This window comes from Nelumbo lutea, chromosome 1 (assembly GCF_056320005.1).
Source record: "Nelumbo lutea isolate HS-2025 chromosome 1, American lotus-T2T, whole genome shotgun sequence".
Classification (NCBI taxonomy): domain Eukaryota; kingdom Viridiplantae; phylum Streptophyta; class Magnoliopsida; order Proteales; family Nelumbonaceae; genus Nelumbo; species Nelumbo lutea.
The window spans coordinates 32,437,961-32,510,049 of record NC_142684.1 but is presented as its reverse complement, the minus strand read 5'-3'; the positions used below and the strand labels follow the sequence as shown (position 1 = coordinate 32,510,049).

The window sequence follows — 72,089 nt, the reverse complement described above, 5'->3', positions numbered from 1 at the left end:
ATACCAACTTGAGCCTAGCTAAACTATATACATACATTCAACTCTTTCAACCCCTAAAAACCTTACAATAAATTGCTATGAAAAATATATCACTTACTCCTACATATATCTTGCCATCCAATGATGTGGGCTTTAAGTTAACTGAAATGAAAAATTAACCCACATATGATTGGAATAAAGAAGAGAAAACCATCTCCTACCTTAATGATCAAGAACTGAACCAAGGAAAATAGGTTAAAAATATTTTTGTAAAAACAAGAAAATAGTTTAAAGAATAAAATGGTCATCCATTTGCAAGTTGGAAATCTCTTCATGGTGGTTAATGTGGCTCAACATTGGCTATTGAGAACATAAGATGTACTCTATGTTTTTTTTTTTTTTTAATTTAAATAAATGAAATGGTAAATTGCTAAAACCTCCCGTAATTTTTTTATCATTGTTGAACCCCCTAAAGTTTGGTAAATGCAATCACCTCCCATGAACTTTTTGACACAATTACAAGTAGACCCTCTATTAGAATCTTCTAACAAAAAGCACAAAAATATCAAAAATACCCATGTAGTTACTTTTGACTAAAATGTTTATTTTCCAAATTTTTTCTTCGCATTAATCACTACCCTAATCCATTCTAATCTCTTTTTCGGAATTGATGTATTTTCCAAATTTGTCCTTGATATCAATTGCTCAAAGGTAAATTTGCAACTTTAAACTCTCTTTTTAGTTGTTCCTAACATTTATATTGTTTTTTATGTATAAATCAGTCTCAATAATAATTACATGGGTATTTTGGATATTTTCATACCTCTTGTTAGAGGATTTTATAGAGGAGGTCTACTTGCAACTGTGTCAAAAAGTTTAGGGGAGGTGATTACAATTACCAAACTTCAGGGGAGGTTTGGGCAATGGTCAAAAACTTCAAGGGAGGTTTTATCAATTACCATGGTTTGTTTTCCGATTATTGAACAAAAAGATGGATTTTTCTGTATTTTCCATAACAAGCATTAAATGGGAATGTTAAACAATATTTTTTTCATTGACTTGTTTTACAATTATGAACACAAAAAGAATGGAGTTTTATGTCCTTTTAGTAATAAGCATTAAATGAGAAAGAATAGTCATTTCTAATAAGCATTAAATAAGAAAACAAAATTACATATTTACCATTGCTCCTTCTCTTATTCGAACATTAGAGATGGGATATTTTAGTCTAGTGAAAACTCTAGACCACATCTATTTGTACTTTTATATATAATATACATACATACACACACACACACACAGATATATATATATATGTATATATATGTGTGTGTGTGTGTGTATAAGATAAATTTTAGTGTGTACATACATACATATACATATATATACATACACATATACATGCGTGTGTGTGTGTGCGTGTGTGTGTGTAAGATAAATTTTACTGTGAACATATTGACTAACCCAAGCCTGATTAGGGATAGCAACGAGTAGGTTCAAGGAGGGTTTTGTAAATTCTAAACCCTACCCACCTCCCTAAACCTCCTAAACCATTACGGTTGGATTTTAAGAATCCAAACCCTCCCTACACATGAAAATGTAGAACCCTCCCTGTAAACATCCCTATTGAGCTTGGGGTTCACTCCATGGCAGAAACGTATAAAGCCGCCACTTATCAAGAATAGAAACATGGGAATGATGGGCCTCCCATGTTCAAGAAAACAAACAAGACTAACATGTGCCCAATCTAAGACTCTTTTCTAGGTACTTCAAGAGGGAGAAGGAAGGTGTTAGGCACCCCTCTCCTGTAATTTACATGTAGTACCGGTCCCCTAAATATAAAGCAAAGCGAAGAGTTAAAACAACCAAAGACTTTTACTCACTCTATTCTGAAATTTTCTCATATCAAAAGAATGATTAATTCATTGAACATTCTAATCCCCTAAAGCCATTTTGAAGAGTTCATTGGAACAAAGAGAGATCGAGGTTTCCTCCCTCTCTCTTTTCTATTTGAGATAGCTTCTACAAAGGCTAGCTCCTTTTGAAAATTCGTGGTAGAGAGATCTTCTCTCATCCCTTTTTATCCAATCATAGAGTTTCTACTAATGAGCAAAGTGAATTAGATTGTTCAAGGAATTCATGACTCTCATGAGAGAACTTTACATTAATGACTTCACAAGAAAGGTAAAGAAACAAATACATTCATAAAGAGAAGCTAAGCTTATTAAAACCAAAACTAAAGACACATTCTTACACTTTTCTATGTAACTAGGCATAAAAAAACATGATAAATAACTAAAACAAATTTGGCCTCCCAAATAAGTGATTTAAACATTCATGCTAATCCAAGACAATTTCAGCAAGATATTAATTGACATGGGTTGAAGAAAAACTAATGAAGACATAATATCCATTTAATCTTTCAAATAAGCTATTTTAACATGTTTCCTACACAATCATAGTGAAATCAATTTCAAAAGAAGACATACACCATCCAACAATGAGATAATTCAATATTGAAAATAAAATACTACATAGAACACTAATGGGATTCAAGGAGATAAAAGTACTAAATAAAAAGGATGAGGTGAGTAACTCACCTCCTCTTTATGGCCTTTGAGCAAACACTTGGTGTTGGATGTGATGAGCTGAAGTGTTGATGTTATTGAAATGCTTGATAGTCTTCCTTGCTTGGGCTAAATGTGTAGAAGGATGGATTCGAATTTCATTTATTCTTTCCTCTTCTTGCTTCTCCTCTATCTTCTTGTCCCTTGGCTGAAATTCTTTGCTAGTTGGGAACTGGATTTTTCTTCTTTCTCTATTTTGTTGATTTAGAGAATGGGAGTGAGGGGAAAGGGAATTCGGTTTAGGGTTCGATTTAGGCTGAGATGTGAAGAGGATGATGGAAGGGTTTTGGGTTTGGTTCAGATTGATGATGATTCCATGGTGGAGAGATGGAGATGAATGGAGGAGAAAGGAAATGGATATTTCGGTTCAGGTTAGGATGTAAGAGAGAGGAGGAGGGAGGTAGAGATTTCAGTTGTTGTGTTGTTGGTTGAAGGTGGATGAGTGTGAGTGTTGGAAAATGACTCACTTGGGCTGACATTGAAGTCACCACCCATCATTTTTGGAAATAGAGGTGATAGGACCTCCGGGATCTACATTGGAAAGCATGTTCGGTTTAGTAGTGACTCCAACGGCCCATGGCACTGGCTAAACCAGTCCGGATAAGATTCAAATGGGAGAGGGAAGGGATTAGACACCCCTCTCCCGGGTCCAATAGGTAGAGCCCACACCGTATTCCAAACAACTAAGATCACAAATATGCAATTAATCAAGCAACATACCAATAAGATAAGCAAATCACAAGGACAAACCAACACAAAAGTAAATTCTACCTATCTTAATTTTTATTAATTTATTATTATCTTTATCATCATCATCATTATTATTATTAGTATTAGTATTTATTTATTTTTATTTTTATATTTTTTGTTTATCTTTCTTTTTATTATTATATCTTTATTTCCTTTTTTTATTTCTTCAATTATTTTATTTTTTTATTTTCTTATGGGATCCTATTAACCTATTTATTTACTAACTATTCACTAACCTATTACTTCTCTTGTAACCCTTCTTAACTTAATGATTCTTTCTAACTACTAAGCTAGCCATAAATCAATCAAATTATCAAAGACTTTTATTATCATTATATTTACTTTTTTATTTTTTTATTTTTTTACTCTAGTTTTTACAAAACCATGCTCTCTGTAACCAACCCCTCTTCACCGGAGCATTTAAATGTCACCCTCTCCGGCTCCATTATCAGTGAAAATACACAATCTAAGTAATAAAAAATGGTGGTCTGGTCAAGATCCCAGAGGAATTGTTTATACAAAAAATGGTGGTGGTCAATCTAATCCATACAAGAAATTTTTGATGGAATTGGGAAGGGGTCGAGAACATATGGGAACTGGCTTCATCGGTTCTGTAGTTTCTCTTCCCCTCTCTCAATTCCCAATCAATCTATGGTGAAAGGTGAGTAATAAATCAAAGTTACAAAACGGAAATGCATGGGAAAGGGAGAGCGATGATAATGGATCCCACCTGAAGAGATGGCCTGAGACCGAACGATGAAGCACACGTTGGTAATCAAGGACTGCAATTGATCCTTGATGACCTCAGAGGTGTGTTTCTTTGAATCCAAGAGGTAGCACGATTGAACTACCACTGCAACTGAGAACTTTACTAAACCAAAAAAGAAGAGAAAACTTAGAGTTGGGACCAGTGAACAGAGAGAATGAGAGGAGAGAATGGAAGGGAGTAGTTGGAGGATAGGGGTGAAGGAGAACAGGGAAGGAGTAGGGTGAGAGAGAGAGAGAGAGGGGGGGGGGGTTAGAGGTGGAGATTGAAGTAAGATTGCTCCCTCCTCTGCTTTGAAGCTATTTATTTGGTTCAAAGGGAGAAGACGGTGAATAGTGAATTCAGGATTTGAAAAGAAGAAGAAGAAGAAGAAGAAGAAGATGATGATGATGATGATAAGGAAAGAGAGAGAGAGAGAGGGTGATCAGAGTACCACCATAGCCGCTATGGTTCTATCGAAGAAGATGAATAGTGATAATTGGGGATTCGGTTAAGTTTGGGTATATTTATAGAGGGGAACAATGGCATTTTTGTAATTATAAGAAAATCTGAGGGTGGTTTTTAGCAATTTCATAGACCCGGGTTAAAGTCAATCCAGGGGGTTAATCCAGGTCCAATCCAATGACAAGGGTTTGGGTCAAAATGTGAAGGGTTGAGATGGGCTTGACCGCAGGTCTTGCATGTGCAGGCTAGTGGGATTGACCGAAACAGAGTCTTTTTGGATGAAGTAGCAAACAATGGTATTTTTGACTGAGATTTCATAGGGTAAGGTTTTTGTGCAACTTGAGGTGATTGGTAAGGTCAGATTGGGCCAATTGGGCCCGGATTGATGGATTAGAATCCGGTAAATTTAGAGCCTTAAAATGGAATCTTAGCACGATGGAGGGGTAAATAGAGGTATTTAGAGCTGAAATTTTATATATAGAGTTTTTTTTTTGACATTCTAGGGGTGACTGGAAAGGTCTGATTGCTTCAGATGTATTTGGATCAAGTGGAATCTAGGTCAATAATAAGATCAGGAATGAAATCTTGGTTTAATGGAAGGGTAAACGAGAGAATTTTGGGGTAAAACTTTATACATAGGTGTTTGTGTCTTTAGAGTTTAATGGTGTGGCCTGATCGGTTCATATGTGTTAAGATTGAGGGAGTCTGGGTTTTGAAGGTTTAGGCTAATGATAAGGGTCGAAATGAAATCTTGGTTTGATGAAAGGGTAAATGGAGGAATTTTGAGTTGAAATTTGCTGGATAGATATTCTGGGAGGTCTTGAGTCTAATGGTGTTATCGGATCTATTGGTCGAAGTGTTGATGGGGATTAATTAGGGCCATCAGATCAGTATCATAGAGGTTTAATGGTGAGTCTAGGGGATTTTGGGCTGAAAGTTGGGATTTTAGGGAGTTTTGGAGAGTTCGTGAGTGTCTGGTCGGGAACTTAGGGTGAATTGGGGTTTAAGTAGTGGACCGAGCAAAAATCGGGTACTAACAGCTGCCCCTCTTTGTTGTGAGGTAGGAGAGTACGAAACAACAAAAACCAAAAGAAGCACATAGAGATTTTTGTGAAGGGCAGGCTTGAATGAAGGGCAAGATGAGGAAGGAAGATTATGGTAGAGGGACAGGCGAAGAAGAGTTTTCGTACAACATCATCGTTTTATCATGTCCAAGCCATTTTATTCTTGGAAAAGTGACCCCCCTCCTTGGTATCAAGAACCTTAGGAATCAAGGTACATTTGCCATAAAGAAAAAACATAGAGAACAAATAAAAAACAACAATAAAAGCAATTTAATGTATGATGTCTTTTTTTATTTGGTAATAGTGAACTTTCTAACAAGTATGGATGCTTTTGTGGAGTGGTGTCGGCTATTCTTGGTGAGAAAACAAAAAATAAAAATAAAAACTGTGATGTTCCATGTAATGATGAAAACAACAATAAAGCCTGATTAAAGTTGTAATGTGGTAGTGTGATGAAAAATACCCATGTTCTATAAGGTGAAGAAATTAACGATTTATGATGTGCTAAAGTGATAGAAAACTTGTATACTATAGAGTGGAAAATTTTGATTTGTAATATGCTACATGGCGGAAAACTCATGTGCTATAGAGCGAAAAATACCAATTGTAATGTGCCAAAGGCGGAAAAACTGGTATGCTATTGAGTGAAAAATCTGATTTGTGATGTGACAAAGTGGTGGAGAATCCATGTGCTATAGAGCGGAAAGTACTGGATATGATGTGCCAAAGGCAAAAAAGCTTATGTGCTATTGGGTACTAGAGCGAAAATTACCAATTGTAATGTGCCAAAGGCGGAAAAACTGGTATGCTATTGAGTGAAAAATCTGATTTTTGATGTGCCAAAGTGGTGGAAAATTCATGTGTTATAAAGCGGAAAGTACTGATTATGATGTGTCAAAGGTGAAAAATCTATGTGCTATAAAACGAAAAATTCTGATTTGTAATATGCCAATGGTGGAAAGTCTATGTGTTATACAACGAAAAATTCTGATTTGTGATGTGCTAGATTGGCGGAAAAACTATGTGCTATACAACGGAAAACTCTGATTTGTGATGTGCCAGATGGTAGAAAATCTGTGCTATGTAGTGGAAAATTTGATTTATGATGTGTCAAATGGTGAAAAATCTATGTGCTACTCAACGGAAAAACCATGTGCTATTCGATGAAAAAACTTTAATTTCTTATGTGCCAAAGGCCAAGAAATCATATGTTATATAGCAAAAAAACATGTGCCATAGTGCGAAGAAATATGTGCTATAGAGCGGAACAACTCATGTGCTAAAGAGCGGAAACTTTCATGTGCTAGAGAGCAGAAAAACTCATGTGCTCGAGAGAGGAAAAACTTGTGTGTAGTAGTGTGGACAAAACTTATGTGCTCGAGAGCAAAAAAATTTGTGTGCAATTGCATGGAGAAATATGTGCTATGGAGCGAAAAACTGGTGATTCAATAGATCAATAAAATCAATGATGTGATTAAAAACTATGATTCATGATGAGAATAATGGAAACAAAAATTTGCAATGTATTACACAATAATGAAGACATGAAACTGACACAAAATCACATAAATGATGAAAATGGTGATATGACTAAAAAGTTGAAATTGCCAATAATGTGCCAGATGTAATGAATGCAAAATGCGATAAAAAACTTAAGAATTATCATCTCAACAAATTTAGTTTAGTTTAATTGTCATTTCTGATTTGATCATTCTTCTTGTTGGGATTCACTTCTCCATACATTTTTACCACACTTTGCACTTTTTTTATTGCTTATCTTTTTCATTATTTTATTATTTTTCCTTCTTTTCTTAATTTTTTTGTACACAATGAACAATTGGATTCCTTTTAAAAGACTTTTGTAGTGGTGTGACTTAAGTTTCTTCTTTGAAATACATATGTGCTTGACTCAGATACCAAACACCATGGGCTGCCCTCAATCATTCATTTTTCCAATTTTCTTTTACTCTTTTTTTTCTTTTTTTTTTTTTACTTTTCTTTGTAATTTCCATAACAGAAAGATAATACAATTCAGGTAGAATGGAGATGGGATTTTTTATTTTCTTTTTATTGTACATTTTTTTAGAGGCTATGGGATCAAAGCAAGGGATGCCACTAGTATATTTCAAGTTAGAACAATTATGTCCAATGGAACCCACATTGCACCTTAGCAAGAGATAAAAGAATTTCCCCCCATCTTCGACAAAACTAATCAGAACCAAAGCAAATATAAAAGCATGTGCATTGAAAGTGCGAGGGAGATAATCATATATTCACTTTGGGAAACACCTAGGTTTCATGGGAAGTTGCCTCAATACTTGGTTAATAGGAGGATTTGTGATGAAAGAGATGCTTGATTGAAGAAGGTTCAAAACAAAATCCCTCATCACTAGCTAGTAGGTCTATCCCATTCTGAATTATCGATTTCTAAAGGATTGAGGAAGAACTAGTGAATGGGATGAAACGTGGTTTAGGACAGGGGATTTGAAATAAATGGTAAAAGTCTCAAAACTTCTATGCAATGGGAAACCAGATTCTTGACCTTTATGTAGGGCTGCTATTTCTCATCATCATCATTTTTTTTTGTTTATATTCTCTTATTCCTTTTACTTTTTCTCCTTTTTTTCTTCTATTGGAGTGACTTTAGCTATAGTAGTAGTGGTAGTAATGGCCACTTAGGCAAACATTTGAAATACCATTTGAAGAAAGAAGGAAAAGAAACATCACAAGCACATATAGGAAGTGAGATTTTTGATACTTTTAAATATTCCCAAGAAAAAATAAGGCAAGAATTCGCAAAATATATTGTGCATCCTGAACATCCATTTTTATTTGCTGAAGATACTAAACTTGAAAAATTTTTACATAGATCTATAAATACACAATTTAAAATGTTTGTAGAAATACTATTGGAATAGACACTTTAAAAATTTTTTATTCATATAAACAAAATTTAATTTCTATGTTATCAAATCTTAATTTTAAAATTGCAAATACTTATGATATTTGGACATCTAGATTTAAAACAAGTTATATTTGTGTTACTGATCATTTTATTGATGACAAATGAATTTTACTTAAAAGAATTTTCAAGTTTTACCAGGCTTGAATGGCTACATACTAGCCCAATTATCGCTGCAAGTATTTTAAATACTTTACATATTTATGGAATTGAAAATAAACTTTTTTCTATTAGTTTTTATAATACTAGTAATAATGATTCAACAATAAATATTTTTTAATCTCAATTAAAATTATGTTTAAATGGTAAATTATTTCATTATAGATGTACATGTCACATCTTAAGTTTATGTATTCAAGATGCTTTGGATATTATTTCTCATCTTATTTCTAAAATTAAAAATTATAGAACATATATTAAAAGTTTTGGAGTAAGAAAACAAGAATTTAAATATTTATGTCAAAATTATGGTTTAAAATATAAACAATTTGTATTAGGTGTTCAACATAGATGGAATTCTACCTATTCTATGTTAAAACGCTATATTGCTTATAAACAAATTCTTAGTGATTTTTATAATGCAAAAATGCCACATGATCCTATACTTGAGGAAGATTGGGAAATGGTAATTTGTATAAAAGATTTTTTACAATTTTTTTGTGATGCGACTAATGAATCTTCAAGTGTTTATTATTCAACTAGTTGTCTTTTAGTTAATAAATTATTTATAATTAGTGAATGTTTTGCAAAATATTGTAAAAATCCACAATTTCAAAGTATTATTGAAATAATGGAAATAATTTTAAAAAATATTGGGTGAAAATTTCACCCATTTATTGCTTATCTATAAAAAATTAGAAAAAGTTAATAATTCATTATTTGAAATGTATAGTTTATATAAATCTCAAGTGGTAGGGCATAGGAAATCTTGGACAGGTGTAAGTTCCACTTTTGAAACAACTAGTTCCAGTAGTGGAAATGACAAAATTTGGTCTCTAATACATAAGAGGCAGAAATCTACTAGTAGTTCATTAGCAAGTTCATTTACTCAACTCAATTTTTATTTACATGCAAGTGTTTCTACTTTAACTAATTCCTATGATGAGGGATGAGATAATTTTGATATTTTAGCTTGGTGTAGAGGACATGAAAAAAAAAAACTATTTAGTCTTTGCCGCCTTGGTACATGATCTACTAACCCCTCCGGTGTCTATAATTCTATTGAAGTTTTTAGTGTAGGTACTAGGGTGCTGGGCGATAAGAAGTTGATGAATAATGAAAGTGTAGAGATGTTAATCTACCTTAAAGATTGGTTGGATGTTGAGGATAGATTTCAAGACAAAGGAGGGCATGACATTACACCTAATGTTTCACCTGAAGTAGATGATGAGAATCAAGGAGATGATTAGATGAAGATGTAGGTGGAGATGGAACTTGAAGAAAAATGATGAAGCCAATAATTTTTTTTTTTTTTTGTATACTCAATATTTTATTATTTCAATTGTTGTATTTTTTTTCAATTTTTAAATTAGTGTAATTTTTTTTCAATTTTATTTAAATTAGTTGTTACTTTTTCAATAATGTAATTTTTATTTTCAATTTATAATTGTATTATATATTTTTTATATTTTATTCCATTTTCTATATTTCATTCGTCCATTGTCCATAAAATTCAAGAAATAAAATTCTTATTTTTTCCAATTTGTTGTCTATTTTGTATTTTGTTAAGTATTTAAGTATTTTCTTAATTTCTTTGTTAGATTTTTTATTTTTCCAATTTGTTCCCAAAGCTTAAAGGAATTATTGAATTAAGCAAAGTGAAGTATTAAGTAGAAAAAAAAGTCAAAATTTCAAAAAAAAAAACAAATAAAAACAAAAGTTTGGCTCGATTCAGCTTAGGCCCAAGGCTGGCCCCTTGCAGGCACAACATGGGCCTGCATGGGCTTGGGCCATGGGCCATGCCAAGCTGACCCCTGAGGTATTCCAATGGAGGAGATCATGGCCTGACCCACTCTTTGCACAGGCTGCACGTGATGATCTGATGTTTTTCTTGCAAAAACGTAGTAGATGATTGATAGAAATCAGCCCCTATCAAAGCTAGGTTAAATTAGGATTTTTGAAAGGCAAGGGAGAAGAGAAGAGAACAAGAGAGTGGGGAGAATTAGCTGAATTGTATTCTCCCCTCTTTCTCCTTTATATAGAACACTCTCCTAATCTAATTAGGAGATTATCCAAATTAAAATTGGTTCATGAGTGTATCTTTAATTAATAAGCATTATCTACTTAAGAGGGTGCTCCATACTCAGATTCATGTCCATTTTCAACCATAGTCACATGACAAGTTGTCATGTGATCACTTAACTAATCATATTAGTAATGGGCCTTAGGCCCATTTTCTTTAATGGTTCACATCCCAAGGTGTTGCATGACCATTTTGGACCTAAATATTGTTTGGAAAAAGACTCACAGAGGTCTTATATAAGTCCATAAGGGTTTATCCCCACCTCTAGCAAAGGTTAGGCCGAATTCACTATCAGGGATAGGGAACCCCTAACCCAATCAATTTAGCCTTAGTTTGGGCCCAACATTTACACATAAATGATCATCTGATTTAGCCACCCTATGAAGACCCAAGGATAACGGACTTATGCAAGATAAAGCCCATCAGATAATTAGCCTTGTAATGGTCAATTGCACCTAACCTCTCGACCCATAATCATTAGAACACTATTCACAAGGAAGGACCTCCTCCTTAGCTATAAAATGCATTGTCACACTCTTTTCTTGGATGGATCCCAAGATTAGAACCTTTTGCAAATCTTTTTCATAAACTAATAACATAGCATATAAGTATATTTTGCAAATCAGATTTCAAATACAATTGAAATCCACTACCAACATTTTAGGTTTTCATCAGAGAGAGTGTAAACCATGATATTCACTTTTCTAACAAAGGGGCCGATCCTATCACTGTGATCATCTACTCGAGTAAGTTTCCAAACTAACCCAACAATCCTAAATATTTGACCCTTGATGGATCTCGCTAGTTGGTATATCAAATGTAGATCAGTCTAATACCTAGTGTAGTATCATAATCAAGTGTAGGGTCAAGTGCAACTTTTTTGAGTTGTGATTAGGGTCTAACCCTAGTAGTTAAGACCATTTGCTACACCAGCTCGGAAGCATACTAGTGTTAGCCTTGTTAGGATGGATTCCCCAAATCTATCCAATGGTTGAAGTCACTCTATACTAACACAAGTCTAATAAGTATCTAGTTTATGGAGTAATTCACAAAAACACACTAATAAGAACATGAAATAATAATTTACTTTATTCATTTTACTAACAAATGTTTGTATACATCAATTTGATTGGAGCTAAGGAAATACAATATTTAACAACTCCCACTTGTACTTAGGCCCAATAAGGTATTAGCCTTAGTCTCATACTATCCACATGTTCTTTAAACACTTTCTGTGTTAGTGACTTAGTTAATGGATTTTCCGCATTTTCCGCTAACACTACCTTCTGAATTTGGATGTCTCCTCTACCAATAATCTCCTATATAATGTGATACATTTCCCAATGTGCTTTGACTTCAAGTGAACTCTTGACTCCTTAACTTTAGCAATGGGTCTAGTGTTGCCACATGACAGTGGAATGGGTGATTTTTTGGATGGTACGAATCCTAATTCTTAGACAATTTTCTTTATCCATTCTGCTTCCTTGGCAGTCTCACTTTCAATAATGTACTTAACCTTAGTCGAGGAGTCTATTGTAGAGCTTTGTTTTTTACTTCTCCAACAAATTACACAAGATCCCAACATAAAGATGTATCCAGATGTAGATTTTCTATCATTTGGGTCAAGATGGAAGTCAATATTTGTATAACTGATCGTCTATAGTGAACTACCATCAAAGACAAGACAATAGTCTTTAGTTCTTCATAGGTATTTTAGTATGTTCTTTACAATTGTCTAGTGTTCTTACCCTAGGTTGGATTGATATTTACTCACAACACTAATGGTTTGAGCAATGTTAGGTTGAGTGCACAACATAACATACATGATGATCCTATGGCAGATGCATAAAAAACCTTTCTCCTGTTCTCTATTTCATTAGTGGTCTTAGGTGACATTCCTTGGGAGAGAGTTACTCTATGTCAAAAAGGAATAAATCCCTTCTTGGAATCCTACAGATTGGGACAATCCAATTGACCTCTTTGATCTATCTTTATATAGTCAAAGTTTCAAGATATAAGAAGCTTTTCCAAGATCATTTATAGAGAATTTCTGTAAAAGCCATACCTTCACCGTTGTTAACATTCATGCATCATTCCCAATAAATAGAATGTCATCTACATATAGGACCAAGAATGCAACTTTGCCTCCCATTGTCTTTTTATAAACACATGGTTCATCCGGATTTTTCTCAAAATCAAACTAGTTGACTATTAAGTCAAAATAGATATTCCAACTTCTAGAAGCTTGCTTTAATCTGTATATGGATCTATTGACCTTACACATCATGTGTTCCCGACTCATGGCAACAAAACCTTCCCGGCTGTTGTATATAGATATTTTTAGTAAAATCTTCATTCAGGAATGTAGTTTTGACATCTATTTGGTAGATTCCACAATCATAGTTGGCAGTTATAGTCAATAATATTCTAATAGAGTTAAGCATGGCCATGGACGAGAAAGTTTCCTCATAATTGGCTCATTCTTTCTGAATGTAACCTTTCGCAATGAGTTAAGCCTTATAGGTTTTAACATTTCCATTAGGGCCTTTCTTCCATTTGTAGATCCACTTGTAACCGATTGCTTTCACCCTAAGGGTGGATCTACCATAGTCCAAACTCTATTTGTATTCATTGAGTCTATCTCGACTTTCATGGAATCTACCCACTTTAAGGAGTCTATCTCTAACATAGCTTCCGTATAAGTCAAGGGATCCTCCTCACTATCCATGGCTTTCATCAAGTAATTTTCATGATCATAGTCAAAAATATATTGAAGGTTTAGATAGCGAGTAGATCTTCTAGGCTAGGTATCGACATTTGGAACTTGTAGGTTATTTTATAATACGTCTGAGCCCTCCTCATCAAGAATGACTTCTTGATAATGATTATTCAAAATGTAGTCATCTTCTAAGAAATAGGCATTTTGATTAACAAAGACCTTTTGTTCTTTTAAATCATAGAAGATGTACCCAATGAAGACCTTAGGATAGCCTACATATATGCAACGCCTGGTTTTGGATTTCAATTTGTTTACAATTATCTTTTTCGCATGTGCTCGATAACCCTATACTTTAAAGTGTCTGACACTTGGTTTTTTTGTCATTCCATAACTCATATGAAGTCTTAGGAACTGAATTGGTTGGATCCTAGTTCAACATGTAGATTACAATCTCTAATGCATGTCCCTAAATGGTTTCTTGCCATTTTTAATATAGTTTGATTTTTTTTCTCTGTGATATGTCATTTAATTGTTGTGTAGGAAGAAGAGCCAATTGTGATATAATCTTTGTCATTTAGGTCATTCCTAAATTTGTTAGAGAGATTATTCACCTCCTCAATCTGATCAAAGGGTTTTGATTTGTCTCCTAATTGGTTATCGACTTCATGTCTAAATTCCTTAAACTTTTCAAAAGATTCAGACTTATGTCTCATTAGGTACTCATAGACATACCGAAAATAATTATCAATAAAAGTTATAATGTAAAAATGTTGGTTCCTTGTCCTAACATTCATGGGATCACATGCGTCATTATGTATAAGGTCCAGTGTGCATGTATTTCTTTCAAACTTACCATTAAATGGTTTTTTTGTCATCTTGCATTAAAGGCAAGGTTCACAAGTTAGTAGGTTTTCTACCATGAGAAAATATAAAGGACCATCTTTCACCAATCTTGTAATTCGTTTTATGTTTATGTGGCCATGTCGGTAATGTCACAGGCATGAAAGATTAATAGTTTTTCATGTTCTTTTCATGGGGATGTATTTCGAGGTTCCTTCGGTCACATTTATTTCTAAAGAAGGGATGAATATATAAAAACCATTTTCAAGTTCTCCATAAGCAAGAAATTTGTTATTCAATTTAACTGTAAATCTTATTACTGAATAAAATATAATAACCTTCCTTACATAACTTAGAAATTGAAATCAAATTTCTACTAATTTGTTATTCAATTTGATCTGCTTGCAAAAGTGACACTCATCTGATGATTTATCTCTCTTTTGCTTCTTTGCTTTGCCACCCTTCTTCTTCTTAGTGTAAGATAATTTTTCAAGGTAGGCATGATGGATGTATATGAGACTTAACACTATATAATCCTTGTTTTGTATGAACTCTTTTACCTTTCCTTTTTTATGTAGCAAGTTAATTGGGTAAAAAGTATTGTAATATTGTTTAGAATAATTATACATATCTTCTTTCATGTATAGTTTATGTTCTAGTTCTACATGAGACATGAGACATTCAGATATGGAACACACTAAATATGGCAGGAACTGCCATACTTTAATAGTCTTGGAGGGTGAGAGGATCTTCTAGATGGTTAGACATGAAAGTTGTCAACAGGCATTGATAACCTACTTAAGTTGAGATATTTTAAGACTTTTAAGTAATCCAACAACAACTTGAGATCTTGAGGTAGTTAGGGCCTTAGGAGGCATTTATTGGTGCAATGGGATATCTCAAGCATTAATAAAATGTGGTGAATCTCAGGTTAGTAATTTTGAAAGCATGGGTTTGAGTCTTATAATCATCTTGGTGCACAGAAATGGTAAGGATAGGTTCTTATGCAATCCACTCCTCACAAGGTCCCTAAGGACCAATATTGGGTAGTAGCCCTTTTAATATTGGTCATGCTTGTCCTACAAACATTATAGTGAAAAAATTACCCAGTGTATAAGCCTTGAAAGCACAGAATTCCCTCCATCATGGATCAAGGGCTTGGTTTGGAAAGTAGGTTGTTCATCAACAAATCTGATTGAGTCTCCCTTAAGGAAAGCTCTTATTTGTTTGATGTTCTTTGTCTGAGTCTTTTGTGTGAATGTGGCTAACTTATATGTGTTAACTGAATTGAATATTATATAATTCTTATTCTTTTTTAGCTAACAAACTTTTCTGAGTATATTTAAAATACATGGCAGAGAACAAAATCTAGTTATTGATTATAAGAACAATAATAAAGAGGTTTACCATGATACATAGACCCACAAAACAAAAAGTAGAGAAAGATGTTTGGATGATTAAAATCATGAGTGGTAAGCACAACATTTTTTTTTTATAAATGAGTGGTAAGCATAACATTGCTTGGATTATTAAAATCATGACCTTTTCTTACCATAATAGCCAAGGAACCATTGGGCTTTTTGGATTGGACAGAATGTTATTTAAGATTGTTTCATTATTTCCCACATTTATTGGAGTTTGGATTTCCCTGATCATAGCTCACTGGTTTGCCATGAAAACCATATTCTGCTATATTTAAATTGAGGTGCTCCATCATATTCACATATACAATTTGACTAAGTGATGACTTTATAAAGGAAACTTCTTTTTTCAAATTACTTAAATTTGGTTCTCAAGCACAACATTGTCTATATATAACTTAATTCTTTCCTTTTCCTGTTATTGTGGAGCTTGATAATGCATATTGTCTTTTTATCTTGTCACTCTGAAACTTTTTGTTGATATGTTATTGCTCATAGTATCATTCTATTTATTGGAGACTTTTGGTTTTGGTATCTTTGGCTATCTCTTCTTTTAGTAGCACTGATGATTCTAAAGATAAAACGGTTATTGAAGTAACTCAGACCCAGTTGATGGAGAAAGTAGGGGTACCTGAAGTTGTTTTGTTTGAACTAGACCAAGAACACCAATGAGGAATTAAGGTATGTATTTGTGCTCCCTTAAATTATATAATTTTTTAAGCATCACAATATTTTATTTCACTGTTAAAAAATTATTTCATTAATCTTTTTGTACAAAATTTCAATTGTCATGTTCTTTAGTATACTTAATATTATCATAGTTTGGAAATTAGTAGGTAATGAGAACATTATTATATGATTCTTTGAACCTTGTGAATCACTGGATGTGAATCGTGCTAGCTCCAGTATGGTGTTTAGACAAACCTCAAAATTCTGATAATGGGAATCAGATATAGTGAATATTTAGACATTAGTAGTAAGCATAAATTCTCACAATTTATGATCTAACATACAGATTTTCAAATTTTAACCTACCATAAAATCTATTCTAAAAATAGAGAAATGCTCCTCATCATGCTAAGCTTCTCACTTTTTTTAATATGTGATTAGCTATCAAAGGAATACTTGCAATTCTTTCCATTGCTCTTATTCTATTTACTACAGTGACTAAGAATAAAACTATCATTATGGTTCTTCCTCTACTTATTCTCTGAGAATTTGTGACCTTACTACGGAGACTTAAAGGAATAAGAAACCATGATTAAACCATCCTTGTCTAATGTTTTCTTCATTTTGTTGTAAATGGTGTTTTTCAATTGTCTTCATATATGCTTTTGCTTTTGGACACTAGCCTTTCTTTTCCTGCCATCATTTGAAAACGTTATAAATTCAAGATGAAAAGAGACCAAACCTTAAACTACAGTTTGGCTGAACCAACATATGAGAGCATGTTTGTGCAGAGAACCAACCAATAATGTGAATGCAATAAATCATGTAAGTTCCTTTCTATGGGCAACTTTTGGGCAATGTTGTTGATGTTGTGCGATCTGGTCACTCCTAGCTGGAAGTGGCTACGTTCCTATCTGGCGACGGACGAGGGATACCTGTGAGGGAGAAGATGAAGGAACCTAGGGGGCTCACCCGGTGGGAACACTCCAAGGGTCAAGTTAGTAACTGGACTGAAAGTTGGGAGAGAAAGAGAGAGAGAGATGCAGAGAAATCAAAGAGATAGAGTGATGATCACGCAATACCTTCGCACCTGGGGGTCGGGGTCCTTATATACTAGTATTCTGACATGTAAGGTGCAACCACCTCCAAATCCCTGCTACGGAGATCTGTTGTCAAATAACGGCTTGGAGTGGCTGGCCGTTATTTGTCAGAGCTGTGCTGGCAGGCAAAGGTGATTGCTGTAGAGTACAGTCCTACCAGACAAGAAACAACCTCTAGGGTTGGCAGGCACGACGCTGCCAGGCGAGAGACGTGGGTGCAGTCTCCAGGTTTGGCAGGTATGGTTGTCAAGCAGAAAATCCCCTACGATATGCCAAGCTGCTCTACAATGGGCTACCTTACACCGAGCTACTGGTGATGTGCCGAGGTGCTTCTCCCGAGGCACATCTCCGAGGTAGCCTACTTAAGTTTAGGCAGGAGCGAGCTTATCCTAATTAGGGGGCTGACAAGCTTAACCCAAGGTGTCTTCAGCTTGGGATGATCCCTACTTGGGAGAGTCTTAGTTCGGGGTGCTCCCTATTTGGGAGTCTTAGCTCGGGGTATCGAAGTATCATCTTGTAGCGAGCTGCCATTTGCGACAAGTTGTCAAGCTGGGTTATAGCGAGCTGGTTACGCTGAGTTGTAGTGAGCTCATTATGCTGAGTTGTCACTTATGCCGAGTCATGTCCACGTGTCCCTTTATTATGAGGTCAGGCCAAATCACCCTCCATCAATTGCACCCCACTCCCCAGGCCAGGGGTCTTGACCTGGTGTGGGGAGTTCATGACGTGACGGGTGGATTTGGCTCAAAGTCTAGGTCGTCTGGTCAGATAGTTCATTGGTCAGACCAGTTCGTTGCTCGGCTCAATCAAGGATAACCCAGGTTGCATACAGTTCACGTGCGGATGTCAGGCGATCTATAGACTCTGTAGATGCCAAAAAATGCGCTAAACTAATTTCACCTCGGGGTCGCACAGCTGGTTTTCTTGAGAGCCGTTGGATCGTCCTGATCTTGACCGTTGATTCTCGGATATAATGACTATAAATAGGGGGACCCGATTCATTTTCTTCGCCATAAGTTCACTAGCGTTCACTCTGAGGTCGCACTCCTCAACTCGGGTTCTCTAGTTCTTCAGCTTCTCAGTTCGGTCATTTTCCCTTGGTGAGTTTCCCTAGCTTCTCTTTTTTAGTTTGTTTCAGTTCATAGTTATGTCAAACCATAGTTTCGATAGTCTTCTAGATGAGACCGAGGTGGGTACCTCGGCTCAAGTAGGTGTCTCTGAGGCACAGTCAACCTATGAGGCACAGGAGTTCTCAGATTACCCAGCGTCCACCTCTCATCGAGGTCGGGTACCAGACAAGTTCGGTCCCTCAACTATGACTGTAGATAGACTTAGGGCCCTGATACATTAGTATAACCTTCGAGGGAGTATACCTATAACCTTCCTGCAGGCAACTTCCCTTGGGAACACGGTCATGATGAGATTGTGATTTTCGGAGAATAGCTCATGGCTGGACTCCATCTTCCTCTGCACCCCCTAATCATAAAGGTCTTGAAGTTTTTTAACATTACCATAGACCAACTTCACCCGAACTCCATTCGGAATGTGGCAAGACAATTTCTCTCTGCTTCGACTACGCCCTACCCCTCGATCTTGACATTTTCTCCTCTATCTTATCCATAAAGAAGAATGCCTCTAGTGTTCTCCCCGAGCATAGGTGGGCCTACTACCTGTCCCTGAGCATAGGTGGGCTATAAGTTGTGCAAGCTTCGCAGTAAAATCTTGGCCTGGAAATGGGATTATTTCGTAGTCTGCAATTCCGTGGGGTGGCCCTTTCCTACTCATTGAAGGGCGGCTATTCAGGACTCCGATATTAGGCTGGACTTGAAAACAAGAGAGATGCTCCAATCTTGGGCGGAGCTCGGGTTTGACTACAAGGACTATATCACCGAGGATAATCTCATATAAGCCGGCTTGAGCCCTGGTAGGTCATTTTGGTCTAGAGTTGTATCTTACCTTAATAGTTGTCATCTCTTTTTGAAAGCGTTGCTAATGTCGAGCTTTGTTGCAGGCCCCATGGAGCAGCTCAGCGCGGACAGGCTCTTTGGGAAAATGAAGAGAAAGAAGCAGCCTATCAAAAGAGCTCGCGTCGAATCTCCACGGCCTCCTACTCCCGAGCCTGAACAACCTTCTGGTGCTTCGGTGATTGATTTAGAGGAATCGGAGAAGGCCCCACCTCAGGAGCCCGAGACAACTACGGGACCCACTCCTGAGACAACTGCTACTTTTTCCAGGAGTGGGGGATTAACTTGGAGTATTCTGAACCTACAATACAGCCTTCGCAAGAGAAAAGGGGTTGTGTGTGCCAAGGAGGTCTCCAATATGGCCGAATTATCGCCTGCTCAGCTCGGAGCTCGAGCAACTACCCATTGCATGGTGATAAGTCTTGTTTATACTTCAATTTCCGCATTTGTAGCCTTACCGGTGCTAACTAGCACTCTTAGCAGGTGAACTCCACCATGCACGCCCTGACTCTCCAATCCGAGATGCACCTGAAGTGGGCTCTGGCCACTGAGAGCTCATCCTGTGGGGCCCACACTGAGCTGAAATTAGCTTGCGGCTAGATCCACTGGCTAGAGGGCGATGCGCTAGCTCAGAAAGAGTTAATCAAGTTGTTGATGCCGGATAAGGAAGACCTATTGTGCAAGGTGGAAAACCTTGAGACAGATAAAGGAACTCTGGAGCGCCAGGTAGAGAACCTCGAGGCCAACGTTAAGGAGCGGACTGAGATTCTTCTTTAGGCCATGGATGAGGTCAAGGTCAAGGTTGTTGAAGACTACAAGAACTTGGAAGGGTTCAATGGGGCAATGGTGAAGGCCTACTGCAAAGGCTTCAAGCTCAGTAGGTGGCTGATCAAGCACGAGTTCCCGCAGCTCGACGTAAGCGCCACCACTACCTCGTGAATCATAGGAGAGGTAGCCCTCCAAGCCATTGAAGACCCAGACTCCGAGGAGGAGGGTGACGATGACATTAGAGAGATTAATGCCACCGACCAGGCTGGTACTTCTGCGGATGCTTTGGGCAAGAGTGACGAGTCCCCCAAGTAGTTTGAGTAGTCTTTGTATTTTGAGCCTACGAGCTCAGCATTTTTTGTTTCTTTTATCCTTGTAATGAACTATAGAGTTAATGAAATACACTTTCTTGCCAAGTGTCATGCAATTACCTTATTTCTGATCGCAAATTAAGGATGTAATTTTCCTCGAACTGTTAATCCATCGAGCTAGATGACCAAAGTGGGGGTTTCATTAGCGGTTACCCCGAACTATCACTTAGGGGCAATTTCACGAGGTGTACACCGAAGTGAGTGACATTGTAGGGTGCATGCCTGACTTGTCTGCGCATTGGTTACTTTGCCTGTGTCGAATTTCCTGATATGCCTGAACTGTTATAGGTGCTCATACCCAAGCTGCCTATACCTTAGGCATTTTAGAGTACTTTGCCCATGCCAAAGAGGTGACTAGGTCTTTTGTGGTGTTGAAGTCTTTTGTTAACTCAGCGTTTTAGCCCTTAGGCTGGGAGAACGACTTAAAGTCCACTCTCTTCTGGAGCTCGTCCATGCCAAAGAGGCGACTGGGTCTTATAGTGCCGAGGTTCTTTTGTTAGCTCGACACTTTGGCCCTTAGGCTTTGGGAGCGACTTGTGGTCCACTCTCTTCTGGAGTTCGCCCATGCCAAAGACGCGAGTGGGTCTTATAGTGCCGAGGTTCTTTTATTAGCTTGGCGCTTTGGCCCTTAGGATCAAGGAGCGACTTGTGGTCCACTCAGCTCAGTAATTACAAGTAATATTGCCTTAAGTTGACAATATTCCATGTCCGAGGTATCTACTTCCCTTCTAGGGTTTTGAGCTCATATGTTCCTTCCCCGAGCACCCGCTTTACTCGGTAGGGTCCTTCCCAATTTGGCCTGAGCTTACCAAAGCCGGGCTTAGGTACCATGACTTTACGAAGAACCAGGTCCCCGGTGTGGAGGTTCCGCTTCTTGACCCTGGCATTATAGTACCGAGCTACTCTCTATTGGTAGGCCACGGTCCTAATGTATGCGAGGTCCCATACCTCATCAAGTAGGTCGAGGTTGGTGCACAGCTCATCCTTATTTGCTTCGTCGTCGTATGCTTCTAGGCGTAGTGTAGGGACCTCGATCTCGGTTGGGATGACTGCTTATGTCTCGTAAGTGAGGTTGAAGGGAGTCTCACCCATTGCGGTCTTCACAGTGGTTTGGTAAGCCCATAGTACGCTAGGTAGTTTGTCTACCCACAGTCCTTTAGCTCGGGCTAGGCGTGCCTTCAGTCCGCAAAGAATGGCCCTGTTTATGACTTCCGCTTGACCTTTTACTTGAGGGTGTGCCACCGAGGTGAAATTTTGTAGTATCCCCATGTCTTCACACCAGTTCTGGAATTTGATGTCCTCGAATAGTTTGTCATTGTCAGAGATGAACACTCGGGGTTGTCCGAAATGGCAAACTATATTCTTTCAAAAAAAGTTCTACACACTTCGCGCTGTGATCGTTGCGATAGGTTCGGCCTCCACCCACTTAGTGAAATAATCAACTGCTACCACTAAGAACCTCCTCTGTCCTGTCGTTGGTGAAAACGGTCCGAGTATATCGATCCCCCATTGTGCAACGGGCCATGGGCTACTGAGGAACTTTAGGTTGGCAGTGGGCTGGTGGTGGATGTTGGCGTGCTTTTGACACTTGTCACACCTTCTGACGAACTCATTCGCATCCACCTTCATTGTTGGCTAATAATATCCTTGTTGTAGTGCCTTTTGGGTGAGGGCCCTACCCCCCATGTGTCCACCACACAAGCCCTCATGAGTGTCGCGGAGCATGAGCTTGGCTTCAGAAGATCGTAAGCAACACAGATAAGGGAACGTGTAAGATCTTCAGTACAGTTGTCCGTCTATTATGACGTATTTGGTTGCCTAGCGCTCTACCCTTCTGGTAGCATTACGATCTACAGGGAGGGTCCCGTGTAGCAGGTAACTCGCGAGTGGATCAATCTAGCTCGACTCTACTTGTACGACAGGAGTGACCTCCTCTGCCCTCCTGAGAATGCAAGGCCGAGGAAAGTTCTCTATGTACACAGTTCTCATGGTGTTGTCGCTTGTGCTGGCTAATTAGGACAGAGCATCTGCCTCAACGTTCTCGGATCTCGGGATTTGCTTGATGAAGCATGACTAGAAGTTGAGTAGAGCCTCTCTGACTTTGGCTAAGTAGGCGACCATGGTTGGCTCGCGAGCTTCATATTCGACGATGACCTGATTGACCATGAGCTGGGAGTTGCTACATATAATGATGTTCTTAGTTTTTACTTCGTTTGCTAGGGCCAGCCCGGCTATCAATGCCTCGTACTCCGCTTCATTGTTGGATGCAGCGAAATCAAAGCATAGTGCGTATTCCAATTTCACACCGCTTAGCCCATACAGAACGATTCCAGCCCCGCTACCCTACTGATTTGATGAGCCATCCACATGGAGGATCCAGGGCTCCTCATCCCAGGTCAGGTTCAGTCTAACTAGGAGAGAAGTCGCGCTAGTTGGAGCTTCCTCGCTGTGCTCGGGCTCAACTAACTCAAGGACCTCGGTGCTGAAAGTGCATTGTGCGACAAAGTCAACTAAGGCTTGAGCCTTAGTGGTAGCTTGTGGCTTGTATTGGATGTCGTACTCGCTAATTTCGATGGCCCACTTCGTCAATCTACCAGAGACCTTGGGCTTGAGCAAGACTTGCCTCAGAGGCTTATTGGTGAGGATGATGATCGTATGAGCTTGGAAGTACGGTTGAAGTTTTCAAGCTGCTACAACTAGCGCATACGCCAACTTTTCGATCTCTGGTTACCTTGTCTCTGCTTCCTACAACACTTTGCTGACATAGTAGATGGGTCGTTGGACCCGATCTACTTCATTTATTAGTACCAAGCTAACTACCTCGTCACTCATAGAGAGGTACAACTCCAAAATATCTCCCTCCTCGGGTCGGGTTAAAACTGGGATGCTAACGAGGTACCTTTTGAGCTCGTCAAAAGTGAGCTAGCACTCTTTAGTCCATTCGAAGCCCTTGCTTCTTTTAATTGCCTTGAAGAAAGGCAGGTAGCGATCTGCCGATTTAGACATGAAGTGGCTCAAAGCGGCTAGGCGACCGTTCAACCTCTGAACCTCCTTCAATTTCTAGGGTGGTTCCATATCTAAGATGGCCTTGATTTTATCAGGGTTGGCCTCAATGCCACATCAGTTAACGATGTACCCTAAGAATTTACCCGAGGTGACACCGAAAATGCACTTGTTCAGGTTTAATTTCATGTTGAACTTGTGCAAAATTTCAAAAATAGAATGTAAATATTTTATTAGATCATTCGAAAACTGGGTTTTGATGACCATGTCATCTACATAGCACTCTACTTTTTTGCTGATCAACAGCTCGAACAATCGATTTACAAGTCATTGAAAAGTAGCCCCGGCATTTTTCAGCCCAAAGGGCATGACCTTGTTGCAGTATAGGCCTAGCTTGACTATGAAGGCCATTTTTTCCTCATCAGAAGGGTCCATTCTGATCTGGTTGTAGCCCGAATAAGCTTCCAAGAAGCTCAACAACTCATGCCCTGAGGTCGCATCCACCAAACAGTCAGTTTTGGGAAGCGAGAAGCAGTCCTTCGGGAAAGCTCGATTCAGATTGGTATAATCGACACACATGTGCCATTTACCATTGGCCTTTTTTACCAGAACAAGGTTGGCTACCCAGCTCGGGTAATGGACCTCCTTGATAAAATCGGCTGGAGGAGCTTCCTAGCCTCCTCATCAACTGCTCTCCAACGCTTTGGGGTTAGGTTGCGTTTCTTTTGTCTAACGGGCCTAACTACAGATTGGTGTTCGATTTGTAAATGATGATTCTAGGGTCTATGCCAGGCATTTTTGCCGCCTACCATGCAAAAACATCTAAATTTTGAAGTAAAAAACTTAACAGCTGAGATCGTAGAGGCTCCTCAATTGAAGCGCTGATCTGGAGACTCCGAGTTGGGTCGTCTATCAACATAGGCATAGCGACGGTTTCTTCTATGGGTGTAGCTCATTCTTCATGATGCTCCGCAGGTCGCTCCAACTCGAGGTCATTTGCTGCCTTGGATTTCCCTTTGAGGGCGGCGATGTAGCATTTGCGAGACTCGAGCTAATCGCCTTGCGCTACCCCAACTCCGAAGTCCATAGGGAACTTCATGGCCAGATAATAGGTGGAAACCACCGCGCATAGAGCGTGGGTGACGGACTGACCTATTATGGCATTGTACGGGGAGAGAGTCGTGACTACCAGAAAGCTGTGGTCGAGTCTCACTATGCTAGGCCAGGTGTTGACCTCCACACGTATGGTGATTCTTCCCAAGGGCCTGACTTCCTCTTCGTTGAAGCCCACCAAGGGAATGTTCATGGGCTTGAGATCGCTTTCCTGAAGCTGAAGTTTGTCAAACACGGCCTTGAAGAGTATATCCGCCAAACTGCTGGAGTCGACAAGGACGCACTTCACCTCAAAATCATTGATTCTTATCTTCACAACGAGCGCATCATCGTGGGGGTACTGGACTCTGCATGTGTCATCTTCGGTGAAGAAAATTGGTTCCTCTGACCTCGGCTACTTCGGGGGATTCCGCTCTTCTCTTTCGATCTCACAAGTCGAGGTCCTTGCTACGGCTGAGGTGCAGCCCGCGATGATTGAGCCACTGGTGATCATTTGGATTGTCCTTCGAACTGGTCTCTCTTCAGGCAGCTGCCTCTATGACTTTTCATTTTTCCTATTGCTGGACTCGGGAGCGTCTCTACCTTGCTCCCCCTGCCATCCTGTTTTATTATCACTTTGTACAAATTTTCTTAAATATCTACGACAGATGAGTTCTTCTATCTCATCGTGGAGGTTTTTATAATTTTCGGTGTTGTGATCGTGATTTCTATGGAAATGGCAATACACTTTTTTATTTCTAGTATTCGGGTCTCCTCTCATCCGAGGTGGCCACTTCACATAAGATGCGTCCTTGATCGCCATGAGGATTTCTGTTTGCTTCGCGTTCAAGGGCGTGTAGTTCGTCCTTTCAGCTGGAGGAGCTCGGAAAGACTGGTATGGCTTTCCTCCTCGAGTTGGGTCATTCTTCCTCTTATTGTCCCCGTTAGTTGAGGTATCACCTTCTCTTTTCCTCTTCTCCGGTGGGTTCTCGTGCTTCTGGAATTCGGTTACATATTTAGGGTTGTTGGCGACCACGTGCCACATGAACTCTTTGTGTATGATGCCTCTTTTGACTGCTACGAGTCTCACTACTGGGTCCAGGTTGGGCACCTGCAGGCATGCATCATTGAACCTCTTGATGTAGCTGCGGATAGACTCCCCCTCCCTTTGGACTATGCCAAGGAGGTTTTCTTGGGACCTCGGGCACCTCTTGCTGGTGATGAAGTGTGAGGTGAAGATTTGCACAAACTGCACCCAACTCTTGATTGTCCCAAGCGTGAGGTTTCTATACCATGTGTGAGCTACCCCCTTAAACGTAGTAGAGAAAGCTACAAACATGCAGGACTCACCTGCCCCAGCTAAATGCATCTGTAACTGAAAAGAATTCACATGATCATTCGGATCGAATGATCCATCATACTTGTCCAGGGGAGGTACCTTGAAATCTTTTGGCATCGGGACGACCAGGAGTTCGGGAGACAGGGGAGATGGCACAGAGAGGAGTGGAGTGGCTTTCACTGCTCCCGACTTCCTTGCCTTTGAGGACTTCGGGCAAGTTCTGGGCTGTAGCTCGGCGAGCTCTACTGTGTCTCCGCTGCTTCTTTGTTGGCTTCGCATTGGTGCTACTGGCCTCTGTGTTGTCAGGCATAGTTCTCGCGGGGAGTGGCTTGAACTGCTGGTGATGGTTGTGGATTGAGGGACCTCGTCTAGAGTCTGCAGCCAGGACCTTGAACCATTTTTCTACAAGCGGGATTTTGAACTCTGAAAGCCAAGGTGATGCAGGTCTGGTAGGCTGAGAATCTCCCGACCTGACCACGCGCGGCGAGTTGGGAGTAACTGGTTTCTCCCTCCTGTCGTGGGACGAGACCTGGCTCCTAAGAGGATTCTTGGTCTGGGAGGTCTCTCCTCGACGAGAGGGGCATTCGCTCTGAAGGCGAGGCTTGGCTTTTTGTGGGGCCGGATGCCGAGGTGGAACCGGCTACTAGTTCAGAGGCAATAGCAAGAATTGCTGCTGGTACTGCTGCTGATAAACATGGTGCAGTGCCTGTTGCTAATATAGTTGAAGCTGCTAGACTTGTTGATTTTTGAACTTGTATAGCTCACATGTAGTGCATCAGATCTTTGAGTTGGTTCTGTCCAGCTACTAGGGGGATAAACGGTTTGGCGAAGGTTGTACCTACCATGGAGGGGAGTGGAACACTCATTGGTGCCATGATCTGAGGCACATTCAGAGTCGGGACCCCATCCACAAAGAGAGGTAGGGTAAAGTGACTGATGCACACTATCGGGAGCTGAGGTTGCTCCCCGAAAGCATTCACATCCGCACTGCGTTCGGTGTTACTGGAGGAAGCCATGGAGACTGAACTTGAAAGGTTTGGTGGAAAAAGGATTTTCGAAGTGTATCACACAGATGGCACTAATTGATCGTGTGTGATCTGGTCACTCCTAGTTGGAGATGGACGAGGGATACTTGTGAGGAAGAAGATGAAGGAACCCGGGGGGCATACCCGGCGGGAACACTCCGATGGTAAAGTTAGGAACTGGACTGAAAGCTGGGAGAGAAAGAGAGATAGATGTAGAGAAATCAAAGAGTTAGAGTGATGATCACACAATACCTTTGCCCCTGGGGGTCGGGGTCCTTATATACTAGTATTCTGACATGTCAGGTGCAACTGCCTCCGAATCTCTGCTGCGGCGATCTACTGTCAAATAACTGCTTGGAGTGGCTAGCCGTTATTTGTCAAAGCTGTGCTAGCGGGCAAAGGTGATCACTGTAGAGTACGGTCCTGTCAGACAAGAAACAACCTCTAGGGTTGGCAGGCACGACGCTGTCAGGCGAGAGACGTGGGTGCAGCCTTCAGGTTTGGCTGGTATGATTGTCAGGCAGAAAATCCCCTACGATACGCCGAGCTGCTCTGCAGCGAGCTACCTTACACCGAGCTGCTGGTGACGTGCCGAGCTGCTTCTCCCGAGGCAGGTCTCAGAGGTAGCCTACTTAAGTTTGGGCAGGAGCGAGCTTATCCTAATTAGGGGGCTAACGAGCTTAACTTGAGGTGTTTTCAGCTCAGGATGCTCCCTACTTGGGAGTGTCTTAGCTCGGGGTTCTCCCTATTTGGGAATCTTAGCTCGGGGTATCGGAGTATCATCTTGTAGCGAGCTGCCATTTGCAGTGAGCTGTGAGGCTGGGTTATAGCGAGCTCGTTACGTTGAGTTGTAGCGAGCTCGTTATACTGAGATGTCGCTTATGTCGAGTCATGTCCACGTGTCCCCTTATTATGAGGTCGGGCCAAATCACCCTCCATCAGTTGTATGTAGGAATGTCCTAGATACAAGACATTCCTAGCAAACCCATTTTTTTGGAGGATGTATCATGTGGATAGCAAGCACAAATCCATGTTTCTTTTTAGGGTTTCTTACATTTTCTTGCATATCCTTGAGGTGTATATCATATTCATTGGACTCTACTCTTGATTGAGTTGTACCTTTGTTCTCCAAACACATCCATCACAGGTTTGCTTCATGTCATCAGTTGATCTTCACACACATTACTCATATTAGATAATAATGGAACCAGAACTGTTGTATTCGGTTTGGTCAGTTCGGGTCCATTTGGTAGACCCAACGCATTGGTAGCCCTACTTTTTTCAATTCCCTTAGTTTGATATCTTTATGTTCTGTTCCAGATTAACAGATAGCTATGGTCAGTGGAAGTTCTTACTTGATTTATTCTGTAAGAATGGTAAACATTAAGATCCATACTATTTTAGTTCTTTGTTGAGGGAGTTGGGTTTTCCTTATCAGATAATGTTACCGGAGGCAATTGCAATTGTTTGTCCCCGAAAGGCAAAACCAACTCTTTTGGGCCAAAAATTAAAATTTAGGTTGGTGTTGCCCCAAACTCCTGCATGAACTTGTTTGGGCTTGCTCCTTTATGATTAGGATCTCGAGAATACAACGTGTTTGAAATTGCACTAACTACTTCGGATAATGCAATCAAGAGATAAACAAATTAAATTGTCAATCAATAAAACAAATTGAAAGTTTCACATGGTTGAATTGTTGAGCCCTTGGAGCACTTCATACTGATCCACATATGTTTGTTTTCTCTTCTATATATATTTTCACTTTGAATATGCTTTATATGTCATGCTTATGTATTTTAATTTGAGACAATAGGCTTTTCAAAACATTTAACTTCTTTTAAATATTATCAAGTTTGCATTGGTTCGGTTCTTCAGTTTTTCGGTTTTTTATATTTATAATATATATTATATAAATATATATAATATATTATAAATATTTTAAAAATACATAATATATATAATATATTTATAAATAGATTATTATAAATATAATATAAGTATATATTTATATATATATAATGAATATAGATTTATAATATATAGAAAATATGTGATATATATTAAAAATATATATAAAATATACATATAAATATATATACCGGATGGTTCGATTAACTGTTGGTTTTTTTGTAAGTTAACCGAAAACTGAACCAATCCTTTGGTTTTTCAAAAATTCCAAACCGAAATAGAACCAATCGATTCGATTAACTACTTTGTGGTTCTGTTTTCTCGATTCGGTTCAATTTTTTAATTTTTCATGGACACCCTTAATAGCAGTAATTGAATCCATGTCTTTAGTAGAACAAATTAACTAACATACCAACTGAGCAGCGACCGATTGGCAACAAATTCCCAACTAGAACCCATCCAAGTTGCACCCTTCTTACTGGCAGCCAATAAACCATTGGGTTATAACTTATAACTTAAGGCTCAGTTTGGAAAGAGTACCAATGCAAATCTGTAAAGTGCAAATACATAGAAAATAATACAAAATACAAGATTTTACACTCTACAATTTTGCATTTGTACTCCTTCCAAACTGAGCCTAATGTACAAATCATCAATACTGCCTTTTCATATATAAGCGATATATTTTTTCTTCTCACTTTTTCTCGCCGATTTTTTTTAGGGTTAGGTTGGGGTTCTAATAATTAGAGTCAAGTCCTCCAATCTCTTGAAATGATGTTTCGGATAGCTCAAAAGTCCATATTTTAGGATATACACAGATAAGTTGTAAAAAAATTTGAACCTTGGTTATATATACCATTGCAAAAAATCCCTAATCCGGAAAAGAAAAAAACTATCTTTTAACAGCTGGTTATGTCCATAAGCTCCCTCTACATGACATGTTAGTTCAACAACCATGTATTGTTATGTGGAATTCATATAGACAAATGTATGACATTGGACTAAGTTCAATCCAATCCGATAAATACTTTGAACTATTTTAGATTGGTTCAGTTTAATGTCTGGACCATCTAATTTGTTTACATTTGTTTTAATTTGTTTCAATTCAATGTTTGGGACTCTAGATCCAACCCAAACCTGGTCTATTATTGCCAACCATGCCAATAAATCAAATATTAGTTCAATCCAACCCAGTACTCTAATTATATATCTACTACGAATGGAGTAGATTCAAACCAATCCAACTGAATATATACTTTGGACCATTAAATCTGAACTGTCTCATTGATCCAGTTATATACTTTGGACCATTGACACCCGCCATAGTCAATGGCATAGACTTTCTAAATTTACTCACCGTGAAGATTGAGAACTTCTCGTTGAGAATGGGTGGTCTGCTAGTTAATATCAGACAATCTTGACGTTTGACAGTCTGATAGATAACTTTTGCACTACACCATTTACACGTGCTTTTGCCTTATGTGTAGATCTGACAATCATGAGTCATGACCGCCGCCGACATACGTCTACAGAGACAACTTTTGTCCTTTGTATTAGACCATTGACGCGTGCTTTTTCATGTGTGGAATTAACAATTTTGATCGCCGGCCGGCAGTCGGCATTGGCGATCTTTGCGCCAGACCATTCTCGCTTTTACCGGTTGATAATTTAGACCACTGACACGGCGACACAAACAAGTTTTGCCAAATGCCCACAGACTATGCCACTATGGTTAGATATATATCCTGTTAATTTCATGATTTTCACTTCTATTCCTATAAATCAATTTCAAATAAAGCGAAATAAATATAATAAAATTGTCGACATAAAATCATGAATTTAAAGGTAATTATATCGGTTAATAACTTAAATTCAATAAATCTGTCTATATTTAGGAAAAATCTATAATGCAAGAAATATATGATACCGGAAAATCCAATCAAAACATTACGAATTTTGATGAAAATCCATCACTTTTATGTTGTCGGTTGATTGATTATCAATTTTTTTTTGGATAATTTGAGTTCAATGCACTTTAGAATTCATAATAAGGGGAGAGAAAGATTCCCAATTCATGGAGGTATAATGCTTATAGAAAGGTGGGGATAAATGCATTTGAAGAATTAATAAATGAATTTTGAAGGATTCCTGGGGGATTTGCCCAACGGGAATACTCCAAAGCTTAAGTTAGAAGGCTAAGAGAGAAAGTAAAGAGTGTAAAGAGGCTAAGAGTGTAGGTCGCGCTAGATCACTGAGTTCTCAAGATTATCTTGAAAGCAAGTAAGATGACTCAAAATCAGATTCGATCAGATATCCCTCTCCCCTTTGACTAAGGAGCTTTTATAGGGGCATTCTTGTCAAGTCGGGCATAACCGCCACTGGGCTTCTGTCGCAGTCGTTACCTGCCAGGGCTGCGCAGGTGACCGTTGCAGGGTCTACCCAATTGGATGGGTGACACGTCCTGGGAGGATAGGCACGCCACCATTTATTGAGAGACGTGGGTACAGTCTGTCGAATGGACTGGGACTGCGCCGTCAGTCAAGAGACGTGGCACAGTATGATGGATACGGTCTTGTCAGATAGAAGCTTCCTGAGAGCATCGCGTTACTTAGTCGCGAGCTACCCTGTCGCAAAGCGAGCTATCTTGTCGCAAGCTACTTTGTAGCAAGCTCCCAGGGGTGCTTTGAGGTGACCCTCATCGAGATTGTCTTTAGGGCAGTCTTTCTGCCTACGTGTTGGAGCAAACTAGTCACTCTAGCTCGCGAGTTAGGATAGTCTTGGGTATTCCCTTTCAGTAGCTCGAGGGACCTTGAGATCGCGTTGTAGCGAACTTCCCCTATAGCGAGCTATGACGTAGTGAGCTGTCCTGCAGGCTCATTACTTAGTTGCAATTAGGCTGTGGTGCTGAACTGTTGTTCGTGCTGAATCAGGTCCACGTGTCATTATATCAAGGGGTCGGGTCAAATCATCCTCCATCAGGATGGATTATAAAAAGACTTTTTTTTCCTACCATTTCTTTGTGTTCGTTCTATCCTACAATTGAAATTATATCTGTGGAAAAAATATGTTTTTTGAAAAAATTTGATAAACATTAAAAACACTGTGTTTATTTATTAAATACTTAATTTCATTTTGATCTTGTTGCCGTTTTCATTTATAACAAGGTAAGGAAAGATGCCAAAAACACATATAAAAAGCACAACCCACCAAGAAACCAAAGAAGGAACAACCAAGGCAAGAAACAGGAGGAAAACATAGCAATAGCAAGGAGCAGATGGGGCCATTCAAAAGAGAATATAGTGATGCAACAAAGCATCATAGTGACCTCTAAGTGTATGATAACGAAATAAATTACTAAATAACAATCTTTTATTTACTTTATTTTCCAATTTCATAAAAAAAAGAATAGACCCACACTCCAAAATAATTAAATATGATCACTCAAACATGTGGACTGCTTTATTGTATATATTTTAATTATGTCTAAGATAGGTCGAGGGCAACAAAGTAAATCTGCTTTTTAGCCAAGGGTCGGTTGATGAGTCTGAGGTCCGCTGTGGCCAAGGGCTGGTACGTTGGACCTGAGGAGAGAGAGAACGTCAGAGGCCCGGGTGTTAAACCAAGGCAGGACTCCGACGTTCAAATTAGTATGGGTGTGACAAGAGGTGGATGAGACTGAAGTTAGGATGCTTAGACGAGGCCACAAGGGAGGCAAAGAAATTCTTAGCAATAAAGAGTCTAAATGTTTATCTTGGGGGGTCACTTCCTGTTTATACTTGAGACCATCTGAGGCCGCTGCATGCGATTGCATTATTGACCCCGCATCACGCGCCGGCCTTTGCTCCATACGCACTCTCATTGGATCCGCTCTATGCTCCGCCTCTTGCCATACGCCTACATGCCATTGGTCGGGGCTATAAACGCCTACATCATATTTAATATAAATGTATTATTATGTTACAAATAACTGAATTAGGTGGAGTATAATCTATATCCCATCTGATTATTAAATGAATGTAAACTTTAACATCCAAATCCAAATAATTGGATCAGATGTTAGATCGGGTATTAGATTTTCAGAGTCCATTGACAGTCCTAATTATCCCACCATTTCCTAGTGTGTGTTTCCCAAACATATCTTGATGTGTCTCCTTTTCAAAATTTTCATGTGGGCCTCATTTGAAAAATTGCCCCATGATGATGGGCACAAAATTTTTAGTATTTATTTTAAACAAATAGGGCATATTAAAGCACTTTCTTTTAACCCATCCGAGTGAAATTTTTCTTCAAATTGCAACCAACCCATTTAAACCTCATAAGGCAGCTTTTGCAATCCAGCTAAAGAGGTACAACCCGCTAGAACTGTAAAGTGGGTCATGTCGCCAGGCATGGCCTACATATGTAAATATATAAATATATGCTATCTTGTTAACTTAATAACTTATATTAATTTTTCATATTTTCTTAAAAAAATCAATTCTGGCCCATGGCCCAGCCTTTAGCCCAACACATAATGGGCCTGCTATGGCTCGGGCCTCCGGTCTTGCCGGACTCCCTTCTTGCGGGAGCCCGGCTATTTGTTTGTTGGGTTGCTATCCAGCATTTGGATTTAGGTTGTATTAGGTACTATTGCTGTTTGTAGTTAAAACGCTTTGAATTGATACAAATTGACACAACTGTTATTTAAGGTTAGCTGTTTATAGTTGAAACAAATATGCTTTAGAAATAAAGGCTATTTTTAAAAAATGTTAAAATAACATTTCTTACTTAATGGGGTGAAGACTAATTATTGTAGCTGAAGTGACCAATACATATCTTTCATCAATCCATAACGTACAGTAATTATACCAAAGAGAACATTAGCTGTTTATAGTTGAAACAAATATGCTTCAGCACCTTTTTTCTTCGGAGAACTACAGACAGGTTTTATGCACATTTCTGATTTTCACTGAAGAACTATAAACATTTAAAAGATCTAAAATCCATACTCTATGCACTTATACCCACTCATAAATTGGCATCAATTCCGAGTTGGCACCTATCCTAAATATATTTTGAACCTACAAATTCTGACCCTGGGCTGAATTGTTATTGTCCCTTTTTTCTTTGGTAGCCTATGCTATGCTCCTGGTAGAGTACGACTGCTAGACTTGGAAAGTGGAAAAGATGTTATGGTGGTTGGTTCTTTTGTTAGGTGTGGTGGAATGAATGGAGGAAGATAATCCATTTTTTTCTAGTAAACGGAGGACAAAGCCAACTGATGGTGGCTCAATTGGTAGTGATGGAGGGTGATTTAGCCCGACCTCATAATAGGGGGACACGTGGACATGACTCGACATAAGGGACAACTCGATATGACAACCTGGCCACAACTCAACGTAATGATCTTGCTGGGATCCAGTCTAATAGCTCGACACAGGTGGCAACTCGATAAAGTGGTACTCCGATTACCCCGAGCTCTCTCCCAAGGGGGGAGCGCCCCAAGGTCCCTCCAAGTAAGGAGTCCCAAGCTCCTCCCAGGTAAGCGGCCCCCGAGCTCCTCCTTAGTAAGGAGCCCCCGAGCTCCTCCTCAAGAAGGGAAAACCCCGATCTAAGATCCCTGGGTAAGGAACATCCCGAACTGAAGGCACTTCGGGTAAGCTCACCAATAGGCTCCTACCCAAACCTAAGTAGCTGCCTCAAAGACTTGCCTTGGGTAGAAGCACCTCAGCATATTAGTAGTAGCACAGTACCAGGTAGCTCGGTGCATCGCATGACAGCTGTACTTGTCAGATCTGGAGACTGCTTCCATGTCTCTGGCCAGGCGCTGTCATGCCTGCCAGACCCTATCAAGCGTCCCTTGTCTGGTAGGGCCGTACCCTGCAACGGTTACCTAGGCCTACCACCTCAGCCCTAGCAAATAACAACTGTGGCAGAGAACCAGAGGCGGTTATACTTGATTTGACAGGACATCAACATATAAGAGCCCATAACCCTCCTAGGCAAAGGTAATTTTGAATTTATGCTCTCCACCGAGTTCTGACTTAAGCATCAGAGTGTTCCCATCGGGAAAGCTCCTCGGGAATCCTTCACCTTCTTCCTCGTAGGTATTTTGTCCGGTGCCAGCTAGGAGCATAGCCTCTGCTAGATAGGAGTGCTCAGATCACACTTCATCAATTGGCGCTGTTTGTGGGAATGCTTCGAAAAGCCTTCTTCCACCAAACTTCGCAACTTTAGCATCCATGGCTTCCTCCAGTAGTGCCAGAGGCAACTCAGGTGCGAACACTTTCCCTGAACCTCAGCTCCCTACAGTGTGCGTTGGATAGTTCACCTTTCCTCTCTCTGCAGATGGGGTCCCGACGCTGAACGTGCCTCAGATCATGGCACTGGTGAGCGCTCCGCTCCCCTCTGCAGTAGGCACCACTTTCACAGAGCCCTCTCTTCCCCCAGTAGCTGGACCAAACCGGCTTGAAGATCTGATGCATTGCATGCGAGCCATACAAACTCAAGTGCAGCAAGTCCAGCAACTTCAGTTGTACCAGCAGCAAGCTCTACACCATGTCTACCACCAACAGTATCAGCAGCAGTTCCCCCTGTTGCCTCTGAACCAGCCGCTGATTCCACCATGGCACCCGACCCCACAATAGACTAAGTCTCACCGTCGGAATGAATGCCCCTCTCGCCGAGGAGAGACCTCCCAGGCCTAGAATCCTTCCAGGAGCCAGGTCTCATCCCACGGCAGGAGGGAGAATCCAATCACACCCAGCTCTCCGTGCGCGGTCAGGTCGGGGAACTCTCAGCCTCCCAGACCTGCATCACCTCAGCTTTCCGAGTTCGTGGCCCCGCTCGTTGAGAACCGGTTCAAGGTCCTGGCCGCGGACTCCAAGCAAGGACTGATCCACAGTCATCATCAGTAGTTCAAGTCACTCCCTACAAGAACCGTTCTTGACAATACAAAAGTGAGCAACACTAATGCAAAGCCCGCAAAGAAGCAATAGAGACGTCGCCGAGCTTGCCGATCTGCGACACACCACTTGCCCAAACTCAAAGGAAAAGAAGAGGTAAGCTCGGACAAAGTGAAAACCACTTCGCTCCTCTCTGTACCGTCTCCTTTGTCTCCTGAACTCTTGGCCGTCCCAATGCCCAAGGACTTCAAAGTACCTCCCCTGGACAAGTATGACAGATCATTCGACCCGAATGATCATGTGGATGCCTTTCAGTCGCAGATGTAGTTGGCAAGGGTAAGCGAGTCCTGCAAGTGCATAGCCTTCTCTACCACTTTCAAAGGAGTAACCCGCACGTGGTATAGGAACCTCACACCCGGGACAATAAAAAGTTGGGCACAGTTCGTGCAGGTCTTCACCTCACACTTCGTTACTAGCAAAAGGTGCCCGAGAACCCAAGAGAGTCTCCTCGGCATAGTCCAGATACCCAACCTGCAGCTACATCAAGTGGTTTAATGATGCTTGTCTACAGATACCCAACCTGGACCCCACAGTGCGGCTCACAACAACCAAGAGAGGCATAACACATAAGGAGTTCTAGTGGCATATAGTTGTCAACTGGCCTAAGACTATAACCGATTTCCTCAAGCTCGCGGATCAGTTCATAGGGACAAAGGAGGAGATTAACTAGAAGAGTGAAAGTTTTCTTGAAAAGAGGAAAAGAGAGGTTGAGTCCTTGACCCAAGGGGACAGCAAGAAGAAGAAAGACCCAACTCAAGGAGGAAGGCCAGGACAGCCTTTCCGAGCTCCTCCAGCAGAAAGGACTGACTATACACCTCTGAACGTGAAGCAGGCCGAGATCCTCATGGCGATCAAGGACACTCCGTACGTGAAGTGGCCACCTCGGTTGAGAGGGGACCTGAGTGTTAGAAATAAAAATTTGTATTGTAATTTTCATAAAGATCACTGTCATAGTACTGAAAGTTGTAAGAACCTCCGCGATGAGATAGAAGAGCTCATCCATCGCGGATATTTAATAAATTTTGTACAAAATAATAATAAAATAGGACGACAAGGGGAGCAAGGTAGAGATGCTCCCAAGTCCAGTAGTAGACAAGGCGAATAGCCACAGAGGCAACCCCCTGAAGAGAGGCCAGTTTGGGGACCATACACATGATCGATTGTTGTGGGCTGCACCTCGACCGCAGCTCGGACCTCAGCTCATGAGATCGAAAGGGAAGAGCAGAACCCCCTGAAGTGGCCAAGGACAGAGGAACCAATCTTCTTCACCGATGACGATTTTAAGGTGAAGATAAGGATCAATGATTTCGAGGTGAAGCGCGTCCTCATTGACTCCGGCAGCTCGGCAGACATTCTCTTCAAAGCCGCGTTCGACAAGCTTCAGCTCCAAGAGAGTGGCCTCAAGCCCTCAAGTACTCCCTTGGTGGGCTTCAGCAGAGAGGAAGTCAGGCCTTTGGAGAGAATCACTGTACCTGTGGAGGTCGGCACCTGACCTAACATAGTGAGGCTCAACCACAACTTTCTGGTGGTCATAACTCCCTCCCCGTACAATGCCATAATAGGTCGGCCCATCACCCATGCTCTACGTGCGGTGGTCTCCACCTATTATTTGGTAATGAAGTTCCCCATGGACTTCAGAGTTGGGGTAGCGCGAGGCGATCAGCTCGAGTCTCGCAAGTGCTACGTCGCCGCTCTCAAAGGAAAAACCAAGGTAGTAGACGACCTCGAGCTGGAGCGACCTGCAGAGCATTGCGAAGAGCGAGCTACACCTACGGAAGAGACTATTTCTGTGCTAACTTCAACAGAGGACCCAACTCGGACACTCTAGATCGACGCTTCAGTCAAGGAGCCTCTACGATATCAAGTGGTAAGTTTCTTACTTAGAAACTTAGATGTTTTTTTGCATGGTCCATGGCAGAGATGCCCGGCATAGACCCTAGCATCATTACTCACAAACTGAAAACCGATCCTGTAGTTAGGTTCATTAGACAGAAGAAACGCAACCTAGCCCTAGAGCATTGGAGAGCAGTTGACAAGGAGGTCGGGGAGCTCATTGCAGCTGATTTTGTCGGGGAAGTCCACTACCCAAGTTGGGTGGCCAACCCCATTCTAGTAAAAAAGGCTAATGGTAAATGGCACATGTGCGTCGATTACACCAACCTAAACCGAGCTTTCCTAAAGGCTTGCTTCCCACTCCCCAAGATCGACCGTTTGATGGACGCAACCTCAGGGCATGAGTTGCTGAGCTTCTTGGACGTCTATTCGGGCTACAACCAGATCAGAATGGAGCTGCTGATGAAGAAAAAACAAACTTCATAACCGAGCTAGGCCTGTACTGCTACAAGGTCATGCCCTTCGGACTGAAAAATGTTGGGGCTACATTCCAAAAACTTGTAAACAAATTGTTTGAGCCGTTGATCGACAAGAAAGTAGAATGCTATGTAGACGACATGGTCAACAAAACTCAGTTTTCAAGTGATTTAATAAAAGATTTACATTCTGCCTTTGAAATCTTGTGTAAATTTAACATGAAATTAAACCCGAACAAGTGTGCTTTCGGTGTCACCTCGGGTAAATTCCTAGGTTACATCGTCAACCAACGTGGCATTGAGGCTAACCCTGAAAAAATTAAGGCAATCTTAGATATGAGACCACCCCGGAAATTGAAGGAAGTTCAGAGGTTGAATGGCCGCATAGCCGCCCTGAGCCGCTTCATGTCCAGATCGACAGATCGTTGCTTGCCTTTCTTCAAGGCAATTAAAAGCAAAGGCTTCGAATGGATCGAAGACTGTCAGCTCGCTTTCGATGATTTCAAAAAGTATGCCCGCATCCCAACCTTGACCCGACCCAAGGTGGGAGATACTTTGGAGCTATACCTCTCTACGAGTGATGAGGTAATCAGCTCGGTACTAATAAAAGAGGTAGATCGGGTTCAACAGCCTATCTACTATGTTAGCAAAGTGCTGCAGGGGGTAGAGGCGAGGTATCCAGAGATTGAAAAATTGGCATATGCTCTAGTTGTTGCAGCTCGAAAGCTTCATCCGTACTTCCAAGCTCATACTATCATTGTTCTCACTAATAAGCCTCTAAGGCAAGTCTTGCTCAAGCCCGAGGTGTCTGGTAGGTTGACAAAGTGGGCCATCGAGCTCAGCGAGTACAATATCTAGTACAAGCCACGAACTACTATCAAGGCCCAAGCCTTGGCTGACTTTGTCACAGAATGTACTTTCAACATCGAAGTCCTCAGGTTGGACGAGCCCGAGCACAACAAGAAAACAACTAGCGATGCTTCTCTCCTAGTTAGATTAAACCCAAACTGGGATGAGGAGCCCTGGATCCTTCACGTGGATGGCTCATCAAATAAATAGGGTAGCGGAGCTGGAATCGTTCTGTACAGGCCAAGCAAAGTGAAATTGGAGTATGTGCTACAATTTGAATTCACTGTGTCCAACAATGAAGCGAAGTACAAGGCATTAATAGCCGGGCTGACTCTAGCAAATGAAGTGAAAGCCAAGCACATCGTCATCTGCAGTGACTCCCAGCTCGTGGTCAACCAAGTCACAGGTGAATATGAAGCTCGCGAGCCAACAATGGTCGCCTACTTAGCCAAAGTAAGAGAGGCTTTGCTCAACTTCCAATCCCACTTCATCAAGCAAATCCCGAGATCTGAGAACGTTGAGGCCAACTCCTTGTCCCGATTAGCCAGCACAATGATAATACCATGAAAACCATGTACATAGAGAACTTACCTCGGCCTAGCATTCTCGGGGGGTAGAGGAGGTCGGTCATGTCGTACAAGCAGAGCCGAACTGGATCGATCAACTCGTGAGCTTCCTGTTGCATGGGACCCTCCCTGCAGAACGTAATGCTGTTAGAAGGGTAAATCGTTACACAACCAAATATATCATTATAGACGAACGGTTGTACCGAAGATCTTACACTTTCCCCTATCTGCGCTGCTTGCGACCTTTCGAGGCCAACTCATGCTCCGTGACACTCATGAGGGCCTGTGCGGTGGACACTTGGGGGGCAGGGCTCTCACCCAGAAAGCGCTACGACCAGCCCGTGGCCCTTCGCACAATGGGGGATCTATATACTCGGACCATTTCCACCAGCGATAGGATAGAGGAGGTTCTTAGTAGTATCAGTCGATTATTTCACTAAGTGGGTGGAGGCCGAACCCCTCGCAATGATCACAATGCGGAATGTGCAGAACTTCTTCTGGAAGAATATAGTTTGTCGTTTCGGACTAGCTCGAGTACTCATCTCTGACAACGGCAAGTAGTTCGAGGACATTAAATTCCAGAACCTGTGCAAAGACATGGGAATACAACAAAATTTTACCTCAGTGGCATACCCTCAAGCCAATGGCCAAGCGGAGGTCACAAACAGAGCCATTCTCCACGGATTGAAGGCACACCTAGACCGAGCTAAGAGACTGTGGGTAGACAAGCTGCCCAATGTACTATGGGCTTATCAAACCATGGTGAGACCCCCTTCAACCTCACTTATGGCACCGAGGAAGTCATCTCAGCTGAAATTGTGGTCCCCATGCTATGTCTGGATGCGTACGATGACGAAACAAATGGGGATGAGCTACGCACCAACCTCGACCTACTTGACAAGGTACGAGACCTTGCATACATTAGGATCGTGGCCTACCAGCAGAGAGTAGCTTGGTACTATAACGCCAGAGTCAGTTAGAGACCTGGTTCTTCGTAAAGTCATGGTACCTGAGCTCGGGTTGGTAAGCTCGGGCCAAATTGGGAAGGACCCTATTGAGTAAAGCGGGTGCTCAGGGAAGGAACATATGAGCTCGAAACCCTAGAAGGGAAGTAGGTACCTCGAGCATGGAATATTGTCAACCTAAGGCAATATTACTTGTAATTACCGAACTCTAGAGGAGTGGACTATAAGTTGCTCCCCCAGCCTAAGGACCAAAAAGCCGAGCTAAGGACCTCGGCGCCCAGTTGCCTCTTCGACATGGGCGAACTCTAGGAGAGTGGACTATAAGTTGCTCCCCCAGCCTAAGGGATAAAACGTCGAGCTAAGGACCTCGGCGCCCAGTCGCCTCTTCAGCATGGGCAAACTCTAGGAAAGTAGACTATAAGTTGCTCCCCAACCTAAGGGCTAAAGCGCTGAGCTAACAAAAGTCCTCGGCTCCATATAAGACCTAGTCGCCTCATCGGCGTAGGCTAAGTACTCGTAATGCCTAAGGCGTAGGCAGCTCGGGTGTGAACCCTATGATGCATAGCCCGCCTCAGCATATAGTAGGTTGAACCCGTTAGGGACAACTGATGTCAACTTAAGTAGCCCAAGCGCAAATAGTTCGGACATATACCCTACTAAGTACTGGGGGACAGTTCGGGGTAACAACAGTCGAGAAACCTCCCCTTCGGGTACTTAGCTCAATAGCTCAACAGTTCGGGGTAAAATAATTACTTCAAAAAATAAAGTAAATTGCAGAACACTTGGAAAAAAGTGAATTTTAATTACAAAAATTTTTACAACAGAAGGAAAAACTGAGCTCGTAGGCTCAAAGTACAAGAACCATTCGAACTACTTGGGGGACTTCTCACTTGGGGCCTCCGCAGAAGTGTCAGCCTGGTCGGTAGCCTGGTCAATAGTGCCGGCCTCCCCGATGTCTTCGTCGCCCTCCTCTTCAGAGTCTGGGTCTTCAATGGCTTGACGGTCTACCTCTCCCGTGATTCGCGAGGTGGTGATGGCACTTACATCGAGCTGTGGGAACTCGCGCTTTATCAACCACCGTCTGAGCTTGAAGCCTTTGTGGTAGGCATTCACCATCACCCCGTCGAACTCCTCCGACATGACGTAGTCTTGGACGGCCTTGACCTTGGCCTCCTCCATAGTGCCAAGAAAGATGTCAGTTCGCTCCTTGACATCGGCTTCGAGGTTCTCTACTTGGTACCTTAGAGTCCCCTTATTTGCCTCAAGGTTCTCCACCTTGCACAGCATCTCCTCCCTCTCGCGCAGCCACTCCTTCTCTGACTTCAAAGCTAGCACATCGCCCTCCAGCCAATGGATTCGACAACGAGCTACCTTCAGATCGGTGTGAGCCGCGCGGGCTGAATCCTCGGCAGCCCGAGCTCGCTTCAAGTGCCTCTCGAATTGGAGGATCAGGGCATGCACAGCGGAGTTCACCTGCCTAAAGAGTGCCAATTAGCACCAGTAAAGAAACAATTACAGAAATTAAAAGTACAATGAGACTTATCACCATGGAGTGGGGAGCCGCTCGAGCTTCGAGTTGAGTAGGCGTTAGCTTGGCCCATTCAGAGACCTCCTCGGAATATGCAGCCCCCTTGTTGTGGGTTCAAGATGTTCCGAGTTGTTCCTTCGCTCCCTGAGGTAGTGATGGGAGCGGGCTCTGTAGTGGCCTCGGGAGCAGGCTTCGAAGTCTCAGGAACGTGCTCCGTAGCTGGCTCAGGCCCCCGAAGTGGAAGGTTCTCCGACTCCTCCAAGTTAATCACCAAAGCATCAGGGGGCAGCTCGGGCTTGGGAGTAGAAGCTCGTGGAGATTCAATGTGAGCTCTCTTTGTAGCTCACTTCTTCCTCTCCTTCATCTTTCCGAAGAGTTTTTTTGCACTAAACCGCTCCATAGGACCTGCAACAGAGTTCGACATCAGTAATGCTACCAAGAAGTAGAAACTAGCTACCGAAGAAAAATACTAACTCTACACAAGGCAACCTACTGGGACTCAGACTGGCTTCGATGAGCTTGTTCTCAGCGAGGCAATCCTTGTAGTCGAAGACGAGCTCTGCCCAAGGCTGAAGTATCTCGCTTGTATCCTGGTCCAGCCTAATGCCGAAGTCTTGAATGGCCACCCTCTAGTGAGTAGGGAAGGGCCACCCCGCAAAGTTACAAACTACAAAGTAGTCCCATTTCTAGGCCGGGACTTTATTGGGAATCTTATGTAACAACTTGAAGCCCGGGAAGGGGAACAGGTAGTAGGTTCGCCTATACTCAGGGAGAATGCTAGATGCATTCTTCTTTATCAACAAGATAGAAGAGAAGATGTCAAGGTCAAGAAAAAGGGCATAGTCAAAGTAGAGAGAAATTGTACCGACCATGTTCTAGACAGAGTTCGGGTGGAGTTGATCTATGGTTACATTGAAGTGATTTAACACTTCAACAATTAGGGGGTGCAGTGGAAGGCAGAGTCCGACTGCGAGCTGTTCCCTGAAAATCACGATCTCATCACGACCGTGTTCCCAAGGGAAGTTGTTTGCAAGAAGGTGGTAGGTGTACTCCCTAGGAAGGTTGTACCTGGCTATTAAACTCCTAAGCCTGTCTATCGTCATGGTAGAAGGTCCAAACTTATCTGGTATCTGACCTCGATTAGAGGTGGATGCCGGGTTACTCGAGGTCTTCCGTAGCTTGTAGGTGGAATATGCCTTGAAGGCACCTGTTTGACCCGAGGTGCCCACATCGGGCTCATCTAAGAGATTATCTGCTTGAGCTGGGGCACCCACCTCGGGCTCATCTAAGAGACTGTCGAAGCTATTGTCTGACATAGCTACCGACTGAATTGAACTAAAGGAAACTAGCTACGAAACTAAAATGACTAGAAACGAACTGAAAGAAGGAGCTAGGGAGAATCACCAAAGAAAAAAGCAACCAAGCTGGGGAAAAGAGATGAACTGGAGAACCAGAGATGAAGACCTTAGATGCGACCTCAAGACGAGTGCTACTGAACTTATGGCGGGGGAAATGACTGGGGTCGCCCCCTATTTATAGCCGTTATGTCTGAGATTCAACGGTTGAGATCAAGATGATCTAACGGCTCTCAAGAAAACCGGCTACGTGACCCCCAAGGTGAATTTGTTTTAGCGCATATTTTTTGACGTCCACGGAATCTATAAATCGCATGACGTCCGCGCGTGAAATGTATGCGACCTGGGTTGCCCTTGATTAAGCTGAGTTGCGAACTAGTCTGACTGACGAGCCGCCTGACTGAACAGCCTGAACTTCAAGCTAAGTCCACTCGTCGTGCCATGAACTCCCCGCACTGGGTCAAGAACCCTAGCACGGGGAGTGGGGTCAATTGATGGAGGATGATTTGGCCCGACCTCATAATAGGGGGACACGTGGACATGACTCGACATAAGGGACAACTTGGCATGACAACTTGGCCACAACTCAGCGTAATGAGCTCGCTAGGATCTAGCCTGACAGCTCGACACAGGTGGCAACTCGACAAAGTGGTACTCCGATTACCCCGAGCTCTCTTCCAAGGGGGGATCGCCCCGAGGTCCCTCCAAGTGAGGAGTCCCAAGCTCCTCCCAGGTAAGGGGCCCCCGAGCTCCTCCTCAAGAAGGGAACACCTTGATCTAAGATCCTTGGGTAAGGAACATCCCGAACTGAAGGCACTTCAGGTAAGCTCACTAGTAGGCTCTTGCTCAAACCTAAGTAGCCGCCTCAAAGACTTGCCTTGGGTAGAAGCACCTCGACATATTAGCAGTAGCACAGTACCAAGTAGCTCGGCGTATTGCCTGACAGTCGTACCTTCCAGATCTGGAGACTACTCCCATGTCTCTAGCCATGTGGTGTTGTGGCTGCCAGATCATGACAAGCGTCCCCTATCTAGCAGGGTCGTACCCTACAATGGTTACCTACGCTCACCAGCTCAGCCCTGGCAAATAATGGCTACGGAAGAGAACCAGAGGCGATTATACTTGATTTGATAGGACATCAACATATAAGAGCCCAAACCCCTCCTGGGCAAAGGTAGTTTTGAATTTGCGCATCTCCACTCTTAGCTTATTTCTCTGTGATTCTCTAAGCTCTCCACCGAGTTCTGACTTAAGCATCAAAGTGTTCCTACCGGGAAAGCTCCTCGGGAATCTTTTACCATCTTCCTCGTAGGTATTTTGTCCAGCGCCAACTAGGAGCGCAGCCTTTGCCAGCTAGGGGTGCTCAGATCGCGCTTCATCAGGTAGGTTCTCTGACTCGTCGGAGTAGAGACCTAGGATCAAATCCCGCTGCCACCAGGGGTTGGGGGGTTAAGGGAAAGGGGATGGGCTACCCCCTGTTGTGTAGCCCCATGAAGCAAAAAAAAAATGGAGGACAAAGAACTAAAAAAGAATTATAAATAATAAAAGCCCTCTTTGGTCTTGCTGTGGTTGGGCGGCTTTTCAGCTTTTGAATGAAAGTCATAAGTGATAGTTTCATGGAAATAAACTTGCTAGCACTCAAGAAGGAAGCTTCAGGGTGGTTTGGAAGGGCTGAGCTGAAGGTTCAGCTAAACTATTTCAGTTTTTGGCTCAGTTTGGAAGGAGTACAAAACTTGGATGGGACAAGTTGGCTCAGTTTTTGGCTGAGCTGAAGGTTCACTTTTGAATTTTGAGAGGGGGAAAAGTTGGACAGTGGAATTTATGTTGTTTTTTCAGATTTATGAAAATTTATTTTCCCAGGTAGATAAATCACTTTCCTATCTAGGAGAAGGTTGCCAAAACTTGGATTGGATGGGACAAAAATGCCCATTTTAATAATAGATGGCTAAAGTGGCCATTCTCTTATTTACTTGGGAAATAAAAGATCATGGGTAAATGCACTTACTCGGATACCCAGGTAAGTGCATTTACCTGGATAAATATCTTACTGAAAAGCAAACAAGGCCTAATGTTCTCCAAGTAAGTTATTCGAAAAGGCTGAATTAGATTGCCTAAAAAAGGCTGAAATAGATAGCCCTTGAAATGAGTGACTGGCTGATTTGGGCTATATGGATTTTTCACCAAACATAGCTTATAGATTGTCTATATAGAACCCATCTCGAAAAGTTAGAAGCCGCTTTGCTTCATCCCTCCCAAATGGGCACTAAATGAAGGGCCCATTTGGGATGGCTAAACTGATATGAAGATAAGCTTTGAAAAAGCTGTATTAGTTCAGCTGCATAAATAACATAAGCTTTGTCTATTGACAAGTGACTCAGCTTCCTAATAAGTTAGAGAATCATGGCAAGGTGCTCTAGATAATCTATTCAAAATGGTTGAAGCGAACACACCTTCAACTGGCTGATTGATAGGTGATTTAGGTGTCCTTTGACAAGTCTTTTCAGGAAGATCTTCAAATAGCTTAAATGGCCAAAAAATGAGCTTTTCGGGTCTTGTCTTTAAGGATCTAGATATTTGATAAGTATCCTAGTCTACCATGATCTATAGAGAAGTTAAATGAATGATTTTAAGTGCAAAAAGATAAAAAATTCATTTGAAGCTTCCAAAATTTTTGGCCATTTCCAAATGGAGAAAGACAAAACTTTGGTCATCCAAACTTTGAAAAGTCCGAACGGCCACATAAAAAGACTTACCAAATGCCCCCAGTAGCTTTCTAGATTTTTCACCAAATATAGCCTATAGACTGTTTGTATGGGTCCAACACATTGAGGCCAGAAGCGACTGCATTTCAGCCTTTTCATATAGGCTGTCTGTAGGAGTGCAATGTTTTTAATTTTTGAGTTTGTCAGGATTCCATTCCAATAGAGTTTCCATAAGCAAATTTGGGAACTACTAGTTATATATTGAATACTAAGCTTGGACTCAACTAGTGGAAAAAAACCCTATAATCAAACAGATTTCACTGGGAAGTGGGAATATATATCCTGTTCTCGGGTACGTGGCACTATGTGCATGGTATCGCATGGCCCATCTGGTATCATGAATTCTTCTATCTTGTTTGACTCGTTTATTATAAACTAGTCGGGACTGTATGATGCACAGGCTTTGTTAAATGTAATTGTGAAAAGCCTTGCAATTGGACTAGTTCAAGCCTTGAAAAATAGAGTCCTTACCTTTGCTATGGATCAGGCGTAAGGGGACTAACTTATCATGAGTTCAACCTTGAAACCCTATAGCCTTCACACATAATCTGTATTTTCTTCAACTTTGTAGCTTATTTTCAGTCTGTAGATCTTAGATACAAGGCTGTTTACCACAGATTGTGCACATCCATCTTTAACTAATTTGTTAAACCTTCTGCAAGCATGAGAGTCACAAATCTTGTTTGCATTACTTGTGACATGGAGATGCTTTCCTCCAAGTCTTTGTATTTAGCAAAGGAACCATCTACAGAGTGAACTCTCAAGTTCACTTAGCTCAGTTAAGTGAGTTACTCTTGTTGCAAGGAGGGTGATCTCACACTACAAATTTATTAAACAGAGAATATTTTATCTCCAATATCCCTTTCCCTTGTCTGTCTAGATGTAATCAATGTAGACAACCCAATAGTTCCTAGGAAGGATAGACTATACGATAGTCCTGTGTCAATTCAAGCAGAAGCAAGACTACAGTAAGAGATACCTGACACACTCCTGCAAGAGTAGCAGCCATACCCACCTACATATAGAAAATTGGTTTCATTTACTGAAATGGAAAAAAAGGGCTCTACTAAACCCAACAAAAGAAATTACACATGATAAAAATTCCAGAAATTCCAACTTTTCTATGACTTTTCTTCACTTTCCCTCTCTAAAACCCTAATTCTTTTCACATCTAAAATATCATGATTCAATTAGTCTCAATAGTACTCTATGATTTACAAAAGTCAAGATTTTTAGAACATCTAGTCTTAGTTCAATAATATTTGAAATTAAAGAATTATTGGTTAAATAGTTTCAGATTTGCAATTCGAGTAGCAGTCATAATTTTGATTTATCCTAGTTTAGAAGAGTGGCTGACCCTGGACAATTTATTGTGAGGTGGAGATTAAGAGATAAAGGCCAGGCTTTGGCTTTTTGGGTTAGCCTTTTCTTTTGGAAACCCGTCTTTCAATTAATACTACCTTTAAATTTGTGTGGTGGGTGATAAATTTCTCTTTCTTGAGAGAGGGTTTCTGCTTTTGCCAAGTGCTCTTTCTTAGTAGGCACCCACTCCTGATTTGATTTGAAATGAAAGCTAGTAGTTTGTAGCTTCTTTCCTACCTGCTCACTGCCTCACATTCTCCAAAAGAAATAATAAGTCATGTTGTTAGGCTAAAGAGAAAGAAAAAGATAATGTATGTTTGCTAACTCTGGTTGAATTATTTTTTGAGTGGCTTTCGCCATTTTCTTTAAGCTGCAATTTTTGAAACATGCTTTTCTCCTTTCTTTAGACAGTTATGGGGTGGATGGTTATTGTTTAGGAAAAGCCCACTAAGGGAGAATTTCTAAAATCCTAGCTTTGATGCATATTTGGACTCTTGGTTAATGAATAGAAAACAAATGTAAGACTCAGATATAAAGATGGTGTTTGGTTAAGAAATTAACCAAAGACAGGAATGTTAATTGGAACTGCTTTTTCTTTTTTTTTTTTTAGGCTAAAAGGGTTTATGGGAAAATCATTGAATGTGGTTTAAATCTTGACCTAACATATCATAGAACCATGCTGAGGGGTTATGTGGACCATGAACATATTGCATAAGGAATTTCCTTCTTTGAGTAGATTAAAGAGTTGGTGGAAGTAGAAAGATTTATTCTGAGTTTAGCTGTTCATCTTTACAAATCAGCAAGTGAAGACCTCAAAGCTAGTTGCATTTGAAAGAGGGAGGGAGACATTGTCAAACTGTAAGATTGAGGTATATGCAAACCACTTGGAATAACAGAAGAGCAATGTGATTTGTCAATGGAAATGTCTAGCAACTTCGAGCAAGCAGTAAGGAATATAAATTTTAATTTTGAAACTTAAATACCAGCTAGTGGCTATAACTTATGATTTTCAATCACTTTGTCAAACTTAAAGGAAGATATTAATTAAAACAAGAATTTGAAAGCAAATACTATCCTTACAGATCAGTTGCAATAGGTCTTGCCTTTTCAATATTATCATAACATGATATTTTGCCTACAAAGAGAAATTCTCAAAAGTATAAAATCCGAGATGTATAAAAAGAATATATGGATAAATTGTTAACTAGTCTTTCTCAGTCTCTCTCTACCCTTTAGTTTCCCATGGACTTCATGCTTGTATCATTGGTCCACTTGATTAACATCAATAGCCTAGTCTATCAAATGGAAGCAAACCTGAAACCCAATCAAATTGCATTTACCAGGGGGGGGGTGATCATAACAGTATGCAACTAAGGCTTTTTGATTCTCTGAATTGAAAAGGCTGAGGGAAATCTCTGCCAAGTGGAGTTCAACACACCAAGGGTCAATGAATTTTTTGTTAATTGTACATACCAAATAGCATTCTTATAGATTGAAATAGTAATAATGTTATTTACTAATAATATTAATTTTCAAACATAGCAAATTAGAGTTTTCCAAACCTAGAATCCACTCATCCAACAAAAAGAAATGCACAAATGATTAATAAATCATTATCCTCTAATGGAACTTCTACAAATAGCTTAAGCCAAAGAATTTTGTACATGAAGAAGATTGTATTAATTATACTATTATAAGGAAAACAACAATGCATTTGCACATAAACTATCATTTTATGGATGGAAGAATCCTGAGATTGGTGGACCTGGTTACCTGATTAATACAACTTGAAATCGAAAGCATAATTTAGTGAGAGATTTTTTATAATTGAAACTTTGATAATGGACAAACAGTAGTGAATGATGAAAGAATTCAAAGAGATGGACTTAAGAAAATTGTTGTCCCATTGGAATCACATGTTAATGTACACTCATCATTTGGATTTCTCTTCCATTTTTGATAGGGAACCCACCTACAACATCCATAAAAGAATCAACTTGTATAAAGAATGCATTGCACAAGGGGGAATATACCAACATATGATATATGAAAGTAAATTTCTGGCGTGCATCCAAAATTTCTGTAGCTGAACTGATCCTACTGTTTTTAAAATCTAATACTTGTAGAAATAATAGGAAAACATAAGGGGGGAAATTACATGATCTGTAATCCTGCTCCCAGCCATTCTAGTATATCATATTCAGTTTTTCACATCCATAGAACTAACATTACCAGAGAAATGGAACCCTTCCCAACCAAAATTTATCCACAAAAAGGCTTAATGATGAGATGCTCTTGCAAATTTGTTGTGTACATATTTATAGAGAGGCTAATCAACCGGCGGGTGCTCTTGTAAAGCTTTATTGCTTAACTTCTCAGAAAATTGTTAATGACTGCATAAATCTTTTTCCTTCCCACGTCTAGAACTTGGTGACTACAGATGGTCTAGGACTTCCTTTTTTTGTGAATTCGTCGATCTTAGGTTTCCCAGACACCTGATGTTTATATGAGCCGGGTTTTCTTTGTATAGTTTTGAAAGGTAAAATCTCACATCCCCCCCTCCGAGGTTTTTTTACATATAAATAAATTTGCGGTGGCCACCCCTCCACTGAGAGTAAACTTTCGGGTTAAAAAGAAAATGGGATCATGAGTTCAATGTCAAAGGCTGGTTTGAAGGGCACATGAGTTCCAATAAATTCCTCACATGCTAATCAACTTATTTTTGTTTGAGTCACTTGAGGGCATTCAAATGGCTGTAGTCTATCTTAAAAGTTCCAGCATTTGCTTGGTTGCTTATTTGGTAATGCTAAATGTGGATCAAGTAGGTAATGAATTGAATTTATTTCTTGTCAAATATAAGGGGGAAAAGGAAAAAGATAACAAGCCAGTAGAAGAGAAAACTGATTCAATAAACTTATATGCATGATTAGTCTTCTTCCTTTGAAACTAAGGGTGTCCAAGGGAAATAGAAAAAGAGCTGGAAATCATACATTTGATAAGGTCCAAGTCTGGTTATACATGGAGCTATCAATTTCCAATGCACAGTTAATGTCGGCTATGGACACATTGATCATGTCTCCTATGTATTTATTTATTTATTTGTTTTCCCTTTTGATTGAATGTTTTTGTTGATGATGAGAAATGTGGTCAAGTATGTGATTAGTTGGAGGTTTTGAACTATATGGGTTGAATGCTTGTGTTGATGGAAACCTTTCCCATTTCCCTATGGAAGTTTGCTATCAACATACTTTCTGATTCTTATATTCCCATTTTCTTAATCTCACCTCTTTATGCCTTGGAACCCAGAGAACATGCACCCTTCTTCCTTCAAGAAAGAATTTTGTGTCAAACCTATTTGCTGGCATGTATGAGTAACTCAAGCAGTCGCAAAAATAATTTTTCCTGGTACAAATTTGTGTACATCTAGGTTTTGGGTTGATTTTGTAGTAGAAGACGGTATTACCTGAAACAATAGTTTTCAGTTAGTAGTTGTCCATACTAGAGCCATAGATAGAAGAACATAATTTCCAAATCTAGAAAAGTTCTCACATTTGATAGTTCTAGAAAACCACATTGATAGGTGCCTACTCTAGTCACATGATAGATGACATAAAATAATGTAATTTTACTAGGATGTCCAGAAACATTTATCATAAATTACTGTTAGATAGCTACAGTAAAATATTGTGATACTCCCAGGACTAACAAATCCTTAGGTGTTATGCATGCAAACTTGTTTTCTAAAGAAAGGTTAAATTCCTGATCTGCTGAGGGTAGTTTTAAATAATTTTTACAATAAACTCACCTTACACAAATAACATGTAGATGGGAAACAACAGTTATGATATAATATTTGAGATTGATGGGAAAAAGGTGCTTAAGTTCAACTAGTTCCCCTCTATTCAATGTTTCACAAGGTGCCAGAGTGATTTAAGATGATGTGGTCCATATGATTTCAACAAGAAAATTGATATGTACTTATAGTGTGCGTCCTGAGTGAAAGTTGTTAGGATGACTGAACCAAGGTTAAAAGTATCAATACGTATTAGTCCATATTGGCCGATATGTATCATGTTGATGGTTTCCCGATACACTCCTATAGGGGTTGTATTGGGTCAGCCACTGGCTCATAGGGTAATCGGGCCTTAAACCAGCCCCTCCAAACTAATTTCAAAAAAAAAAAAAAGCACCAACACAGGGCATATCGGCTCATATTTGATATTTAAAACCTTGGGCTGAACAGGACATGGGTTCAAGTGATGAGAAGATATTGATAAGATGATTTATCAAATCACATGGCTAACGCTCTAATGCTTGACTCGCAGAGACTAGCTTGCCTTGCTGTTAATATGTAGTTGTTCTTTTCATCCAAGAGGCCATCAAAGTATTTGTTTGATCTATAATGAAAGAAATTAATATTTTAACACAATCTCTTGAATTAAAATTGTTGCTAACACTTTAATGCTTGACTTGCAGGGAGTGACGAAGGAATTCAAGATAGCCAAATTTGAATATCCTAAAGGAAGACAGCTACCATTAACAATTGCTTATACTATTAATATGTTAATTGGATATAGTTGGAAAATTTGAAAGTTTTTAAGGTTCTTGTATTGTTAATAACAATTTATTTTTGGATTTTTTAATATAATTAATAATTAAATTACTAAATGCATGTTTTAAGTTACGTTTTTATTTACCAAAGTAAACATGTATCAATTGTCATAGGATTTCGTAGGTATATTACCAAAAATGCTAAAATTAAGTAGACATGTATCAATTGGGGTGGCGGTCTTGACTACCAGCTAATCAGGCTAAGTCGGCGGTCGTGGAAAACCGTCGCTTTAGAAAATTTTGAACCAGTTCGGGCAAAAAGCAAAAGTGGCTGTCTTTGGCACCTAAACTGACGGTCTTGATCTAAGGCGACACCTGCTTAGGCAGCGGGCATTTGACTGCTGGCTTAGGTCTAAGCCGGCAGTTTTGCGACCACCGGCTTAGACCAGAACTGCCGGCGGGCATATCACTTCCTCCTTTTCCCCTTCCTGATTCAGCCACCTAGACAATTCCACAGACTTTTGGAGTATAGATCACCATATCCACCAGCCTTACAATAGAATCTACAGTTTCACCTAACCTCTCTAGAAGTTCGTTTGGAAAATTCAAGGCTTGATCAAAGGCCACAAGGTTAAATGCAAGAATGGGTGGTAGATTGAAACAAAGAAAAACTATAATTCGACATGTTGTAGTGATCTCCAACTCTGCCTTTGCAATCTCCAACTCAGTCCTCGTCCCATCCGACTCGGCCTTCAAGATCTCCAACTCAGTCCTGTAACCACGATAAGAAACCTACTATCTTTCACTTGGTTTACCTGCATGCCACTCATTAAATTAATAAATTTCCTAGTTGACATATATTTTCGGTCCAAGACCGTAGGCCTTGACATTTTTTATTTTTTTTCTAAGTAAAACTAAAATGTTTAACTTTTCTTTGAAAACTATTTGAAAAATAAGAAATATAACAAAAAAATGAAATAAAATACTTGACCAAATAAGAAGTCAAAGAGACAGATTCAAAGTGAATAACAAATTAGAAGAAAATTGGAATTTTATTTCATTTAAATTTGAATGATACAAAGCATACACTGGTTGGATAAATGAAATATGAAAATTGGAAAATGAAATAAATTAATAAAATATACAATATAGTTACAAATTGAAAACAAAAATTATGTTATTAAAAAATATTAAATAAATTAAATAAAATTAAAACAAATTTTACAATAATTTGAAAAAATGCTATACAACTATGCAAAAAATATTGACTTCATCATTTTCTCCTATTGTTCTTGACTTTGATCATCTGCTTTAGGTGAAACATCAGATAAAGTGTCATGCCCTTCTTTGTCTTGTAATCTATCTTCAACAACCAATCAATCTTTAAAGTAGATGTACATCTCTAGACTTTCATCATTCATACAACTTCTTTTGTCGTCTAACACCCTGGTATCTACACTAAAATAAGACTCTGATGGAAATATTAACACCAGAGGGGTTAGTAGATCATGTGCTATGGTGGTTAGAACTGGATAAATTTTTGCATGTTTATTCCACCAGGCTAAAATATCAAAATTATTTTATTCCCTCCGGAGTGAAATAAGAATCACCTAAAGTAGAAAAAAATTGCTTGTAAATAAAAATTAAGTTTAGTAAATGAACTTGTTGAGGCAATGGATTTCTGCCTCTTATTAAATAAAAAAGTCTTTTTCTTCCACTACTGAACTCAAATTCAGAAGTGGAATATGTAGTTGTACAAGTTGTAAAATTTTTATTACTCCCTATTACTTCAGATTCATATAAACTATGCATTTCAAATAATAAACTATTAATTTCTTCTTTTAGACAAAATGAACTATTAATGACAAATAAAACCTTATTTAATCTTAAATCAATAAAAAGTTGACCCATACTAAGTAACGAGTGTCAAACAAAATAGATCAAATTAATTGCCCTATACACCATTACTTATAAAGTAGTATTCACCTCAAAATATGTAGGCCCATAATCTTTCTAATTTAATTTTTTTAATTGAAATAAAAGATTGTTAAATGTGTAGGTTCCATTTTTTTGGTATGAAATAGGTTTTCAATTACAAATTAAACTTTAAGTAACAAACTTAAATTAGACATTTCACATAAATAGTAAATTTCAAACAAAATTATATTTAGGTATGGTAGCCCTATTGTACATACAGGTGTGTCGAACAAAATTTATCAAAATATATAAATAAAAAATATCAAAATACTAACCCCATACTTAATACGGGGTCATTCTCTAGTATATATTGTATAATAATAAAATAATGTGAGACCTGTAATGCTCCACTTTGGCCCGGCCCAGCCTGGCCCGGCTCAGCACATGGTTGGATGTTCTCCATGTGTGTGTGGGGAAAACACTATATGGGGAGCCAATCCGGAATCATTTACAATGGCCTGCATTGCTCCACTTCTGCAGAAAAATTTTGCTCCCTGCAATTGATGGGACCATGGATCTTGAAAAGTTAAAACGAATTAATATATCTCTTTCATTTGTTTCCTTCCACCAAATTTTTCTTGGGCCTTCCCTAAGGCTATGCTTGATTTGAAGCAAAATGTAGGGAAAGGAAGGGAAAGGTAGGGAAGACCTTTACAAATATTGTATTGATTTCCCTATCTTTCCCTTCTTTTCCCTACCTTTTGTTTAGCACCACTCTCATGGTGGAGTTGGGTGGAGTCGCAGGATCAAATCCATGGAACTGCAGTCTCTTCAAAGTATGGTTAGTTGGCTTCACATGCACCCTTCACCCTATAATTCTCTACCTAACATTCCCATGCCTAAAAACATGACTTTGTGTTGCTATTTTGACCAGAGTAATCTTTGTTCCTTCTAACCTTTTCTAAGATCTCCTGTTATGTTTTCCTATTATTTCTATCCACCAAGAATTTGTCACCCAGCAAGTATTCATCACCAATATTCATTTTTCTCATGTTCATCATGCAACATGCCATTCTCTGATGTTTCTATGAATTTTCCTATCAGAGACAAAATCCCCACTTTTGATAATTTACTATGATATTTCTAATGACTCTTCAGCATTTCTAATGTTTTCTAAGATTTAGAATAGTAGTAAGAGCTTGCATTTCTGTGATTGGAAGGGTAAGGTGAGTGCACCCATACCTTGTGCTGAAACTTAATTAATTATAATGGGAGTGACCAGAATCGAACACTAGACTACTTGGTCAAAGTGGATCTGATACCATCTCAAAAAACCATTAAACCTTAAAAGTTTAAGCTGTTAAGTGGGGTCTTTGAATAGGTTTTATTCTCTAACAGTATACAACATTTTAAAATGCACTAACCCTAGGAAATTAATCCCACTCTTGTCATTACTTATCTTAGAAAACTACATCACATATAGTTATATATTTTAGATATATCTAGCCTGATCCTGATGCCTCCTTCATGCCTTCATACTCTTGCTTTTTCTCATATTTTTAATGATCTCCTTGCTGGCCAATGCTATTTGTTTTTATTGATAAAGGGCTTAATTTTTCCAATATTTTAAAGTGGTTTCCAATTATTCCCAAAGTTTCACATGATATGTAATTAAACCATCAAAATATATGCTTCATATCTATGAATTTCCCTAGTTATTTATGTCTCCACTTTATCCCAACAACCGCTAGATGGTGTCCATATGTTTCTTAGGTGTATCTCCATGGGTATAAATATCTTAAAATTATTGTTAATTTTCTAGAACTATTTGTAACACGGATTCCCTTCAACTTTATCTTTAATGAAAACCACTTTTATTGCAATTTGATACTATTTGAACAGATCATAATTAGCCTTTAAGCTATATTTGATTTTGATAGAAAATAAGAGAAATAGAAAGTTTGAGGGAAGTTATTAAGGATTACACAACATTCCTTAAGACTCAGTTTGGAAGGAGTATAAATACAAATATGTACTCGTTCCAAATGGAGCCTAAGCACTTTACCAGAAAGTTTGAGGGCAGTTATTAAGGATTACACAACATTCCTTAAGACTCAGTTTGGAAGGAGTACAAATATAAATATGTATAGTACAAATATATACAAAATAACACAAAATACAAAGTTTTGCGCTCTACATATTTGTATTTGTACTCCTTCCAAATAGAGCCTAAGCACTTTTTTAGAAACTTTTGGGGAGGTTTTTATATTTTGTCCTATAAATTAAGAAAGACATAAACCTCCCTCAGGATTTCCTTTCACAAAAGCCTCCCCTTTTAGTTTTGAAAACAAAAAACGTTACGTCCCTTTTCTTATTATCCTGAATTTGAACTTTTAATAAAAAAAATCCCAAAGTTAAATTGAAAATAGTACTTTACTTTACAAAAACGTTAGGTTTAGTGAAGCTTAGAAGGACAAATCTGATATTTTGAGTTATACTGAAAAATTCCCTAATAAGTTGTACTAGTAATTTCATAACTTTGAAATTAATTTCCATTATTGGGATAGATGAAAAGGAGGTAACAGTAGTTTTTTTTTTTTTTCAAATTATAGAGGAGGCTTTTATTAAAATGAAACCTTGGGAGAAATTACTATGAATGTCAGAAACTTTAGGGGAAGTTTTTATATTTTATCTTATTAATATCTTCTATGAAACCAAACACAGCCTTAATGGTGGAGTGTTTGATGCTTTCAGAATAATGAATGTGAGCTACGTATGTTGGACTTCCCTAGGTAGCTAGGCAGTGGCCAATTTTTACTGCATATAGTTTCTTTGTTTTCATCTCTTTTGATCACCTTTCCCGTGAATACATCTCAGAAAATGCTAAAAAAGATTGCTTTCAAGAACTTGAAAACCAGTTGTCTCATGTTCTCTGATAAAGACTGGAAAGCCATACGCCGACCTCACCTCATTTTTTTTTATTTTTTTCCTGTTAATTTCCTATGGCCCCTATCGAATAAGATGCTAGAATTTGTAAATGGAGATTTTGGTTTGAAGGTTTCTATCGGGCTGGACCCAATGTGTGTAACTTTGTCCTATGAAAAAATTTCTCCAAAGAACATACATTTAATATTTAAATAATAGTAATTTTTTAAAAGCAAAATGAAGGATAAAAATTTCTTAAAAAATACGGACCTTTTGTCCAGGAAGATGCTATATAGGGGTCTAAGTTGGGCGGGTCACAACCTAAGCCTCAACTGATTTAATTGGGGGTGGTCATGAGCCAAATTCTTCACGAGCTATTCGAGCTTAGTTCATGAAAAGCTCGGCTCAGCTTAGTTTCTATCGAGCTCAAGCCTAATAAAGCTCGGTTTGTGAGGCTCGCGAGCCGAGCTCGAATAGCTAGATATATACATACATATGTAGCCCTAGATCCAGCCCACAATTTTGGGGTAAAACTTTGGACTTTCTTATTTTTCAAATTGGATCATGGCTTACCCATTAGGTAGCCCAAACCTAACCCAACCGTATTGTAATATAAAATCGGCTTTTGACTATATACATGCATACATTCATACATTCATATATAGACAAATATTTGCATACATACATGCATATATGCATAAATATATGCATTTACATTAAATTTTAGCGTGGGCCAACATATATTGTATGATTTTTGAAAGATCATGAGATATACTATAAAATAAAAACATGTTTTTCAAATCATAAATTCATAAACATGTTTTCTATTTTTGTTTTAGAAACAAAAAACACATTTACGACCAAGAACATGTTTTCCATGTTTCCATTTTAAGAAAAAAGTTGTTTTCACCCTTTATTCTTTTTAGGGAATGCTTTGTAGACATACTTTTAATTATAATGTTAAAACATTTAGGGGGCATGAATTGTTTTTCTTGTTGCCTGTTCTAAAAAGAAATCAAAATATTTCTTTGAAACAGATTGTTTCTTAAAACAAAAACAAAAAAGAGATGTTTTTGGTTGTGTGGGTGTTTGTTTTGTTTTCAAAATTGAAAGCAAAAACATGTGCTTAAATCCAGTTTCAAAAACTTGTTTTGATTTGATTATTCAACATTATGTTCCATAAATCATATAATTTCTATACTAGAAAATTTGTTTTTGTTTTGAAAACCAATAATTTATTTGCTTCAAAAACATGTATTGCTTTTCAAAACAAAACCAACTTTGTTGAGCATCCTATCCCGTAACACATGGGATAAACCTATGGCATTTTTAAATTTTAAATTATTGTTTATCCTATTGTTATTTTCTGTTGTATCTTATCCAAGAGAGAGTCTCTCTCCTTGTAAACTTCTAACTTTTGTAACAAATTATAAATACATTCTAATGGATCACTCAAAGAGTCTCTCTCCTTGTAAACTTCAACATGTGTTCGTTCATGGTATTAGAGCCAGCAACCTAGCACACCATGTCGAGCTTCACCCAGTCGGACAATTCTCCTTTTCCAGCAAACCCGAACCCTCAATCCTCTCCTATCATTCCCAATAGAAATCTCTCCACCTTAATTTCCATCAAGATGGATGGGAAAAATTATGTCCTCTTGGAGATTTCACATTGAACCAGTATCTTCAGATCCAGACTCAACGGATACATCGATGGAACCTTCGAATGCCCTCCTCAACCATTTGAAAATAATTTGGTTGAAGTCTACACCTACACTAATTGGGTGAAGCAAGATAAAATGCTCATGGGGTGGATTCTTTCCACCCTTACTGAACCTGTTATTGCTCAGTTGGTGGGATGCAGATCGTCTTGTGAGGTGTGGCGCACACTGGAGAGACTCTATGCCTCTAGATCTCGAACTCACATCCTTCAACTCAAGAACCAGCTTCTTGCCTTGAAGAAAGAAGGAGATTCCATGGAGATCTATCTCCAGAAAATCAAGACTATTCCGAACAACCTCTCGGTAGTCGGATCACCGCTATCTACTTCGGATATGGTCCACTATACCCTCAATGGTGTAGGGGCCGATTATGATGTATTTGTTACCTCCGTACAAACCCGTCCTAATGAAATTTTCTTTGATGATTTAAAGGTTCTTCTGATCAACCAGGAACTTTGGATAGAGTCTAGACTTATTGCAGCTTCAATCCCACCTTCGGCCAACTATTCAACCAAGGGTTCTGTCAAAAACCTCAAGTACATTGACAAGGATGGCAAAGACAAAGAGTCAACAAACAAGTCAAAATATGCCAACAATCCTTGCCAAATTTGTGGAGGCCAAATCATTCAGCTTTTTGGTGTCGGAACTGATACAACAAGGAATTCAGGCCTTGCTCCAAGGAGCCCAACAGTGCTCCCGCGGCTCATACAATTTCAGTTCCTAATGGCACCCAATTCGAAGACTATTGGTACCCGAACTCCAGAGCAACCAATCACATCACTTCTAAACTGGAGAAGCTGCAAGTTCACTCCCAATATGATGGACCTGATCAGGTCACAATCGATAATGGTGAAGGTTTGGACATCTCACACATTGGCTCTTCTATTGTTTCTTTCAAATCTCGGAATTTATCTATGAATAATATTCTCCATGTTCCTTCGATTAGAAAGAATCTTCTCTTTGTTGCTCAATTTACCAGAGATAATGATGTCTATTTTGAATTCCATCCCTCCTCTTGCACTATTAAGGATCGACGGATGGGTGCTCTCCTTCTACACGAAACACTTAGAGATGGCCTCTACAACCTTCACTTACCAATAAATAAGGCTGCTCCAGTCACTAATAAGGTTTCAACAACCAAACCATCTGCATAAATAGGAGTTCGGATCTCTCTAGATGTTTGGCACAATCGACTTGATCACCCATCGCCAACAACTGTTTGCAAGATAGTCTGTGACTCTGATCTTCCAGCCTCCACCAAGCAGTTGTTATTCTACTCGTCCTATCCACACGGGAAGAGCCATGAACTGTTCTTGCCGCCATCATCTACCACATTCTCACAACCATTGGAGCTTGTAGTTTCAGATCTCTAGGGACCTTGTCCTGTTCCATCTGTCAAGGGTAACAAATACTACATTTCTTTTATGGATTGTTTTAGTAGATATATTTGGATTTTTCCACTATTTGCTAAATCTGATGCTTTGACAACTTTCATCTCCTTTAAGAAGAATGTTGAAAACTTCCTGGGTTTCCAATTAAATGTCTTCAAACTAACAATGGCAAGGAATTCATTGCTTTCAAATCATATCTCACTCAAGAAGGTGTTTCACATCGTTTCTCCTGTCCACATGTTGCTGCCTAAAATGGCAAAATTGAGCGTAAACATTGACAATTTGTTGAAATGGGCTTAACTCTCATGCACCACGCATCTATGCCACGTGGTTATTGGTTTGATGCCTTTGAAACGACATGTTTTCTGTTAAATTGGCTACCCTCTTGGGTTCTTGCTGGAAAATCTCCATTTACAACTTTGTTTGGCAAACCGGTGGATTAGCTATTTCTCAAAACTTCTGGCTACTTATGCTTCCCTCATCTTCGTCGTTACAACTCCAACAAGATGGAGTATCACACCAAGGCCTGCGTATTTCTTGGCTATAGCTCCATGCACAAAGGCTATAAGTGTCTGGACACAAGCACTGGTCGTTGCTACATTATTGTTCATGTTATATTTAATGAACAATCTTTTCCCTTTCCTTAGGTGGGTGCTTCTTCTCCGCATGCGTTGCCTTCTCCAACACAATGCAGCACTTCTCTTCCTCCCATTTTGGTGTCCATCACTCCCTCAAAGCCATCAATCTGCTCCACCTCTTCGTTCTGGTGCTGATTCCCTCCTTCTCGCACCTGCTGCCGTCTCACCGGAACCTACTACTTCAATTGGCAGTCCCTCCACCTCAGCTATGTTGCCACCTACACAATCTCTTGTTGATGTTGAGCAAAGCCCATCCGCCACCACCATTGCCATCAGCAATGTTCATCCCATGGTCACCTGCGACAAGCAAAGCATCTTTCGACCTAATAAGAAGTACTCTCTTCTCGCATCTCGCTATCCTCTTCAAGCGGCTGAACCATCTTTTTTCACTAAAGCTAATCGTCATCGACAGTGGCATGCTGCTATGCGTGATGAATTTGATGCTCTACTTCACAATGCCACCTGGGATCTTGTGACTCCTAAATCACACTCCAACATTATTGGGTGCAAGTGGGTTTTTTGCATCAAAAGGAAACCCAATGGATCCATTGACAGATTTAAGGCACACCTTGTGGCCAAAGACTACAATCAACGTGAAGGGTTTGACTATACTAAAACCTTTAATCCGATTATCAAACCCATGATCATTTGGGTTGTTTTTATGTTGATTTTACAATACGTCTGTAAAATAAATATTAGAAAAGGGGGAATAGAAGACCATGGTTTTTAAAACTTACCCGGAGATCGAACCAGTCAAGGGTTCGGTTACCGGGTCGAATGGCTCAACCATTTGAACCGAATGTTCAGCTTGTTCTGATAAAAAATAAAAAATAAATTAAAAAAATAAAAATCGGTCAAAACCGTTCGAACGGTCAACCACTCAATTCAGCAGTTCACTGACCAAAATCAATGGTTTTAGAGAAAAATCCAATTTTTGGGGAAAATGGAACTGATCAACTAACAGGTTCCCGGTTTTCCGGTCCAACTGTCCGGTCCGGTCCAATTTTGAAAACCATGTAAAAGACTATGTATGCACAGCGGAAATAGATAGAACATACTTAGACATCAGATGTACCGCCTTATTTCAATTTAGATATCCATTGAACTGAGCAGTGAGGGAACTGATGAATGATATGTCAAAACTGTCATTTAATTGAGACTTAGAAACTCTTCATTTCCAATTTTTCATGGTCTAATCATGTCTGGTCCTAGTCTCATAGCACTTTCCTCGATTAAAATATTCAAACTATGCAGATAATCTATGTAATGGAATTAACCTTATTGTTAAAAACAACTTCATTATATTGCTGTAATAACAAATATGACAGAAAGCAATTGCAACCCATGAAAAATATATTTATTCTCTTCATTTTCATATTTACTCATAAATCATAACACAACGTATATAAGAAATCAATCACAGAATTAACCAAAATTAATGATGATCAAACAGAATTCCAAAGAGTAAAAAAGAATGGCTCTAGCCACCTCACAATAATAAAGAAATTTTAATGGTTTCATCATCCATTCCACCTGCACAAAGGACAGATTGGTTCATCAATAATACCTCTTCTGCACAAGAAATGATCTAGAACCCACAAACCGTTTACGAACCCTCGCTCTATAAGAATAATTTATATCGAGGTGGAATCTTAACTTTCAAATTCTATTAATAAGAGGTGGACAAAAGAGCAAAACCACATTATTTTTACTCTCTTTAACACAAAATTGCTTGATAGAAAAGGCCCCATTAGAAGTTAATATCCAAAGGGCTTTTATCTTAATTTCATTGAGTAAATATATGAGTATTAATAAGCAAGAAATACCACATTATTTTCCCTTAAGGACTTTATCTTAAAATTCTTCGTGTTGTTGGGATTAAAACCCCTTGTTAATAGTGTGTATAGATCAGTAATAAAAATAGCAAAGGAAAAACCTCAGGCAAATAGTTAAACACTCCAAGAGTAAAATACACTTGAACTTTTAACGTGAAAAGTCTCTCCAATGTCCAGAAAAAACCACGGGGCATTAACTCCGAAAATTTCCAGTATCAACAAGAATAATGGGGTTACAATTTCTCTAATTCTAACAAAAGGATAACAACTTCAAGAGACAAGAACTTCTCTTAGATACACAAAAGCAGTCATCAAACAAAATATAACAAAGATCTTACCAAATCAAGTTATGAAAGCCTTTTCCAAGCCACTATTGAAGAGTCAAGAAGGTTGGATCTCTTCTTGTTCTTCTTCTGTGAAAGAGGATTAGTTTTCCTCACTCTTCTCTTCTTTTCTTTTCTCCCAAAAGAGGATACCAACATGTTTACAAATTCCAAGAGACTCTTCACTCCAATACAAGTGAGAACTATAGAGAAAGCCAAAGGATAATAAAAAGTAGGTCCCACCATCTACTAGCATGGAACTAAAACAAGAAATTTTGTCTCTTTCTGACTAATGAAAGAATACCAAGAGTACTGTCAAATTTTATTTTATCTTTTCTTTTAACTTTTTCAAGTTAATCAAATGTTGGGCAAGAAATCTTAACACATGGGTGGGTTCCACCTCCACATAAGAAAGGAAACCTAACAAATCTCCCCTTCCTGACTCATGAGGAGTGTGTGACTTCCAAGCATGTGGTAGTCCTATAAAGATCATGCTTTTTCCTTGGGCAAATGCCTTAGTCATCAAATTCGAACCATTCTTGTTAGTATAAATCTTTTCAAGTTGCAATAGCTTTTGCTCCAACACATCTCTAATCTAATGATATCTCACATCAATGTGTTTAGTTAGAACGAAAGTTGGAATTCTTGCTTAAGTGGATGGTGTACTTTGACTATCACAATGAACAACATACATATCTTGCTTCAAACCAAGTTCCTGTAAAACCTCATCATCTATAACATTTCCTTACAAGTTTAGTCATTGGAATATATTAAACTTTTGTGGCAAATAATGCAACGCATTTTTGCAATTTAGAATGTCATGAGATTGCTCCCCTTGCAAAGGTAAATTGGTAACACAATGTGGATTTTCTAAAATCAACATCCCCCACCATGTTTGCATTTGTAAAGCCTTCCAACATAGATTTACCATCTCTAAAACTTAAACACACTTTGGAAGAACTCCAGAAATACATGAAAATCCATTTCATTTGCACCTTATGTTCTTTTCCACGACCCAAGCGTGCTACGGGCCAAGTCATTGGCCAGGCTAGGCCACGAACTAGGCCCTGGCCAATGACTTGGCTAATTCATGTTTTTTAAAAATTATGAAAAAAAAATAATGACAAATTTAAAATAAATTAAAATAAATAGACCAAAAAATTATAAAAAAATCTTAAAATTTTATATTATATGAATTTTGATGTATAGAATTGAAAATAAAATTATATATATATATATATATATATATATATATTAATTATTATTGGGCCATAAACCAGGCTAAGTCATGTTTTTATAAATTAAAAAATAGATAAAAATTTAAAAAGGATCTTAAAATTTTATTTATATGAATTTTGATGTGTACAATTGTTTATATATGCAATAATAAAATGAAATAATGTAATAAAATTATATATATTAATATATTATATAATTATTGTATGTAATATACGGCCCGAGCCCAACTCGGGCTAGTCTGTGAGCCATGTCTTATGCCAGGCCGGGCCACGAATTGAGCTAAGCCATGTTTTTAAAAAATTTTGAAAAAAAAAATAATGAAATTTTTAACATAAATTAAAAAAAAAACAAAAAAATAAAGAAGATCTTAAAATTTTATTTTAGCTAGAGCTCGCATGGGCCCATGCTGTGTCACAGGCAAGGCTGGTTCACAGGCTGAGTCTTAAGCCAAGCCGAGCTAAGCCTATTCATGAGCTCGGTAGCCCAGTAGTTCAGTCCGACCCATTAAAAATGGTAAATTAATTAATTAAATAATCACTTAATTCCGGCATCCTCTACCCCCACTCCATTTTTTTTGGGGATCATAAAGGTAGTCTCGATCAATCCACTAAGAAAGCCAAAGATGATTGAAAACAGAAAGAATCAAAGAACAAAATATGAACCTCTAATTAGTAAATCAAACAAAGTTGATCGTTAACTTGAGAATGACCTTTGCCATTAAGAAATTGACGACGTTGAAAATGTTTTGGGTATCAGGGCATGTATCCCATGTTAAATTGTCTTAGTTTTTTTGGTAAGCCTCTCATTTTTGTCCAAAAAAGAATTGAACAACACTTAACATTTGGTCTATCACAAATGTCCAAAACATGGAGTGGTTTGTAACAAGTGTCCAAACCAGGCTTTTTTTTTTAATTTTATATTAGCGGAGGGGACCCTGCATTGCAAGGGCTCACTTATAAACTATCAGGCTCGAGCTCAATTTGAATTAGAGACTTGAGCTCTGCTTGAGTCAAAAGCTTGAAAGTTTGAGCTCGGCTACCTTTGATTGTAGGTCTCTCAAGCAGCCGATGTGCCGAGCCGAGGTTTCCCTTTAATTGCTGAGATGCCAAACCGAGGTCTTCCTCAGCTGTTGAGTGTCGAGTTGAGGTTTCCCTAGCAGATGAGGTGTCGAGCTAAGGTCTCCCTTAGTTGACAAAGTGTTGAGCTGAGGTCTCCCTCAATTGTCGAGGTATTGAGCCAAGATCTCCCTCAGTGATTGAGGTGTTGAGCCGAGATCTCCCTCAGTGGTTGAAGTTTCGTCTAGCTCAAGCTTGATTTGAATTAGAGACTTGAGCTTGAGCTCGGAAGTTTGAACTCGGCTCAACTCAAACTCGACTACCTTTGATTGCAGGTCCCCTAGCAATCGAGATGCTGAACTGAGGTCTCCCTCAGTTGGAGGTGTAATTTATAAGGAGAGAGAGATGACATTGTTATAATTTGTAAGAAAGAGAGAGAAAGAGAGAGTGGCATTCTTGTAATTTGAAAGAAAAAAAAACAAGAGAGAGGGTAGGAAAGAGTAGCACTCTTGTAATTTCTAAGAAAAAGGCAAAAAAATACTATTAGATTCCATTTCTCTCATCCTCATGCCTTCTTACGTACACATTTCAACTTAATATATTTACTAGCAGAGGGAGCCCTACGTTGCAGGGTTCCACTCACAAACTATTAGGCTTGAACTCGATTCAAATTAGAGACTTGAGCTCGAGCTCAAGCTCGTTTCGAATCAAAGGCTCAGAAGTTTGAGCTTGGCTACCTTTGATTGCAGGTCTCTCAAGCAGCCGATGTCTCCCTCAATTACCGAGGTGCCAAATTGAGGTCTCCCTCAGCTACTAAAGTGTTGAGCTAAGGGTTCCCTAGAAGGCAAGGTGTCGAGCTAAGATCTCCCTTAGTTGACAAGGTATCGAGCTGAGGTATTCCTCAGTTGTCGAGGTACTAAGCCGAGATCTCCCTTAGTGACTGAGGTGCCGAACCGAGGTCTCCCTCAATAGTTGAAGTGTCATCTGGCTCAAGCTCGATTCAAATTAGAGACTTGAGCTCGAGCTCAAGCTCGGCTTGAGTCAAAAGCTCAGAAGTCAAGCCTGGCTACTTTCGATTGCAGGTCTCTCAAGCAACTAAGGTGCCAAGCCAAGGTCTCCCTTAATGGCCGAGGTGCCAAATCGAGGTCTTCCTCAGCTGTTGAAGTGTTGAGCTTAAGTTTTCCTTGCAGGTAAGGTCTCCCTTAGTTGGAAAGAGAGTGGAATTCTTGTAATTTATAAGGAGAGAGAGAGATGAGAGGAGAAAGAGAGAGAGAGAGATGGCATTCTTGTAATTTATAAGAAAAAGAGAGAGAGAGAGTTGGTAGGAAAGAGAGTGGCATTCTTGTAATTTGAAAGAAAAAAAGGCAAAAGAGAGAGAGTTGGTAGATTGGTGATGAGGGGCATTTTGGTTGCCCTACGTAATTATTGACACATGGACGCTGGTGATAACGTAGCGTCCAGCATAGCAGAGCAGCTTGCCAAACGGACACGTGGCAGTCAGCATCAAGTATGCTGTCAAGCTAGAGCAAGCTTGGCCCACAGCATCCAACATAGTTGAGCAGCTCACCAAAGTGACACATGGCAGTCAGTATTAGGGACACGGTCAAGCTAGAGCGAGCTCAGTCTACAGCATCCAGCATAGCTGAGCAGCTCGCAAAAGTGACATGTGGTAGTCAGCATTAGGTACGTGGCAGAGCTCGCCCCACTAGCTCGCCTGAAAAAGTCCTGCGAACAATGCTTGCATAAGCATCGTAACTATAATCGTAAAAACAACTTGCCAAGTTGACTGCTACAAGACCCGCAAGTGACCTATAACTGCCGCACAAACCTAAAAATTGACACCTTAATGCGCTTAAAAATAAGGAAACAACTCCATAAAGAGCTCAAGACAGTTACCTGAGTCCAAGAGCCTATATAAGACGTCAAGATCCACCCAGAAAGGTATGCACACTGACACTCTCAAGCTCCCTTACATTCTTAGAGATTACTCCTACACATTCGTTGACTTAAGCATCGGAGTGCCCTCTCCAGAAAGGTATGCACATTGGGACTCCGACTTGTACCAGATTGGACCTAAGTGCAAGTGGGAGCTGTTAGACAGTTTTTGTATGCCCTTAGCTTCAATCAGAATAATGTACATTATGAGTTTATTGTAAATGAATTAAGTACATATTTGATTCATGTTCTTGGGGTGTGTTTCTGTGTAATACCCTTAAATTGGACACTTAATGAGAATCGTGTTAGTTTAGAATGTTCACAACCAGTGGGTCAGTCTAGGGAGACCTATCCTGATAAGGCTGACACTGATGTGCCACCAAGTCGGTTGGGGTGGTCTGTCTCAGCCGCTAGGGTGAGACCCAAGGCACATGCAGTGTAAGATTAATTGAATCTTTAAATCGGACCAGATTTCCAGTATTGCCCTAGACCTTGGAAATTAATGGGCAAAACTGGAAAGTTACACCCGACCCCTAGACTCGATTATGATACTGCACTAGGTCTCGGATTGGACTATCTTTGATGTACCAATCAGTGAGATCCTTAGCGGGAGTTAAAACCTAGGTATGTTGGGACAGTCTGAGAATTCATCTGAGTGGGTGATCATAGTGACAGGATCAGCCCCTTTGTCGGACAAAGGTAATGATCGGGGATGCACTCTAATTGATGGAAACCAAGACTACTGGTATCCGATTTCAATCGTTGAGATTTGTTTTACAAAATATATTTTATATGAGATATAAAAGTATATATATTATGGTTTCCAAAATGTTTGCAAAAGGTTTTAATTCTCGAGATCCATGTAAGTAGAGAGTGCAACACTGTTCCTGGGTAATACCTGATGGGTTAATCTTGCATCTGCCCACAGTCCCTGGGTGTTACAAGGTGGCTTGGCCCAGGGACCACTTAAGGTAAGTGTTGGGCCCATACAGCCCATGTGATGGGTTTCAGGGGTGCACTGCCCATAACAGTGTATTCGGCCAAGCCTTGTAACAAAGGCTGGGCTGAACCCATGTGGCTGATGTGTAGATCAATGTTTGGGTCCCATGCCATACAAGGAAGCCCAACTGGGCAGCAGTTAGGAAGGCTAAGTGAGCACATAACCTTAATGGGCCTAAAGCCCATTTCGAACTGGGCTAATTTAATCAGTTAAATAAGGGCTGAATTCTGAGATTGAATTAGCATATAGGATTGGGTCTTAACTCTATCCACTCAGAGAGTTTAGATCTGAATGTGATTCAGATCTAGAAACCTCCTAATGAGATTAGGAGTAGGCTGATCCAATCTGCAGATAAGATAAGGGTTTACCCTTATCATTTAAAGGGAAGTCTGATCTAAACATGATTTGGATCAGCAACTCCTAATGGGATTAGGATTTGATCCCTTTAAGGCTATAAAAGGAGGAGGGGGCGGCAGCCTTTAGACACACAACACAAGTCCTTCACTTGTCTTCATAGCTGAAATCACAGAAGAGAGAATTCAGCACATCTATGAAAATTCTCTCTTGCCGCCTCCTTCCTGCCACTGCCACACCTACCAGTTCGATCTCCAGTTTAGTGGGAGAAATCAAGATTCGATCTTGACATCAATTCCTTGTGAAGGGACTACTAGGAAGTTGTGCTCACGTGCCATCCTGTTATTTCTTACGAAGGATTAGGTTCTTGGAGAGAACACTGCTGATTCTGTTCCATCCTACACTGCATCTTCAGTGGGAGCAGTCTTTGGATCCTTCCTTGGGCGTGAACACTTTCGTTGGGAGAGATTATTTTTCCGTATCATGTATAATCCTCTCCTACTGCTTTTGTTCAGATCTGATTCAATTCATGATTCAAGATTGATCCTTGAAAAATATGATTTTTCTAAAATAGGGAATGTGATTCCGAGTTGAGGGGAGAGAAATTTTTGAAATTCGCCCACCTTATTCCACAAGATTTGGGCATCTATATGATGGATCTTTCACTCCCTTCAGCATCAACAAGCTCAACCTCAACAACATCAACAACAATAGTAGTATCAACAGCAATGACAACAGTAGTATCAGCAACACCTGCAGCAGCAACAGTAGCATCAATTCTAGTAGTAGCGGCAATAGCTCCCACAACGACAATAGCAGTGTCAGCAGTAGCAGTAGTACCATCAACAACGTCCCATGGTACCAGATCAACCAACTTCGCGAGACGGTCAGTAGGTACCATGTGGCAGCCAACTTTGCAACAGTCATCAGAAACCTCTTAACAACCAACAATTCCCTTTACACAATAATAACTTGAGTCTCAGACCCACCTCGCCCACGAGAGTGCAACCAGATTTAGGCCTTAGACAGGGAAGATGCGGCAATCTAGAATGAGCAGGTACCCATTGAAAGCCAAGCAGAGGCTCCTATTGAGTTTAATCCATTTAGCTCCACTAAATGTACTAAAAGGAAGAAACAAGCGCTAAGCTCTCACCTTCTAGAAAGCTGAGTTTTCACCTTTTAATTTCTGAGCAACATCAACAATGAGGAATCAATCACTAATGGGCAAGAAAATCCATGATGAACCTTGAGAACCCCCCCTATGACAATCAAATGTAGACAAGGAAGAACAATCAGCGGCAAAACAATTAGTAGTAGAACAACCTGAACAACCAACCTTCCATTAGCAACACGGCCCTCGATAACAACCAACTACCGTGGAGAGCCGAGCTATGGCTCCTATTAGAACTAAGTTCGCCAGCTCATCCGTGGGGACCAAGAAAAGGCGTAGAAGGCATACTCACTGTGCTAAAAACAAAAGAAAAAAAAAAGTCAGCCCGCTCTGACCAGGGAAGCATCAAGAGGTAAAGCAAACAACATGGAAGGGAGAAGCAACAACGAGAAAAAGAAGAGAAGTAAATCTCAAAGAAAAAGTAGGTCACCTCGGAGCAGGTGCAACAGCTCATCACAAAGAGAAGCAGGTCGCCTTGGAGCAGGCGCAATAGCTCATCACAAAGAAAAAAGTTGGTCACCTTGGAGCAGGCGCAATAACTCATCACAATGAGAAGAAGGTCGCCTCGGAGCAGGTGCAATAGCTTGTTATGAAGAAAAAGTAGGTCACCTCGGAGCAGGCGCAACAACTCATCACAAAGAGAAGCAAGTCACCTTGGAGCAAGCACAACAGCTCATCACGAAGAAAAAGCAAGTCGCCTCGAAGCAGACACAACAACTCATCACAAAGAGAAGCAGGCCACCAAGGAGTAGGCGCAACAGTTTGTCATATAGAGAAGCAAGTCGCCTCGGAGCAAGCGCAACAGTTCATCACAAAGAGAAGTAGGTCGTCTCAGAGCAAGCGCAACAGCTCGCCACAAAGAAAAAGCAGCTCACCACCTCGGGAAGACTCACCAAATGGGCAATCGAGCTCAGTGAATATGATATCCGGTTCGAATCGCGTGCAACTATAAAAGCGCAAGTCCAAGAAGATTTCATTGCGGAGTGTACCTACAGCTCGCCATCACTCGGATAGATAGATCCAAAAGCGGAAGCCTCATCCAGTGCAGTGCCTCCTCCTCGAGAGACAGCAAGTTGGGACAAGGAGCACTGGATACTTCACGTAGACGGATCTTCCCACTAGGGCAGAAGCGGAGCTGGGTTGATGCTATATGGACCTTGCGTTACAAAGCTGTAGTACGGGCTTCGGTTCTAGTTCCAACAAACAACTCGCTATGTAATAGTAGGCGAGCAGCTCTACAGAATATATTACGACAAATAGGCCACTACGTGATAGTAGGTGAGCAGCACTACAGATGATATTACTACAATTAGCCCGCTACGTGATAGTAAGTGAGCAGCTCTACAGAAGATATTACGATAAACAACTCACTACATGATAGTAGGTGAACAACTCTACAGAATATATTTCATAGAGCCAAATTGGATAGATCCAACCTTTGACAAAGCATATCGCCAAGAGAATGAAACACAAGTTGGCTCATAGAACAGCAAGTAGCTCGCTATGTGATAGTAGGTGAGCATCTCTTACACTACCATATCTACAATGCCTACGCCGAACTAATAAAGCAAACCAGCTGGATCAATTACCCTTTTTGAGAGTTTCTCTCTTTGCCAAGCTAATGCTAGCTCGAGAGTGGGGGGCAATTGATGAGGGGTAATTTGGTTCTCTAAATCGTTCAATGACATATGGCTTCCGGATGACACCTTAGCGCCAAGTCAAAAAACTAGCTCAGTGAAATTAGCTCAGAGCATCTCAACCAAACCGATTGCTACCCAGATACCCACCTTCTCTTTTTATAGCTTGCTTCAGCTCAGATACCCAGCTCGTAGCTTGTCCATGCGGCTCGTCCACACAACTCAGCCCAGCCCGATTGCTACCAGTCAGAGTCCGAGTCACAGCACATGAGGGAGCATCTAGATTGTGCATCATCTATTGGTGGGCCTATTTTGTACTTCATCATGTGGCATTCTTGTAATTTCTATGAAAATAGACAAAAAACACTATTAGATTCCATTTGCCTCATACACATTTAAGCTTAATATATTTATATAGATAGATATAGATGCACACTCTTTCTTAGTGTATATACTCGATATAACATCTTACTTGAAGGGAAAAATTGGTAACAAAATCAGGGTGTTTGACGATTCTCATTTTTATTAGTGGTCATAGACTTTTAACAACGCAAAATGTATTTTGATATGCAAAAGTATTCTTTGCGGGTGATCTTTTGGGTTGGACAAAGTAATGTAGGTGTATCCCTATCTTTACAAATGGATGTTTGTAAAGATTAAAAAGATAGGTGTATCCCTATCTTTACATATAGATGCCTTTGGATA

General features: G+C 39.9%; 1 long non-coding RNA gene across 1 annotated transcript; it reads right to left on the bottom strand.

Moving 5' to 3' along the window:
• Positions 1–32,801: 32,801 nt before the first annotated feature.
• LOC148874191 (uncharacterized) lies at positions 32,802–63,144 on the bottom strand. Its single transcript, XR_016102903.1, has 4 exons — positions 63,009–63,144; positions 50,978–51,156; positions 47,311–47,346; positions 32,802–32,977 (listed from the first exon to the last, which is right to left on the bottom strand). It is a non-coding gene; the product is annotated as an uncharacterized LOC148874191 (long non-coding RNA).
• Positions 63,145–72,089: the final 8,945 nt, after the last annotated feature.